Source organism: Oncorhynchus masou, chromosome 24 (genome assembly GCF_036934945.1).
Source record: "Oncorhynchus masou masou isolate Uvic2021 chromosome 24, UVic_Omas_1.1, whole genome shotgun sequence".
In the NCBI taxonomy this organism is placed as follows: Eukaryota; Metazoa; Chordata; class Actinopteri; order Salmoniformes; family Salmonidae; genus Oncorhynchus; species Oncorhynchus masou.
The window spans coordinates 61,406,073-61,464,718 of record NC_088235.1 but is presented as its reverse complement, the minus strand read 5'-3'; the positions used below and the strand labels follow the sequence as shown (position 1 = coordinate 61,464,718).

At 42.7% G+C, this 58,646-nt stretch overlaps 2 protein-coding genes across 5 annotated transcripts; one reads left to right on the top strand and one right to left on the bottom strand.

The window, feature by feature from the left end:
* Positions 1-9,039: 9,039 nt before the first annotated feature.
* On the bottom strand, positions 9,040-11,994 carry LOC135511666 (GTP cyclohydrolase 1-like). Its single transcript, XM_064933144.1, has 6 exons — positions 11,613-11,994; positions 10,916-11,025; positions 10,613-10,668; positions 10,435-10,466; positions 10,227-10,311; positions 9,040-9,946 (listed from the first exon to the last, which is right to left on the bottom strand). Exons 1-6 carry the CDS (start codon positions 11,911-11,913, stop codon positions 9,817-9,819), a joined length of 714 nt encoding a protein of 237 aa, XP_064789216.1. The 5' UTR covers positions 11,914-11,994; the 3' UTR covers positions 9,040-9,816.
* Positions 11,995-23,852: 11,858 nt separating this feature from the next.
* LOC135512433 (suppressor of cytokine signaling 5-like) lies at positions 23,853-56,946 on the top strand. 4 transcript variants are annotated; one of them, XR_010451410.1, is made up of 4 exons: positions 23,853-24,177; positions 35,731-35,890; positions 36,887-37,262; positions 37,425-39,299. XR_010451410.1 is itself a non-coding variant. In XM_064934461.1 (2 exons), exon 2 carries the CDS (start codon positions 50,050-50,052, stop codon positions 51,751-51,753), a length of 1,704 nt encoding a protein of 567 aa, XP_064790533.1. In that variant the 5' UTR covers positions 23,853-24,177; positions 50,034-50,049; the 3' UTR covers positions 51,754-56,946. The 4 variants fall into 4 exon arrangements, 1 of the variants encoding a protein (XP_064790533.1); XR_010451409.1 differs by having other exon boundaries at positions 35,726-35,890; XR_010451411.1 differs by lacking the exon at positions 35,731-35,890.
* Positions 56,947-58,646: the final 1,700 nt, after the last annotated feature.

The window sequence follows — 58,646 nt, the reverse complement described above, 5'->3', positions numbered from 1 at the left end:
CATAATATGAAGGTGTCACACAATCTTTGACAGCTATGAGTTCACATTTATTAATGTTAAGATATAGACCAGACGCTTTGGAAAAGGATTTTATCACATTGATCGATATGGGAATTTGGTTAGCGTCTTTCAGAAAAAAGTGTAGTATCGTCAGCCAGCTGGCTTATAATAATTTCTTTACCAGCTATGGAAATACCTTGTACAGGACTATTATTTTAAGAATTTGCAAGAAGTTGGGTGATTAATAAAAACAGGTACGGAGAGATAGGACAACCTTGCCTAATTCCTCTCTTTAACTTAAATCTAGGTGAGGTGCCATATTTCAATTTGATAGAGCTGTTACCATTTGCATAGAGAGTCTTAATAGCCTTACAGAAAAAATCCCCAAAGCCAAGTCTCTCAAGGGAGTGGAAGAGAAACTGATGCTATACTGTGTCAAATGCTTTATAAAAATCAAAAAATAATATGAAGCTATCCTCAGTTATTAGGTCTGAGTAGTCAAGTACATCTAATACATTGTTAGAAATATGTCTGTTCCTCATGAAGCCAGACTGTGTTTCATCAATGATTGCATCCAAGACTTCTTTAATTATTTTTGCAAGTAGTGAGGCTAATATCTTATAGTCATTATTAAGAAGACAAATTGGACGCCAGTTATCGATGAGCAGCACTTCTTTTTTAGGTTTAGGTATCAGTGTTATTAACCCCTGACTCATTGTAGGAGTGAGAACATTGTTTTTAATACTCTCTAAAAAAGACTTCAAATAGGAAGGGAGCTACTTGTTCAAAAAATAATTTGTAAAATTCTGATGTAATTCCATCAACACCTGGTGATTTATTGTTCTTTAGATGTTTGATAGACTATAATCTCTTCAACTTTGATGGGTTCATCACACTGTTTAGATTCTATATCACTGATAGAGTGAACATTATTCAGTGAGTTAAAAACCATATCTGTGGATTCCTGACAGTACGTAGAGCTATACAATTTTCTGTAAAAATTGCTGCAGTATTTAGCGATTAATTTTTGGTCATCTGTAATAACACCATCAATGTTTAACTTATGGATAGTGTTATTTTTAGAGTGAAAATTCTCAAGTCTAAAGAAATAGGATGAATTCTGTTCTCCCTCCTCAATCCATTTTTTCCTAGATCTAATAAAGGCTCCTTCTGCTTTTAATTTATATATATTATCCAGTTTATTTTGTAACTCAATTAGTTCCATCTTCTCCTCCCCCAAGAGGTCAGCTGGGGACCTCTGAGAAAGGGAAATTATCTTAATGATCACCGTTTCCTCCTCAGCTCTTCTGGTCTTAGCAAGATTACTACCATATTTTCTAAGATATTTGGACACCTCAAATTTAAAGAGCTCCCAGTTCTTGCAATAAGATTTTTCTTCACAAGCCCTTTCCCAAAAGTGTGAGAGCAGATCTTTAACCTCAAATGTAACTATATCATTATTTAATAATGAGCTATTTAGCTTCCAGTAGGATGCTCTACCAAGGTTCGTATCAGGGGTAAATATTTTGATATCAATGTAAATAGCCTTATGGTCTGTGAGGGGAGTAGTACAAATATTTGTAGTAACACACTCACTATCAATACATTTGGATATAAGCTAAAAATCTATTCTGGATTGTCTGGAGCCTGTTTTGTTACTCCAAGTGAATGATCTTTCGGCCGGAAACCTCTCTCTCCATATATCAGTAAGATCAAACTTTTCCATAAAAAGTTTTAAACCCAAATTCTGATTGGTTGGCGTAGGCCAACCAATCAGTTGAATTATATCTTGTAATGTTAAAGGCCCCTCCTATCAATAATAACGAATTGGGAAATTTAGATAACCAATGAAGTATATGTTTCTCTATAGATTCAAGCAACTCATCATTCTCATGTTTGGTGTTGTACCCGTAGAAGTTTACAGTAATGAGTGTAATGTCATTGTAACTGATCACAAGACAAATAAAGTGACCAAAGGGGTCACATTCCGAGTGTAGAATATTACCACCAAAGGTATTTTTCATTGTAGTGACACACCAGCAGAGCGTTCAGATCCATGGGAAAGCCAAATATCGTTGCCCCACTGTGACCTCCAGAAGTTGGCATCAGCCAAAATTGAGTGAGACTCTTGAAAAAAGCAAAAATCTGTTTGAAATTGTTTAGCAAATAAAAATAAGGCCTTGCGCTTCACACTGTTTCGTAACCCCCTAGCATTAAGAGATAATATAGACAAAGACAAAACAACAAAGATTATATAAAAGTATAAACTGTAGTAGGATGAGTCAAAGACGTAGGAGCAGTGAACGTAAACGATAAGGAACCGAGATCTGCACCATTTAAGTCAATTTAAAGTGAAAATAGCTTATTCCATAACCTTTGAAATTCAACTCAACTGGAAATTATGTTCAAGACCAAACCAAGGGTTCTTGTAGTAAGAGAGACTAAAAACCCTCTTTAGTGTAATCAGGAACTATTCTGAGAAATAAAACAACAAATAATAATTTAAATAAAAGGGTACCTACTATTTTAAGTACATATGAAAACTGATCATAAAATAATTGAATAACAAAATGTTTTACATATAAACGTTCCTATGACCTTTTTTTGGAAATAAGTATTAATTACTAACAATAACCGTGTAAAGTCAGAGCAGACCTGTATGCCATTTAAAACAGTATCTTAGTTACTGTACACATAAAACATAAATTCAGCTTTCAATCTTCTTCGTAAGTTTGGAAACAAAATAGGACTTCTGGTCATACAAGAACAAACTAATGAATTGAAATATCTGAGGATTCCTGTAAAATAGTCACCTGATGCTTGTTAGGTAAACCACATAAGGAAAATGAGAATACCATGGCTGAAACCATCAACCTGTTCCTTCTGGTGAGATTTTAGGGAGGAATATGGATTTCTGAACCGTTGATGAAACCTCGTCCTCCAGCGAAGTAAGCAGCCTTCCCCTCACTTCGTGCTATCTTGATCGTTGGCCACAACTTGTTCCTTCTTTCTATGTCTTCCGGGCTGAGATGCTCGGCGAAACGCATACCATGGCTCTGAAGGAAGGCGTTCTTCCTAGCAGCTTTCCAGACAGCATCCCTGTAGAATCTGGTAGTGAATAGGATGATGATACCCCTGGGTCTTGAATCGTTTTGCTGTTGCTTCTTGCCGAGGCGATGCACAACGTCGATGGTATCACCAACTTTGTTCTTCTCTGCAGGCAAAACTTCTTGGCAGATACGGATAGCCTCTCCTCGCACTTCTTCATTCTCCACCTCTGGCAAGCCGTAGAGTCTCAGGTTCCATTTTATTGTGTATTGTTCCAGATCAGTGAGACGTCTATGGTAGACATTGTTATTCTTTTCCACCCTTTCCACATTTTTTTCAGCTTTTGCCACTCTCATTTTCACATCCTTAATTTCACCACATGCAAACTCCAGTCTTTTTCAAGCCTTCGATAACCATGGTGTTCGCGCCTACCATTTTCTCAATGACGTCACACCTGGAGTTGATGAGTAAGGAGAGGGTAGCCACGATGTCAGAGTTCATGTTGGGTTTTTTGGAGGGTGGAGGTTTGCACGGAGTAACCGGTAAAGAGGGGAATTCGTCATCTTCAGCATTCGAAAGCATGCTATTATCCAAAGGCGAAGCAAAGTTATGGCAGTTGTCTATAAGCACGTTTCTCTCTTGTTGATTAGCAATAGAACGGCTAACTTCTTCCTTTCTTTTTTTGTCACGACTTTGCATGGACATGCTGAAATAAATGATCCAATTATCATTCCAGTCACAGGAAAGGTCTAATATCTTGAACAAATAAAAATAATAATGACAAAACTTTTGTTCTTTTTCTTTCACAATCTTTCTGAAGTTTGGTACGGAGCTCGGTAAAAAAGCGTCTGTTCAAGCAGCCATCTTGGCAATCATCCTGAAGCTGAGTTTTCCAAGTCGTTTGTTCGGCGCTAACTGCTCATGCTAGCGGCACGATCTCGCCAAACAGACGTATCTGTAGAGCATTGGTGTGACATCACACTCAAGAAGGCTCAACCAATCACTCGGCGGGTTCTATATCAAGACTCATGAATATTCATGACGTTGCCCCTGCCCATCACACTTTCGCATCCAGGGACAGTCTCTGCTGATCACATCTGCCAATCACATTCTTCGCATCTAAGGTCCTCAACACAGCTGGTGACAGCTCGAGAGAGTTCGCCGTCCGACAAACTTCTATCAGGTAGTCATTTTTTAAATTTTGTAATCTATTTAGTTATAGGAACTACCATCAATGCAAGCTGGAAAATGACTCCCAACTTATTCTGAACAAAAATATAAGTGTTGGTTCCATGTTTCACGAACTGAAATAAAAGATCCCAGAAATGTCTGTCTAATTTTGTGCACTAATGTTTTTACATTCCTGTCAGTGGGCATTTCTCCTTTGCCGAGATGATCCATCCACCTGACAGGTGTGGCATGTCAAGAAGTTGATTAAACAACATGATTATTACACAGGTGCATCTTGTGCTGGGGACAATAAAAGGCCAGTCAAAAATGTGCAGTTTTGTCACAGAAGACAGTGCCAAAGATTTCTCAAGTTTTGAGGGAGCCTGCAATTGGCAATGTCCACCAGAGCTGTTGCCAGAGAATTGAATGTTAATTTCTATACCATAAGTCACCTCCAACGTCGTTTTAGAGAATTTGGCCAACCGCCTTCACAACCACAGCCAACATGTATGGAGTTGTGTGGGCGAGCGGTTTGCTGATGTCAACGTTGTGAACAGAGTGTCGCATGGTGGTGGTGGGGTTATAGTATGGGCAGGCATAACCTATGGACAACAAACACAATTGCATTTTTTTCGATGCCAATTTGAATGAACAGAGATAAAGTGACGAGATCCTGAGGCCCATTGTTGTGCCATTCATCTGCTGCAGATGAATCTGCTGCCAGCATGTCGCAAGGATCAACAATTCTTGGAAGCTGAAAATGTCCCAGTTCTTCTATGGCCTGCATACTTACCAGACATGTCCCTCATTGAGCTTGTTTGGGATATCACGGATCGATGTGTACGACAGCGTGTTTCGATATCCAGCAAATACGCACAGCCATTGAAGAGGAGTGGGACAACATTCCACAGGCCACAATAAACAGCCTGATAACTCTATGTGAAGGAGATGTGTTGCGCTGCATGAGGCAAATGGTGGTCACACCAGATACAGACGGGTTTTCTGATCCACCTCCCTGCCTTTTATTTAAGGTATCTGTGACCATCGGATGCATATCTGTATTTCCATGTCATGTGAAATCAATAGATTAAGGCCTAATTAATTGATTTAAATTGACTGATTTCCTTATGAACTGTAACTCAGTAAAGTCTTTGAAATTGTTGCGCTTTTATATTTTTGTTCAGCATACACTTTTCTTGAGTGTATGTATAACCATATAGGGTTCTTCAGTTTGTCCCCATAGGGGAAAGGCATCCTGATCTCCTAATGGTATTGGTGTTGCCGGTCGGTCACATGATGCATTTGCCAGTCATCTGCCGCATCTACCGATCACCTGGCGCATCTGACACTCACCTGCCGGTCACCCACCGTCACCAGCCAGAGAATATCTATCTATCCATCTATCCATTTCATCTTTGACTGTCTTTTCTCGCTTAGTTTCATTTCATATTTTCTTTTCCTATCCAACTCCCTTTTTCTTATTTCCTATCCTATATCTGTTTTCTCACTTACTTTTCTCCTTTCACTTCCTCACTTCCATTTAAAACAGTGAAGTGTTGAAGTGTTTATTTCTATGAATTCACTGCTGGTGACTTACCATTTCACAGGCGTTTTTTTGCCCCGTTTATACTTAGTTGTGTTCTTGTCCACATTCAGATTGTGCTCACATGTGTAGACAATCAATACTAATTGTGATTAGAGCTTCCTGACCACCTCTGGAGGTAGTCAAAGGTGCATCTCGTACGAATACTGACAACAAAAGCATATACATTTGGCCGACATTATGCTTGTCCTGGACTCTCAAAAACAAATCACACTGACCAATTGAGGTAGTAAGTAATTATAGACAACAATACTTCTACAATTCCTCCAGAATTAAGATCATGGTTCTTCATTAGAAACCAAGTGACTATTGGCACTGTGGTCGGATGCCACAGTCCAATACCGCGTCCAGCTCTGAATAAAATGGGCAAATAGAAATAAAGATATTTATGAAGAGTTATCATCTAGAATGAGGACAAAGGGTTCTCCTGTCAAATGCCAGCGCAAAATCATAACATTGTAGGCTAGCAGGATTTTAACTGAACTACAAATGTATTGGGGATACATGGGACAGACAATGATTGAGTCGCAGTATAAGGCTGCGGTGCATGACAAGTGTATGGCAAGGTATAATGTGTAGGCCTAATGTTCCCCCTGTACCTTTTCAGATCTAGCCAGAATGAACAGTGGGCAGTGGGTGAATTGTCGATTTCAGTTGCTGTATCAGATATAAAAAAAAGAATACAGTGGTATTATAATGCAGTCTTTTTAAATTGTATCATGTTCTGTGAATCTTCAATTATTTTCCACTCATCAAAGTGCAGAAGATGTCCAAACTGATGCAGAAAGGCACATAGCTTCTGTAAGCATGAGCAAGGCCACTGTCCAATAGAATGTAGGCTACAATACGAAGCACTCTTTCGGCTACTTTTTGATTGACACTTTATTCCTTTATAAAGCCATAGTATTTGCTTAACATGTGTGATCCTTTGCACTTTTTTTTAATCGATTGCCGCTTTTCTACATTTTCATAATTTGACCACGCGTCTTGCTATAGGTGATCATGTTAAAGGTTCCGTTATGACTGATTAATCATTTGGAGGAAACTAAACCATGGTTGTTCTGCCAGCATGTCACTTTTTCCCCCCTTTGGTAGTGGTATACTAAAGGTTATTTACAATACGATATTGCAATAATATTAAGACAATATATGTGAAGATCAACCCTGTCCAGACCTGTTTGGATAATAACTTATTAGAAAAGATCTGATGTGATTGGTCAAAAGACCAAATTAGTGGAGAAAAACAAACAAACACTAAGTCTCAAACTCACTCAGGAAACGAACGCACACGGTAAACAATTCAATCTTCTGCAAAGGACCACAGAAAACAGGGACACAATAATGAAATAATAAGACACACCTGAGACAGTTTTTCCAATATTTTCAATATGCGCCTCGGAATTGGATAAGGACACATGCATTTGTGTCCCCGATGTGTCTGTCTTCACTTGTAGCCTGTGAGAAAGACCAGATCTTGTGATGGAGAGCCATGTGAGTGAGAAGTGCTTAGGAGCACAGAGAAGGAAATTATAATTATTATATTTAGGTCACAACAGCCACTGGCTGCAAATGGCATGGATTTTGTTAGGGTTAATTACAGCCACACAAAGGGGATGCTGCTAGAAAATGTGAGGCATTATCAAGTGCTTGTCAAACTGTGAATGAGAGACGGATGAAGTGTGTACAGCCCGTGCAAATAACAAAGCAGAGCTCATGCCTTCTATGCAACTTTTTTCTAATCATCATTAGAGTCGCATCATGCAGCCTTACAATGTGTTAAATATCAAAACACATAGCCCAATGTTTGTAGAACAACCAAAGTTACATTAATAAGTCTAAATGAATCATATAGGAGTACCTATTTGTTCATTAACCGCTCAACACAGAATAGTGCACACTTTTATTCAGCTATGCTCAATTGTGTTCTTCATGTTATAAAATGATATAACATAATGCCCCAGAATTCTAAGCAAATCTTGTCTGCTAAATGAACTTGAGTCGCCCACAGCCATATGGCATAGCCGGATCAGGGTCTAACATAAGGACAACTCAGAGTATGCTATTCTGTTCTTCTCAAATATTTATTCAACTTTTAAAAATGTAGATGTTCCGAAGGTCTGCATCAGTGGCTTGTAGGCTATGTGTGGAAGCCAGGAGATGCTAAATGTATGTTTATTAATAGTCAATTACTGGGAGATCGGTAGTTATAAACTGGACAATCACTGGCTGACAAAATGTCATGACCACCACAGCCCTAGACACATCCAAAGCAAAAAGAAACAGACATCTAGCTTAAACTGACAGATTTTTATGGGGATGTTTGTATTATGCACATTTGATTTCCGCGAGGGGTGTTGACATCGACCTTAGGGGGTTACCAACCATTCCTGGACCTGACTCCGAAAGAGCCAGCCACTCAAGGACAGTACCAAAAGAGATGATTTGTTGATTCTGTTTCCTAGTGACAGAATCTGCACAGGGCTGACTGTTCAATGCCCTATATATTGAGCATTCATTTTGTGGATAGAATTCTATATAATAGTTTAAATTGAAAAGAACAGATTGTTGCCTCAATTGTTGTTTTGAATATCGGTTCATAAACCTGATGCCATGGTCAAATCTGTTCCCAACTATCTTGAATTTTATGCGGCACAGTTGTCAACCCTTAAAAATGTATGTGAAAGTGATATCTTATACTATTTTTACTAGTCATCCCATTAAGGCATGCTTGGTTTTTCATTGGTGGCAAACAAACCAATTCATTCCTTTCTCATTTGTGTAATTGCCTCTTCCATTTTTTTTTGTGACAGAGTTGCAATGAATGGGTTACACTTTTGCATTGAGCATACATCTCCATACAACTTTGGTTAATTGCTTGTGTGACATCATTTTAACCTCCTTATTTTACAAAGCATGATGGGATGCTTAATTAACTAAGGAATCACACCTGTATGGAAGTGCCTTCCTTCAGTGTGCAGTACTTTGTATCCCTTATTTTCTCAAGGATTTCCTTTATTTTGACAGTTACCTGTATCTTATTCAACAAAAAATACCTGTTCATCCAGGTTAGTATTTAATACATATAAATGTGCATTTAATGACTACGAACACACTCCGCACTAATTCAGCTTATAGAATCCGGGAAATCGAGGCAAATCTTTTCCCAAAGCAAATATCTTAATTACAAAACCAAGAAAGCAACTTTAAAGCAGGTTAAATATTTATTTATTTCTAAATGTAATGTTCAAACTCATAAGATTGACAAATCGAAATTTTTTAACATTAACTTGCATCGTCATGCTCATGTGATACAACATTTGGGTTAGAGGCATTTACAGAACATTTCCATTGTTATTGTTATGCTCCTATATCATTATTACCTTGAGCCATTGCACAACTAGATATTGACACCCCTTACTAGCACAAGAGTTAAGTCCAAACAGAACAAATTTCAATGTTATGAGGGTCATATTTCAGCTTCAAGTTTCTAGGAATACCATGTCCATAATATACAGCCAAAATACTAAGAAAAAATCTAAACAATGTAAGCACTTGCGATACAGTAACGGTAAGGTGTTTCCTCTGAAGGTGGGTACAGAGGGGCCTTTGGCAGCAGCACTTAATATGAAACGATCCAAGGACTACACATAACTACACATAACTTATAAAACGCATATCAAGTTCCTTATAATTTTTAATCCCTGATCATGACTCCCTGATATATCAGTTTTAGCGATTGTTCCCAAACTGCAAACCCCGGATCTTTACTCCAGGTGCACTAGAGAAAAGCGCTCAAAATATTTGAAAGATTTCAAAATACTATTTCAACCCCAACCCCCCTACCTGACAGAACATACTTAGCTAAGATCAATGAAAGAATGAGATGCAGAAGAGAAAAGAAGGAAGAAAACAATCTTGCATTGTTTGGTGATAGCTGGAAAGATTGCTGTTTTTGGCTTGGGAAGACAGGGTGAGGTAACAACGGCCCAAGTGGGTCAGTTGTTTTTGATCAGAGCCAAGAACTCCTCCCGCGTCTTGGGATCCTCTTGGAAGAGTCCCAGCATGGCACTTGTCACGGTCTTGCTGTTCATCTTCTGCACACCCCTCATCACCATGCACATATGACTGAAACACACAATACAATGCTCCAAACTCAGTTGTTATAATGAAAACAGATCAATCGGTGCACTCTTGAGAACAACTCTTTGATTCACTGAATGAATTGATCCAAAAAACATAAAACATAGGCGGGCTTAACAACTTCCTGTCAGCCACGACATAATACCTGGCACAGTTTGTGTAGCATAGGTTTGCAATTCATTCGGGCATCGAAATACATGGAGCACTACAATGTAATTCACATGTAATACAAGACATATGGAGTACATCGTAAAAAGACACTCACGCTGCTTCAATGACGACTGCTACGCCTGCAGGCTCTAATGCCTCTGAGATTGCTGTAGCGATCTGCTTGGTCAGGCGTTCCTGTACTGTAGAGGGAACAACAGACATAAAGGGCAGAGGTTAACACTCTAGACGCACTCAAACCCACAGGCTTCCCTCAGCAAGCTGCTCGGTGATAGTGATACCCGAAATGACCAACGGATACTCGCCTTGAAGCCTCCTGCTGAAGATTTCAACAATCCTGAAATGAATGAAGCAACAAAAAGGGGGAAGTTAGTGCAGAACGTGTGTGTGTGCGTTCATGTGTCCACTTGTGTGTGTGTGTGCGCGTGCGTGCCTGCATGCATATCTTTGGGAAGATGATAGCAACTGAATATGATCACTGACCTTGCCAGCTTGCTCAGACCAACCACTTTATTGTTCGGAAGATATCCAATGTGAACCTTTGGTGTCGAAACAAAGCACATAGTAGCAAATTCAATGATAAACTCAGAGAACGTCTGAACTATTAGATTTGTTAACCATGTACCATTGACATTAGCAGGATTTCAACGACAACAAAGGAAACAAGGGATTTTCCTGAGTGTCAGAATGCGTTATGCGTATCAAATGATCACAACTGCTGCTGTGTAAGTCCAAATGATACACACGTATGGCTTCATGGCTTCATTATACATCATGGGTTTTCACCTTGCCAAAGAAGGGCACGAGATGGTGCTCACAGAGAGAGAACATTTCAATGTCCTTCACGATCACCATCTCGTTGTGGTTCTCGTTGAAGATGGCATTGTTCAGGATGTCTGGGGAAGAAGAGGTAAGAGAGACAAGTGGAACAATTGTTTTACCCAACTCCAAATTGCAGCTTTGTATGCATACTGAGTTTTCCCTACTTGCGATCTCAATTTGCAGAGACACTGGGTGCCATGAGGAAAGTGTAAAGTAATGAACCACGCTCTTTGCAGCAACTAGAATATGACCCGATGAATACAATGAAAACTCAAAATGAACAGCTGGTCAAAATCTGAATTACACCTTGTTGCTTCCAATGATGTATGTGTCTATGGCTGTTTGCAGTCATGTTTAAAATAACAATGGAGGTCTGATATCTCCAAAGCTAAACGAATCGTGCCAACATATCAACTTGCACTGTAGCTGTGTGGACAGTTTATCAAGACTATGCAGCCTGAGGAATGAGCAACGCTAAATTAGTTTTAAATAGGCTTGTGTAAATATATAAGACCACACATTAAATGCATAATAGAACTGTAAAGAACAGAATGTTCTCCTTGTCGTTTGAACACCACAATCTACCTCATAATCTATCATATATTTTAGATTTAATGAAACACATCTGCAACTATTTATGCAGGACGGTCAATGCTCTCACCCTTTACTGTCTCGTGATAACCTTTGGTGAGGAACTGCATTGCTTTGGCTGCCCGTAATGGTGTACGCAGTAGACCCTCACGTTCCACGTCTTCTCCCAGTTCTCGAAGTACGATGCCGTAGGCTCTTTCAATGGCAGATATCTTGCACACATCCTCTGACTCCTTGTGGGACTTCTCCTCCTTGCCCATCAATTCAGCTTTCTTTGCCTCTATGGATTTTTCACTGAACCCGTTGAGATATTCTGTAACAATTTTTCCATTGCAGACGCCGTTAATCTCTGATGCTTTTTGGTACTCCATTCTAATAAAACTGAAATAACTTGATTCAATGCCCCGTGTATAAAGTCACCGCTTGTTGACTAAGTTGTGGTAAGAGGTGACACGACTATTGCTCGTGGCTTGGGTGGTGACTGCAGGCCCTATTTATGGGTGCGCCTCTAACTGTCATGCCCGTTCCAACATTCGTTACGGAGTAGGCACATGGCTTCTCAGGAGAAAGTGTGACTTTTTGGTCTGCAACCACCAGACACGATCATAACGCTGCACTAATTGAGGAAGGCATCTTATCACCTACGCTAAAAATCGATTTTAGTGGAAATCATGAGAACAATAAACCGTTTTATAACTAACTGTAACCCAGCACAAGTGTTGGAAAAGTGTGAGACCGCGTGAGTGGAAGTCCCAAGTAGTCAGGCGTTACTCTCGGAAATGTGGGATACTGCAACGTGTCACTGTATGACTAGTAAGGTACAATGTATACACTCACTGTAGGCCTATATGGTTATGAAAGGACAGAATAAATATAACTCAGCAAAAAAAGAAATGTCCCTTTTTCAGGACCCTGTCTTTCAAAGATAATTCATAAAAATCCAAATAACCTCACAGATTTTCACTGTAAAGAGTTTAAACACTGTTCTCCAAGCTTGTTTGAAGAACCATAAACAATTAATGAACATGCACCTGTGGAACGGTTGTTAAGACACTAACAGCTTACAGATGGTAGGCAATTAAGGTCACAATTATGAAAACTTAGGACACTAAAGAGGCCTTTCTACTGACTGTGAAAAACACCAAAAGAAATTGCCCAGGGTCCCTGCTCATATCCGTGAACGTGCCTTAGGCCAGGGCAATACATTGCAATGTCCGTACTGTGAGATGCCTAAGACAGCGCTACAGGGAGACAGGACGGACAGTTGATCGTCCTCGCAGTGGCAGACCACATGTAACAACACCTCCACAGGATCGGTACGTCCCTACATCACACCTGCGGGACAGATACAGGATGGCAACAACAACTGCCCGGCGTTACACCAGGAATGCACAGTCCCTCCATCAATGCTCAGACTGTTCGCAATAGGCTGAGAGAGGCTGGACTGAGGACTTGTACAACAGGCCCTCACCAGACAAATCACCGGCAACAACGTCACCCATGGGTACAAACCCACCATCGCTGGACCAGACAGGACTGGCAAAAAGTGCTCTTCACTGACGAGTCGTGGTTTTGTCTCACCAGGGGTGATGGTCGGATTCGCGTTTATAGTCAAAGCAATGAGCGTTACACCGAGGCCTGTACTCTGGAGCGGGATCGATTTGGAGGTGGAGGGTCTGTCATGTTCTGGGGCGGTGTGTCACAGCATCATCGGACTGAGCTTGTTGTCATTGCAGGCAATCTCAATGCTGTGCGTTACAGGGAAGACATCCTCCTCCCTCATGTGGTACCCTTCCTGCAGGCTCATCCTGACATGACCCTTCAGCATGACAATGCCACCAGCTATACAGCTAGTTTTGTGCATGATTTCCTGCAAGACAGGAATGTCAGTGTTCGGCCATGGCCAGCAAAGAGCCCGGATCTCAATCCCATTGAGCACGTCTGGGACCAGTTGGAACGGAGGGTGAAGGCTAGGGCTATTCCCCCCCAGAAATGTCCAGGAACTTGAAGTGTTAAGTTTGCTGAAAATAAACGCAGTTGACAGTGAGATGACGTTTCTTTTTTTGCCTAGTTTATTGTGTAAAACAGGAAAGACAGACAGGTGTAAATGATAACGGACAGTGACTGGCAAGGGAATGGTAGTTAGGACCAGACCTGGGCCAAATACATACGTCAAATACAATTTGAACTAGGTCTGTTGGGACGGAAAATCAAATCAATGCTTCGTGAACAACAGGTGTAGACTAACAGTGAAATGCTTACTTAGGGGTCCTTTTCCAACAATGCAGAGTTAAAGATAAAAAAATAGAAATAGTGACGCAAGGAATAAATACACAGTGAATAACAAATAACAATAATGAGTAAAAATAACATGGCTAGATACAGGAAGTATACATACAGCACAGGAGGTTGGTGGCACCTTAATTGGGGAGGACGGGCTCGTGGTAATGGCTGGAGTGGAGTTAGTGGAATGGTATCAAATACATCAAACACATGATTTGATGCCATTCCATTCACTCTGTTCCAGCAATTCTTGTGAGCTGTCCTCCCCTCAGCAGCCCCCACTGATATACAGGGAGTACCAGTGCTGAGTCAATGTGCAGGGGTACGAGGTAATTGAGGTAGCTACTGTATGTACATATAGGGGTAAAATGACTAGGCAACAGGACAGATAATAGACAGTAGCGGCAGCGTATGTGCTGAGTGTGTGCACGGCTTCAGTATGCATGTGTAAGTGTATGGGTATAGTCCAGTGTGTGTGCATAGAGTTAATGCAAAGAAGGGTCAATGCAGGTAGCCATTTGATTAGTTATTTAGCAGTCTTGTTTATCAGTCTTATGGCTTGTGTGTAGAAGCTGTTCAGGGTCCTGTTGGTCCCAGACTTGGTGCACTGGTACCACTTGCCATGCGGTAGCAGAGACAACAGTCTATGGCTTGGGTGGCTGGAGACTTTGAAAAAATGTTGTGCCTTCTGCTGACACGCCTGGTATAAAGGTCCTGGATGGCAGGGAGCTCTGATGTACTGGGCCGTACTCAACAGCTGCCATACCAAGAGGTAATGCAGCCTGTCAAAATGCTCTCAATGGGGCATCTATATAACTTTTGGAGGACCTGAGGGCAAGTATTTTCAGCCTCCTGAGGGGGAAGAAGCACGTTCGTGCCCTCTCACAACTGTGTGGGTGTGTGTGGACCATGTTAATTCCTTAGTGATGTGGCACCCTGAGGAACTCGAAGCTCTCAACCCACTCCACTACAGCCCCATCGATGCGGATGGGGGTGTGATCGCCCCTCCATTTCATTTAGACCACGATCAGCTCCTTTGTCTTGCTGACGTTAAGGGGGAGGTTGTTGTCGTCCTGCCACCAGACTGCCAAGTCTCTAACCTCCTCCCTTTAGGCTGCCTCATCGTCGCCGGTGATCAGTCCGACCACCGCCGTGCCGTCGGGAAACTTGATGATGCTGGAGTTGTGTGCGGCAACGCAGTCTTGGTTGAACAGGGAGTACAGGTGGCGACAAAGGACACACCCCTGAGGGGCGCCCGTGTTGATGGTCAGCGTGGCAGATGTGTTGTTGCCTAACTTCACCGTCTGGGGGCGGCCCATCAGTAAGTCCAGGATCCAGACAGAGTGCGATGTCTGGCACCCTTTGATCAGAAAGGGTCTCAACAACAAGGCCAAGAGATGCCATAAGCCGCCACTTAGGGTCCCCAGATGCTTTTTTTAGGAACTCAGTCGAGATTTCAACTTACTATTGAGAGTAAGAATAGTACAATACAAATCAGGTGCAATTTTGAAATTTGGTTGTGTATGTCAGTCACTGACAGTCACTAAATTAGTCATGTCAACTAATAATTTTTAGATTGGTAGTGTTTGAAAGGGAGCAACCCACGATTCTGTAACAATTAGTCTATCTAAACTTAACCTCCCGGGGGCCCCCATTGATTTTGTTAGTCATTCTCACTCGTTTATTAACCCTGGCATAAGTTATTGCAAAATGTGTAGATTCGCAGGATATTAGCTTTTTGCCGTTTTAAAGCAAATTTTCTGCAATTCTACACATTTTGCCATGGGGGGAGAGACAGGAAATCAACTTGCAGATTTATCTTAAATTAACTTTCAAATGTTGATTTCTCTCCACCATCAAGAGGGAGGCCACTAAAAAGTTTTGCCATGAGGTGGGGGGCCCCCAACCAAATCTTGCAAGGGGGGGCCCCCAAGAGGCTAGAGCCGGTCCTGGGTGCCACAGTTCCTAGAACATCCTACTACTGTACTGTGAAGGGTTGTGATTGAGGACCCATTAGGGATTATCAAACAAAGTCTGTTAGGGCCTGGGAGGCAGGGGTAGGCTGGGGAGGAGGCTGGCAGTGCCCCAGTGGAGCGAGCCATGGTGGCAACCCATCAGGAACTGGTGGGGGCTCCTCAGAGGAGGTAGGATAAATGTGAGTATAACTCCACACTCATACCAGTAAAATATGTACAGCTGCAAAGCCAAGAAAAATATTGTCACTTTATCTGATGTAATCAGTTCTCACGCAATCTTGGTTACCCAGAAATAAAATTCTCATGAAAGTTGTCTCTTGAAACTGTCCAGAAGAGATTAGTTCTCGGTTTACATTCATCCATCGGATTAAAGGGTCAATCTTGGATTGTTACTTCTATTTTGGGATGTTTAAATCAATGATAAAGCTATTGATTCTTGTAGAGCTTATAAATGCCTCATAAGCTTAGTTTCACTGCTTACACCCTCAAAATAAACTTATTTTACTCCATTGTTAGTATACAATGTAATTGTAAACATACAAACATAGCTTTAACCATATGCATTTGAAGCTAACATTTTGATCTCAAGGCTGACTATCCGTGAGATCAAAATGATAGCTTTAACCATGCTTTGAAGCTATACAGTGTCTGTTTACCAAAACATTGGCAAGGTGCTCATTTTGTTTGTTGTTTTTTTGAATCCCAGATTGCCCCTTTAAGACCGGATCTGCTGTTACCTAACATGGTTTTAGGTTCATCGTCGTTGTTTGGCCTCTGTTCATTCATTGAACTCAAATAAAGACAATTCAAAGAAACCATACACACATGATCCATTTGGCACAGCTTTAACAACCACTAGATTAAATCAATCCTTTCAAGCAAATTGCTTTACAAAAATTACAAGAATCTGCCTCATGCAGACTTTTCTGTTCTAATCCTGTCAACATTGAATTTAAATGATTCTGATTTATTTTGATCCACAACCCAGATTGGACATACAGTGCAGTATGTCGTGATGGTAAACCTAGTGAAACCAATATCCTTCCACAAAGGGCAAAATTATACTAGTTAGGAATAATGATACAATCATAATGACCGTTTAAAACACACTATCTTCTGGGTAAATGACGGGAATATAACTGAATCAGGAGTTGAACTATAGTGCAATTGACTTGAACGCTGTTGTGTAGAATTTGGCGGTCATGTGTTTGGTAACAAGGTTTGACTACCATCAGACTGACTGACTGTCCCGTGTTTAAGGGGAAGTGAATGGCCAAGCAGGTCAGGTCTGGTACCACTGATCTTCATCAGAATGTCTCGCCTCGCACTTTGATAATGAATATGGAACACCAAAAGAACTACAATGTTCAGGAGTTATGTACGAGACCACATATTCCATAGGTCTAAGATTCTGAAATGGCATGGACTAATTATTTCAACAGAATTTCTAATTCTCCACTTTGTCTGCCCAAATCACTCTTACAGGCAGGTAGCCTAGTGATTTAGAGCATGGGGCCAGTAACTGAAAGGTTGCTGGTTCAAATCAAAGCGTTGGCTCTGTAAAAAAATCTGTTGATGTGCACTTGAGCAAGACACTTAACAGTAATTGGCCCTGTAAGTCGATTGGTATAAGAACATCTGCTAAATGTAAAGTGTTCACATTTAAGTTGTAAAAGGTAAGACAGCACACTTGAATGTGAGTCCTTGGTTCAAATCACTGTTTGCTTTTTTCCTTACAAATTCTCAGAGTTAAGAGTCAGAGGTTAATAAATCCCTCCTCAAAAGGCGTCTCCTCTCTGTGGGGGTGGAGGGTGGTGGTGGGGGGCAGCAAATGAAAAGCTTTATCTACGCTGAGTGAGTCACATGAGTGTCAGAAGTTGATAGTATAGGCAGTGATCCACCCCACCCCATTTGCTGTCTGTCTCACATGTCTCACCAGTGTCCAATAGAGGAACATGCACACTGTGCCAGCTAGGTCAAATGATATGCTACTGCATCTTTCCCGTTTTTTAAAATATCATTATTTACTTATGATGAAGTTTTAGAAAGCTTTTCTTCTCACTACTTCATTGTGATAGCCAATGTGTGGTGAGCATTGTGGCAAAAAATGTTGCTCTGTGATTGTAAATTTAGACCTTCCCCTCGCCCATACCTGGGCGCGAACCAGGGACCCTCTGCACACATCAACAACAGTCACCCACAAAGCATCGTTACCCATCGCTCCACAAAACCCGTGGCCCTTGCAGAGCAAGGGGAACTACTACTTCAAGGTCTCAGAGCAAGTGAAGTCGCCGATTGAAATGCTATTTAGCGCGCACCACCGCTAACTAGCTAGCCGTTTCACATCCGTTACATGAGCAGTCTGCAAAGTTGTGTCCATACTCAGTTAATAAGTCACTGGACGCAATGTGAGACTCACACAAAAAGAGAAAGAATATAGTGAAGTGATGTGACATAGTGAAGTGACATATTTATTCATGAATAATGAATGAATAATAGGGACAAAAAGTAGTGGCCAAATACATTAATTTAACTTAGTTAACTTAACAGCCTTGGAGAGCATAATGTGAAGTAAAAAAAGAAGAAGATATTTCTACACTATGAGGTTGAAATAACACTGAAATTGTGAAAATTACGATAATGCCCTTTTTTGTGTAAGAGCTGTTTAAAAACTAATCTTGAATTTCAGCCTGTTCAGCTGGGAGGAACTTTTGGTCAATATCATGAAGTCACAATGTGATCTGATTATAACAGAGTAGACCAATGACTGTTCATCTGGTGAGGAGGTGGGCTCTAGACAACCCTATCAGTCAATCAAGGCTCTGTATGTAAATATCTTAAAATGTGTTTCCTAAAGGCCCACACAATCAGACTGAGGGCCAAAGGAGGCCTAGGGAAATAAATCATTACAAATGTATTTAGTTATTTTCATTTTGTATATGTATGTGTGTAATTTATGTAATTCGGGGCTTATCTGTAAACGAAACCATGGTCTCAGTAGGAATCCCTGATAAAATAAAAGTTGAATAAATAAATAGACAATGTTATAAATACACAGTCATAGAGTGATGATTTCAAAATAAAATGACCAAGAGGCTTTAAGAAATGTAGAGAATTAATTTTTATCTCATCTACTATTCGCAACATCTCATGATCCATGCAGAACAACAGTGGTATGCTGTTTGATGAGGAAAATCCCAAAAAAACCTTCCATAATAACATACATGATTAACTATTCAAGGATGGACAGTACTTCTTGCTGTGTCTACATTGGTTCTCAGACCTACGAACAGCTTATAATCAGGTTGCTCTAGTCTATTTGACTGGCAAGCAGACACAGTATCTGTAAAAACCCAAGTGTATATATCGCAAAGTGAAATAAGTACTATTAGAGGTTAAATCCACAAAACAATCTCATCTTCAACCCTTTCTTTAACTTTGTTTACGTGTGACCATATGAATGACTTGCAGGAGGATCGTCTATGTCACATGCTAGCCTGATGTACAACACATTTTCACATACACAACTTATCTTCACATGCACAACAATTTTTTGCATAAGTGAGTTCCAAAGCTGATTCACATGTACTTGGTGTGTCTGCCATCCAGTGGCAAAGGGAAATAATGTGGTCCCACTTCCTACAACTTATAAAGGCTTTATATAGTATAAATGCTGCACAGATCATCTAGAAGCTTATGCCAAAATGTATAATGGTGGTTACGAATAAACATATAAAAGATAGAGGCACTATTCGTGGAACGGCCCACATGTCTCATGTTTGTATCATCTCGTGTGTATCGTGTGTATAATGTGATTTTAACAATTTATGAGCAGACATGGTTAAAAATCACATGATACATACCAGATCATGTCATTGGATACACTTATCATCCTCAATCTTTTTGACTACAAAACACAGAATCGTGCCATTTCACATACACTCCCCTACATATTTATTTGGACAGTGAAGCTAAAGCTTTTAATTTGGCTCAATACTTCAGCAGTGTGGATTTGAACTAAAATGTTTTATATGAGGTGACAGTAGAGAATGTCACCTTTTATTTGAGGGTATTGTTATCTGTTTTATCATTTAGAAATAAATGCACATGATGTATCTTATGACATATTTGAAGGTGTCATATGTATGTGGACAAATTCACTTGTAGTGTATTACATTGTGTCAAAAGTTTACCATTTGGCCCATATATAGTATGCAATGACGACATCAAGCTTGTGACAAAAGATTTGTTGGATATATTTGCACTTCGTTTTGGTTTTGTTTTGGATTATGTTGTGCCCAATAGAAATGAATGGTAAATAATGTATTGTGTCATTTTGGAATCTGTTTATTGTAAATAAGAATAGAATATGTTTCTGAACACTTCTACATTAATCTGGATGCCACAATGATTACTGATAATCATGAATGAATTGTGAATAATGAGCACCAACATGTGAAGTTCATAGGAGCATATGAAATCGGGTGTCAAATGAGAGCAAGAGTCTATATTTTGGGGGAATTAGGCATAGATACATTTTGAACCATTTTCCATATTCAAAATTAGGCATAATTAATGGTTTTGATTTCTGGATATTCAGATGGGAAAGGGGTCTTGGAAAACATCTACCAGAAAAAGTCTTAAAATGTATCACCTGCCAAGTAATAAAAACACTTAATATTTAGTTTTGGAGAAAATGATTACCTTCTGTAAGTTTAATAAATATTGCCTTGTAATTCCGTTAGCAAAAACCCATATATCAAGATATTTGATCATTTCTCTCCCTCATGAGGGAGGATAGTGAAAGTTCACAGAAGTAACAAATAATGGTATACCTACCAATTAGTTATAATGATTTTACTGATACACTAAAAAGTAATTGCCTTACTCAGCGTAGGGCAACTCGCAATGCCCTCTCTTTTAAGGTCCTCAGATATTTTTTTTTGTAGGAACGCAGTTGGTTGAGGGACTCAATTTACTGTTGCGAGTTAGAATAGTAGAACACATAAGGTGCAATTTCGAAATTTGGTTGTGCATCAGCAGTTTCTCCTGTTAAGTCAGTCACTGATCGTCAGTCATTTAGCCTATATCAACGAACCATTTTTAGATTGCTAAATTATTTTAGAGGACAGCTATCTAAACTTGTTTTCATGGTCGAATTACCTGCCGGGGGACCCCATTGATTCTGTTAGTCAGTCTGACTCAGATATCATATTAAAAACTGCTAACATTTGTTTCCACCCTATGCCAAAACATGTAGAATTGCAGGAAATTAGCTGTAAAACAGCACATTTTCCTCTCCAACCCATAGCAAAATGATTAGAATTGCATGAAATTAGCTGTACAATTGCAAACTCTTTTCTCCATCCCATGGCAAAATGTGTAGGATTGCAGAAAACTTGCTGTAAAAATTAAACATTTTCTCACTACCCGATTGCAAAATGTGTAGAATTGTACAAAATGAACTCTAAATCTGTGGCCCCCATCCCCATCAAAGTTGCTAATCTCTAGTCTTATTCATTAAAACAATTGAGTAGTGGTTACTCAAATTATATACATTGTCTTCGGAAACTATTCAGACCCCTTTACTTTTTCACATTTACATCTTTATTCTAAAATTGATCCTTATCAATCTACACACAATACCCCATAATGACTAAGAAAAAACTGGTTTTTAGACATTTTTGCTAATTTAGAAAAAATAAAAGGGAAATATCACATTTACATAAGTATTCAGACTCAGTACTTTTTAAATATTTTATTTATTATTTGTTAAATTTTTTACCCCTTTTTCTCCCCAATTTCGTGGTATCCAATTGTTTTAGTAGCTACTATCTTGTCTCATCGCAACAACTCCCGTACCGGCTCAGGAGAGACAAAGGTTGAAAGTCATGCGTCCTCCGATACACAACCCAACCAAGCATCTGCTTTTTAACACAGCGCGCATCCAATCTGGAAGCCAGCCGCACCAATGTGTCGGAGGAAACACAGTGCACCTGGCAACCTTGGTTAGCGTGCACTGTGCCCGGCCCGCCACAGGAGTCGCTGGTGCGCGATGAGACAAGGGCATCCCTACCGGCCAAGCCCTCCCTAACCCAGACAACGCTAGGCCAATTGTGCGTCGCACCACGGACCTCCCGGTCGCAGCCGGTTACGACAGAGCCTGGGCGCGAACCCAGAGTCTCTGATGGCACAGACCACTGCGCCACCCGGGAGGCCTCTTACTTAGTACTTTTTTGAAGCACCTTTGGCAGAGATTACAGCATTGAGTCTTCTTGGGTATGACACTACAAGGTTGGCACACCTGTATTTGGGGACTTACTCCCATTCTTCTTTGCAGATCCTCTCAAGCTCTGCCAGGTTGGATGGGGAGCGTTGATACACAGCTATTTTCAGGTCTCTCCAGAGATCGGGTTCAAGTCCTGGCTCTGGCTGGGCCACTCAAGGACATTGAAACTTGTCCCGAAGCCACTCCTGCTTGTCTTGGCTGTGTACTTTGGGTCGTTGTCCTGTTGGAAAGTGAACCTTTGCCCCAGTCTGAGGTTCTGAGCGCTCTGGAGCAGGTTTTGATCAAGGATCTCTCGTGATATAATCCTCTCTCGAAGCTCTACGGTCAATTCCCTCGACCAGATTTGTTTTTTTTTGCTCTGACATGCACTGATAACTGTGGGACCTTATATAGACAAGTGTGCCTTTCCAACTCATGTCCAATCAGTTGAATTTACCACAAGTGGACTTCAATCACGTTGTAGAAACATCTCAAGGACGATCAATGGAAACAGGATGCACCTGAGCTCAATTTCGAGTCTCATAGCAAAGGGCCTGAATACTTACGTAAATAAGGTATTTCGTTTTTTTATGTGTAATACATTTTCGAACATTTCTACAAACCTGTTTTCAATTTGTCATTATTATGGGATATTGTGTGTAGATTGCTGAGGATTTTATGGTATTTAATCCATTTTAAATAAGGCTGTAAAGTCAAGGGGTCTGAATACTTTCCAAAGGCGCTGTAAGTAGTACTCACTCAGAAGTCAATTAATGTTCTTATCACTTAATGTTTTTGAGTACTGTAACCAAGTATTGGGTTATTGAGTACATTTTACTTTATTTATCTGTGTTCTGCTAATCTAAAGTTGTTGAATTTTTACAAGTTATGATTATTTCATATTTTTAAGTCAATCTAACATTTCTGAAATAAGTTGTACTTACTTGATTTCATTGTTATTTTAAGTAAAGACAAAATAGTAGTCAGACACATCCATGTTTGAGTAAAAACACTTGATTTATCTGTGTTGTGCTGATAGAGTTATGTTTTTGGAAGTTATACTTAAAATTGTTAGGTGACTGTTTTTAGAGGATTGTGTGTAATTTAACATTTGTAGACTTTATGATACTTTTACACAAAATTGTATGCAAGTTTGAAGAAAGAAAAGTATATTTCTCAAACAGCGGTTTGTTGTGCTATGCGGTTTGTTGTGCTCTAATTCATCATGATGAATTGGTATGAAAACCGTCAAACAAATTGACGTTCAATAATGAAACCACAAATTCCCACCATCAACGTAATGTGCACCACTCATTATGACCAGATGCTTACAGTGTACTGGAATGAGCATTATGCGCAACAATGCATGTTAAGGTGGGTTCAAATCATAAAACTAAATTACCACTGAAATATACTCATCAGAACAATTTACACGTGTCAACAATGAATAATGGTTTAAGTTGATTACAAAATAGTTGGGAAGAGAATTTCGATGTAGCGATTCCATGACACATTGTTTATGAACAGATCCACAAAACAACGCCGGATCCGACACTTGAAATAGTTGTTTCTATTTAAATTATTAAACAAAATCGAGCTAATTGACACGAATCAACCGAGGCACCCAGGGCCCACAGCAGCCTTTTCAGTCTCCACGTTTCCAAGTAGTTGCCAGGCCACTTGATCGTCTACTCTGCTATCATTGGCGATAGGTAGTGTCTGTCATGCTGGGCCACTGGCATGGACTTTCCCTATCCGTATCCACTATCTTGAAGCTCACGGTTCTGCTTTACTCATTGGAGTTCCATGTTGCCATTCTCTACCCGTCTGCAATCTACTGAACGCCTCTTCTCTGCTCGGCTTTAACAGGAATGAATACCACGGCCGAAAAGAAGTGTCGGCCAAGAGACATTTTATCATTTTTAACATGTACATTGTCTTAGATTATTTGATTAGAGAGACCATTCGGAATGAAATTGAAAACCGGCCGCATACATTTTTGTGTTTCATCGACACCGTGGAGCTCAAGGGGGGATATGTGCCCGACTTATAGCCATTTTTTTGCAGACAAAGAGAGCTACTGAGTACTGGTTATAAAAGACAAAAGGGTAAGTTGAGAATACTTATAACCACGATGAATTACGGAATACGTGTTAGCTATTTAGCTAGTTTCTATCGCATGACAACAGTATTGTCTAGATACGTCTGTCTGTAATTTCTTGTCAGATTCGTTCATGCTAGTTAACTAACGTTCGCTAGCTAGCTAGCTAGCAGGCACACTCGATGTTGAAGCTCATGTTAGCATCATGCTAGCTAAATAGCTAGCCACCGTTATTTGGGAAATCCAGCATTTTTTTTGGAGGGGGGGGGTCTCGGTAAAGTTTATTTTTGTATAGTAACGTTACAATTGACTAACTCCCACCTGTCTAAAACCGATTCGTATTAGACAGCTCCTTACATGTTATGATGTAACGTTAAGGATAACTATTGTCTATGTCCAGTGGTGGTAGTAGTTGGCTAGCTACAGTAACTAGCTAGTTTAGTTAGCTAGCCAGTGCTGTCTGACCCAAGAATAGGCCTTGATTTTGCACTACTACACCCTTTTAAATGGCTCTCTCGCATGCAATGCTACAATATTCGTTTGATTGCCTAAATATTAGCTGGTCCAATGTTAATCGCACAATTTAACTAATGAATATTGTCTGAACATATTCATCAGTTATGTTGGTAGTTGGTTCGTTAGGTTATAGACTACATTACCTCACCAATGGATGTTCCAAATTATAGTAACGTTATAGCTGATGTCGTTCTGTGCATGCACCATACTCTAATGCTATTATGAAGTATTTCACTTCGTCCTTATATAATAACAATGAATGGAATCAATCCAAGAATAACGGCTTTGCTAATTGTTTCCTTATGTGTCCCAGGTATGTCTTCCACCATTGTCATGCAGCACCCTTAAACGTGATTTATTGTAGGGCTAGGCTATACTGGCATATTATTTAAGATAAGTCAACTTTATTGCCATTACGTTTGCACAGAATGGGAATGTCTTTGCCTCTCAGGCCTACAGTAAAACGATAAAACGAACATTAAACATTTACATGTCAGTTAATCAGTCTTGTATAGGATTGTCACTGCAGAGGGGATAAAATATTTTATTTGTCCACTCTTCCTTGCGAGTGGCACCTTTTTTAGTCTCCGACCTGACAGCAGCATTGTGAAGGATGCCTGCAGTAGGTGGGTGGTGGTGAGCACCTGGAGTGCTTTCCTGGCGATGTTCTGTGTGAACACTTATTGGAATTGTGGCTGTTTCCTGACGACTGTTTTACTGACCTGATTGATGACTTGTGCAAGTTTACTCCTCTTCCTGATTGAGAAGTTCCCATACCAGCAGGAGGAGATGTTGAAAGTGAGAACACTCTCGATCAGGGATCTATAAACCATAGTCAGTGTGTGTTTTGCTTTCTTTAACGTTTTAGCTGCCTAAGTAGGAAGACACTGCATTTTTTAAATAAATTAGGTAATTGTTTTCCTGGAGGTTGTTCGTGGTCCAAAATTGTTCCCAAGTATTTAAAATGTGTTACTTGCTCCACATCCTACTCCCCAGCTTACCTCCAAGGCACAATTCTTTAGTCTTGGTGACATTAAGATCAATGAAGCTATTGTCAATCCATGTCACAAGACAGTCAAGGAACTGGGAGTAGCTTGAGCTAGACTTGCGCTCCAGGCAAGCAACCAGTGCCATATCGTCCACATATTTGCCACTCTGGTCATAAAAAAAATATAAAAAAATGTGTCAAGCGGGACACAACAAGTGGTCAGGGATGAGTTGATAGGGAAGTTAGAATGGGAGGTCTCCAGAGATGGTCTGGAGTTGGGGGTGGGGTCGGGTGGCCAGACATTACTAGTTTCAGAGAGTGGGACCAGTGGACTAAATCGGCTGAGAATGGGATAATACAATCAACTCGCAGATGTGCTCATACTTGATTTTTTTTCAGTTTGCACACACCTATTTTTAGGTGCAAATGCAAGTAAAATGGTCGCACTGAATAGCCCTGGACTAAGGTGCCTTAAACACTGACCCTCTGGGGTTGATCCCTCAGGGACTTTTGGACCCACAGCACCAGGCCCGAATTGACATTTAGGTCACAAAGTTGTTTAAGTAGAAAGTGTGGTTGCACTATATTAAAGGCTGTGGAGAAGTTCATGAATAAGATTTTGGTGTGTTGGCTTAGTCAACGCTAATTTGTTTTCATAATTAAAATGTATGAAACATATAGGCTTATGCATTAGTGTAATGCAGGGGTGACCAATCTTCCTCAGACTGGAGAGTTACTGGGTGTGCAGGCTTTGCTCCAACCCTACTATACTCAGGGAAAAAAAATAAACGTCCTCTCACTGTCAACTGTTTATTTTCAGCAAACTTAACATGTGTAAATATTTGTATGAACATAACAAGATTCAACAACTGAGACATAAACTGAACAAGTTCCACAGACACGTGACTAACAGAAATGGAATAATGTGTCCATGAAAAAAAGGGGGAGGTAGTAACAGCCAGTCAGTATCTGGTGTGGCCACCAGCTGCATTAAGTACTGCAGTGCATCTCCTCATGGACTGCACCAGATTTGCCAGTTCTTGCTGTGAGATGTTACCCCACTCTTCCACCAAGGCACTTGCAAGTTCCTGGACATTTCTGGGGGAATGACCCTCGCCCTCACCCTCTGATCCAACTGGTCTCAGGCGTGCTCAATGGGATTGAACACTGGCAGAACACTGACATTCCTGTCTTGCAGGAAATCACGCACAGAACGAGCAGTATGGCTGGTGGCATTGTCATGCTGGAGGGTCATGTCAGGATGAGCCTGCAGGAAGGGTACCTCATGAGGGAGGAGGATGTCTTCCCTGTAACGCACAGCATTGAGATTGCCTGCAAGACAACAAGCTCAGACCTGATGATGCTGTGACACACCGCCCCAGACCATGACAGACCCTCCACCTCCAAATCGATCCCGTTCCAGAGGACAGGCCTCTGTGTAACGCTCATTGCTTTGACTATAACCGCGAATCCGACCATCACCCCTGATGAGGCAAAACCGCGACTCGTCAGTGAAGAGCACTTTTTGCCAGTCCTGTCTGGTCCAGCGACGGTGGGTTTGTACCCATAGGTGACGTTGTTGCCGGTGATTTGTCTGGTGAGGACCTGCCTTACAATAGGCCTACAAATCCTCAGTCCAGCCTCTCTCAGCCCATTGCGGACAGTCTGAGCATTGATGGCGGGATTGTGCGTTCCTGGTGTAACTCGGGCAGTTTTTGTTGCCATCCTGTACCTGTCCCGCAGGTGTGATGTTCGGATGGACCGATCCTGTGCAGGTGTTGTTACATGTGTTCCGCCACTGCGAGGACGACCAGCTCTCTGTCCTGTCTCCCTGTTGCACTGTCGTAGGTGTCTCACAGTACGGACATTGCAATTTATTGCAGTCCGCATGCCTAAGGCATGTTCACGCAGATGACCAGTGACCTTGAGCATCTTTCTTTTGGTGTTTTTCAGAGTCAGATGAAAGTCTTCTTTAGTGTCCTAAGTTTTCATAACTGTGACCTTAATTGCCTACCTTCTGTTAGTGTCTTAACGACCGTTCCACAGGTGCATGTTTATTAATTGTTTATTGTTCATTGAACAAGCATGGGAAACAGTGTTTAAACCCTTTACATTGAAGATCTGTGACGTTAATTTGTAAAAATCGAAATATCTTTGAAAGACAGGACGTTTCTTTTTGTGCTGAGTTTATAATACAACCAATTCAGCAAATTAAGTTCCTGATGAGTAGCTTGTTAGCATAATTAGGTGTTGGCTAGGCTATTTCAGCTGTGCCGGTGCAAAAGCCTGCATACCAGGTCGCTCTCCAGGACCCTGGAGTAGGGTTGACCAATTAAGGCTGACTTAGGTCTGGGTGTTATATTGATGCATGGACCGGTTGGTTTTTATTTTACCTTCTATAATGGTATTTCAATGTTTGGTCTGTTAAATGTGATATGCAACTCAGGCGTGTACAATATCAATTTTTATAGTTTACTCTGTTTGCTACTTGAGTCTTCTCTCTCCTCTCCTGCTTCTGCATGCCACTATCCACACCAAGGCCTCTCAATCATGGAAAGAGCAGTTCAACCACGGAGTCATGAGCACTTTTTTGCCATTCACTCCGCATGGTAAGATGGATGCAACCATGTTGGTGACATGCTGCTTTCCACAAGCGTTCTGTAATTACACTTCGTTTGTGTATGTTACTGTTTGCAAGTTTGTCTTTTCTTCACAAGGTTTTGCTAAAATAATTTTATTTCGTCGCTAATCGCTAGTAAGAGTCAGAGCAAACGTAGCTAGTTAGCTAATACTGCCATGTACCATTACTGATGTAGACCTCGATGAGCATGTTTGTGCAACGCTGTCTTTATCGGAGAGGAATAGGCAGAGCATGAATATGTTGGCTGGCTAGCTACATGAAGTAAGAAAACAACATGTAATGTAATATCTAATTAGGGTCACCTGGAAACACTGACCAACACTTTGGTTCCTACCCTGTCAATGATTCATCACTGGCTTATTCATTCATTCTCATGTCAAACAACAATGTATTAAAGGTGCTGCCCATTATATTCCAACTATAGGATTAGAATAATCATTATTTCCATGATTCCAACAGTTCGCCAATTAACTGGGCCTAGATTTTTTGGAGACATATCCTACGTGGCACAATGTGGAAATTATAATAAAAGTGCAGGAAATACTACAATGTATGAAAATGCTGAATTATTTTTGTTGTTGTTGGATTGAATGGTATAAATGGAGAAAGCCCCATTGAAATCACTTGTGTTGCCACCCTGGGGCATGAACTACTCAGAAAGCATATTTGGGACATTTTAATTATTAAAAAATCAAAATTTGTCATATATTTTGTCCATATGGCCTAGGCCTACTGCATCATGGTTAAGCACTTGAACTGCCCACTACAGATGCATCTTATATCAAGCCTTTCTCATAACTCTGGCGAAACAAGTAGCCTACCTAGCCTTTTGTTATTAGCCCGTTGTCTGGCTAGATAGAAATGATGGAGAATCAAAAGGTCTTAATGCGAGTGTCTTGAACAGAACAGACCCTCTCGGCCATCCCAAACACCTTTCTTTTTGCTTCGCAACTTTAAATATCTAATTTACTCTGGTCTGGGTAGAGTGAAGGCTTCCTCCCTTAATCTTGTCCGCTCTCCAACTCCCTCTTAGATCACTAGGATCCCCAGAGAATGGGTGTGTTAGGCTGTTGAGAAGCAGAAGTAGCCCAGTCCTGTGTTAACGCAGCCAGAGTTTTCTATGGGCTAGAGTTGCACTTTATTGTCTGTCTAGGCTAGTTGATACATGTAGTAACTAGATCAGCACTGTGCTTCCATAGCATCTATTAGGCCCCACTTGCTACACACACTTTGACTGGTATTAATGTTCACTCTATAGCCTACCTACACTAATTGTAGCACAGGTCTAGATGAGTCAGACGTCACTGAAAGCCACGTTATTGGCACATTATTCATAAAAAAAATGTATTTCACCATTGTTTAACCAGGTAGGCCAGTTGAGAACAAGTTCTCATTTACAACTGCGACATGGCCAAGATAAAGCAAAGCAGTGCGACACAAACAACAACAGAGTTACACATGGAAAAAACAAACATACAGTCAATAACACAAATGGAAAAAAAGTGTATATATACAGTGTGTGCAAATGGCGTGAGGCAATAAATAGGCCATGGTAGCGACGTAATTAGAATTGAGCAAATTAACACGAGTGATAGAAGTGCAAGTAGAAATACTGGTGTGCAAAAAAGTAAATAAAAACAATATGGGGATGAGGTAGGTAGATTGGATGGGCTATTTACAGATGGGCTGTGTACAGCTGCAGCCATCGGTTAGCTGCTCAGATAGCTGATGTTCAACCTCATTAGGGTACGCTAGTGTCCCACCTGGCCAACATCCAGTGAAATTGCAGAGCGCCAAATTCAAAAACAAAGTACTCATTTATAAAACTTAATAAAACATACAAGTGTTAGACATCGGTTTAAAGATGAACTTCTTGTTAATCCAACCACGGTGTCAGATTTCAAAAAGGCTTCACGGCGAAAGCATACCATGCGATTATCTGAGAACAGCGCCCAGCAGACAAATCATTACAAACAGTAACCAGACAAGTAGAGGAGTTACACAAGTCAGTCACTTACCTTTGATGATCTTCATATGGTTGCACTCGGAAGACCTTAATTTACTCAAATGTTAGTTTTGTTTGATAAAGTCCCTCTTTTATATCCAAAACCTCCGTTTTGTTCAGTAATCCACCGGCTCAAACGCAGTCACAACAGGCAGACGAAAAATCCAAATAGTATCCGTAGAGTTTGTAGAAACATGTCAAACGATGTTTGTAATCAATCCTCAGGTTGTTTTTAGCCTAAATAATCGATAATATTTCAACCAGACAAGAACGTTGTCAATATAAAAGTTAAACAAGAAAAGCGCGCTCTCGGTCGTGTGCATGAAAAACCTCTGGGACACTGTAGGGACCACTCATTCAGAGTGGTCTTACTCACTCATTTTTCAGAATACAAGCCTGAAACAATTTCTAAATACTGTTGACATCTAGTGGAAGCCATAGGAAGTGGAATTTGAGTCCTCAGTCAATGGATACTGTAATGGCATTCAATAGAAAACTACAAACATAAAAACATCCCACTTCCTGAATGGATTTTTCTCAGGTTTTTGCCTGCCAAATCAGTTCTGTTATATACACACAGACATTATTATTTTAACAGTTTTGGAAACTTTAGAGTTTTCTATCCAAATCTACCAATTATATGCATATCCTAGCTTCTGGGCCTGAGTAGCAGGCAGTTTACCTTGGGCATGCTTTTCACCTGGAGGTGAAAATAGTGCCCCCTAGTGAAAGTGAAGTTAGTGAGAGAGATATGTCCCCAGCTTCAGTGATTTTTTGCAATTTGTTTCAGTCATTGGCAGCAGAGAACTGTAAGGAAAGGCAGCCAAAATAAGTGTTGGCTTTGGGGCCAGTGAGATATCTGCAGGAGTGTGTGCTACGGGTGGGTGTTGTTATCGTGAGCTGAGAAGGCAGAGCTTTATCTAGCAAAAACTTATAGATGACTTGGAGCCAGTGGGTCTGGCGAGGGCCAGCCGACGAGAGCATACAGGTCACAGTGGTAGGTAGTGTATGAGACTTTGGTGACAAAATGGATGGCACTGTGATAGACTGCATCCAGTTTGCTGAGTAGACTGTTGGAGGCTATTTTGTAAATGGCATGGCCAAAGTCGAGGATCGGTAGGATGGTATGTTTGGCGACGTGTGTTAAGGAGGCTTTGTTGCGAAATAGGAAGCCGATTCTAGATTTAATTTAGGATTGGAGCTGTTTAATATGAGTCTGGAAGGAGAGTTTATAGTTTAGCCAGACACCTAGGTATTTGTAGTTGTCCACATATTCTAAGTCCGAACTGTCCAGAGTAGTGATGCTAGGTGGGCGGGTGTGGGCAGCGATCGGTTGAAAAGCATGCATTTAGTTTTACTTGCATTTTAAGTGCAGTTGGAGGCCACGGAAGGAGTGTTGTATGGCATTGAAGCTCATTTGGAGGTTTGTTAACACCATGTCCAAAGAAGGGCCAGATGTATACAGAATGGTGTAGTGTGCATAAAGGTGGATCAGGGAATCACCAGCAGCAAGAGCGACATCGTTGATATATACAGAGAAATGAGTCGGCCCAATAATTTAACAATTGGCTGTTCCGGTCCTGGATGCTGTTTTTTATGCTTGTTTACTGCTAAACTAAGAAAAAAAAGAAACGTCCTCGCTTGTCAACTGCGTTTTATTTTCAGCAAACTTAATGTGTATATATTTACATGAACATAACAAGTTTCAAGAACTGAGACATAAACTGAACAAGTTCCACAGATGTGACTAACAGAAATTAAATGTGTCCCTGAACAAAGTGGGGGTCAAAATCAAAAGTTTTTAAGCATTACGTACTGCAGTGCATCTCTTCCTCATGGACTGCACCAGATTAGCCAGTTCTTCCTGTGAGCTGTTACCCCACTCTTCCACCAAGGCACCTGCTAGTTCCCGGACATTTCTGGGGGGAATGGCCCAAGCCCTCACCCTCCGATCTAACAGATCCCAGACGTGCTCAATGAACAAGCATGGGAAACAGTGTTTAAACCCTTTACAATTTTTTTTGATTTTTACAAATTATCTTTTGAAAGACAGGGTCCCGAAAAAGACCTTTTCTTTTTTTTGCTGAGTTTATATCTGAAATAATACGTTCCATCCATAATGGTCTTATATGGGCTGTTGGTGTGTATTATGTGATATTGGGTTGCTCAGTGTCATTTGGCAAAGCAGGAATTTAAGATGGCTGCAGTTTTAGTTGTGGTAAGAGGGTGTTTGTTGTGTTGTCAGTTTGTCGTCGCCTCAATAGGTTGATCTCTGCAACCCCGTCTCCCTTTCATAGGCTAGGCCTACGTCATATTAGCTTTGCATTGAATGCACTGTGATGCTGCACTGGCATGCTGCACAGAGAGGTTTGTATATACAGTGCATTAAAAAGTATTCAGACCCCTTGACATTTTCCAAATTGTGTTACGTTACAGCCATATTCTAAAATGGATTCAATAACTTTTTCCACCTCATCAATCTACCCACACTACCCCATAATGACAAAGTGAAAACAGGTTTTTAGATTTTTTTTGCAAATGTATTAAAAACAAAATATATATAGAAACTTATTTACATAAGTATTCACACCCTTTGCAATGAGACTTAATTGACATCAGGTGCATCCTGCTTCCATTGATCATCCTTTTAGGTCCTTCTACAACTTGACTGGAGTCCACCTGTGGTCAATTCAATTGATTGGACATGATTTGGAAAGGCACACCTTTCTATGTAAGGTCCCACAGTTGACAGTGCATGTCAGAGCATAACCAAGCCGTGATTGTCCGTAGCGCTCCAAGACAGGATTGTGTCGAGGCACAGAGTTGGGAAGGGTACCAAAACATTCCTGCTGCATTGCAGGCCCAAGAACACAGTGGCCTCCATCATTCTTAAATGGGAAAACGTTTGGATCCACAAAGTTTCTTCCTAGAGCTGGCCAAATGGAGCAATTGGGGGAGAAGGGCCTTGGTCAGGGTGGTCACTCTGACAGAGCTCCAGAGTAGCTCTGGAGATGGCAGAACCTTCCAGAAGGACAACCATCTCTGCAGCACTCCACCAATCAGATCTTTATGGTAGAGTGGCCAGACGGAAGCCACACCTCAGTAAAAGGCACATGACAGCCTGCTTGGAGTTTGCCAGAAGGCAGCTAAAGATTCTCAGACCGTGATCAAGCAAGATGCTCTGCTCTGATGAAACCAAGATTGAACTCTTTAGCCTGAATGCCAAGCATCACTTCTGGAGAGAACCTGGTGCCATCCCTATGGTGAAGCGTGTTGGTTGCAGTGTTGGTTGCATCATGCTGTCGGGATGTTTTTCAGCGGCAGGGACGGGGAGACTAGTCAGGATCGAGGGGACAAATGGATGGAGCAAAGTACAGAGATCCTTGATGAAAACCTGCTCCAGATTGCTCAGGACTTGGCGAATGTTCACCTTCCAACAGGAGAACGACTATAAGCACACAGCCAAGACAACGCAGGAATGGCTTCGGGACAAGTCTCTATGTCCTTGAGTGGCCCAGCCAGAGGCAGGACTTTGAACCTGATTGATCATCTCTGGAGAGACTTGAAAATAGTTGTGCACCGACGCTCCCCATCCATCCTGACAGAGCTTTTGCAGTGAAGAATGGGTGTATCTTCATACCCAAGACGACTCAAAGCTGTAATCGCTGCCAAAGATGCTTCAGCAAAGTAAATGGTCTGATTACTTATGTAAATGTGATATTTATTTTATTATTATTATTATTATTGATGTATTTGTCTTCTATAATCCTGTTTTTGCTTTGTCATTGGGTATTGTGTGTAGATCGAGAGGAAAATAATTTAATCCAATTTAGAATAAGGCTGTAACAAAAAGTGGAGGGGTCTGAATACTTTCCGAATGCACTGTAGGCCTACTACTTGTCTGCTAGTGATCTTTTTATACCAGTCTCACATCTGCATTATTATTTTGGGTGCTGCGTTTGGAACGCTCACTCAAGTCTTTTTGATGCCTAATCAGAATGCTGCCATGCTAATGTGGACACAGGATGGGCAGCCTAACCACAGTATCTTGTAGGCTACCCTGTGTAGGAGCCGTAAGTAGATGAGGGCCTCACTACTCTTAGACCTGGAAAACTATTCGACCACATTACAGTATTGTGGCAGTGCATTTAGCCTATGCTTACATCCCATATCCTAGTGCCCACCACCGCCTTATCATTCTGAAACATTACATGTTACACCTCTGATATGTTGCATGAGTGGATGGGCTATTGTCCTTCTGATGTTTTGGAAAACATAGCCTACATTTGATTGAGAATTAAAGGCTATGTGCCAGGCATTGCGTGCAGGCACTCGCCAAAATTCAGATTCGTCACCGACCCAACATAACCACTGTTAATGTTGCACAATGACAATATTTATTTCTGTGTAAAACAACACATGGTTTAGCTATTCTTGGGCACAATTTTAAAGCTGGTTTTGGAAAGTAAATCCTCCAATGCTTCTTGTCTTGTAAACTAACTTTTCTTTGTTTGTTTTCGTGGACGTGATTAGCCTTCGTCAGAATAAATTCCGCCAACCCACATGGAAAAACATGGCCCCCTTTAAGATGGTTTTGATATTGCCTCATATTACTAACCAGTCCATCGGGAGGGAAATGTGTGAACAAACGAAAATAGCAAACAGCTTTATGCTAGTTCTCATGCACTTTTCTCCTATTAAGTGTGTTTGCTGAAAGCTGCATTGTCCAGTGGACTCAAGTTCTTTATTTCACCACCACCGTGTGTGTGTGTGTGTGTGTGTGTGTGTGTGTGTGTGTGAGAAGCCTAATTCAGAAAACTGTTCCCAGTCAGTCTCTGTGTATGGAATTGAACTATACGTGCAAGCAGAGTACTCTGCATAGATTAGCTCACACGAAAGGTTACCCATGCGTGTACAGTATGTTCATAGTTAGTCTTGCTGTGAGTGGGATGAAGCTTGCCTTGGTTGGTCGCTGTGCGTTGGGCTGTTAAAATGGAAGTAATCAGGGCCACCCCAAGTCTGAAATTAGTTTGGGGGAATTTCTGTGCATATCAGAACCTAGTGTATACGTGAATGACCTTGCTGTTTGAATTGGATTGGCCTAAATCCTTATATTAACTGTACACATTTTATGGGATAGTGTTTTTTTTTTTTTTTTTTCCCATGAGGCTCATGACAACTGTGATGGATAGGTTAATGCAATTGAAAATGCCTTATAACCAGACCAGCACGGAATATGCGCTTGCAGAATTCCGCCGAAAATCTGTGAAATTTCAAATAGAATGCATACGATTCCAAATGGAAAAATACGCTGCCAACTGATGGCAAAGTTAAATAAAATGTACTTGTTGTATAATTTACACTTTGTCCTCTGTTTTCTTTGATGTATTTGAATCACTGAAAAGTGTAGCCAGACATGTAGCTCCTCCCCCGTGTGAGAGGTGCATACAGCACTGTGAGTGAATGACAGCTGTCTGAGGAGAGAAGTATCTAGCAAAAAAATGGCATCAAGCAGCGGTGGATCACCTGAGGTCACTCTGACACAAGAAGAAGAGGGGCTAGTGGAACAGGTAAGCATTCTGATGCTTTAACTAGCAATTTGGTATGCTCTAGCTAGCTAATATCTGTTCTTGACAATTTACATTTACAACCGAAAGTTTGTCAAAGTTTGTGGCTATATTGTCATTTTGTGACGTTTTGGAGATCCTTTAGGGTTTTGTCAGCGGTTCGGGCGTACACTTAAATTATTTAAAAAAAATTGTTAAGGGTTCTAGCCGATGTTTGGGAGCCAAAGTCTACGCCCCTTCATCGATGATTGGTCAACTGTAGGAGTGTTGTGAGTTTCTGCTTCTTGTCGATTTGAGCCGAAACTTGGTGTGGATTCAACATGGCGAACGACAACTTTGAGCATCGATTGACCGAGGAGCTACAAAAGTACCTACACCAGTACAATTCTAGCCATACATTTTATAAAGACCAGCATGTAAATGACAATTCATGGAGGGAGATTGCAGAGACACTGGGGTCTGACCCGAACCCTTGTTCGATAAAGCGGGTTAGGGTTCAGGACAAGTTCGTCAAGGCAAAGAAAATAAACAAGGACCGCAGTGGAAATGTCGGTGGAAACTCCACAAATTTCACTGCTGGCTTGTTCGGCATGGGAAGACTGAAAGCAGCATGGCATCTACACCAAAGGATGGGGCATGTTGTATTTTCTATTGTAGCCATTGAAAAGAGCAGCCATGTTTTGCTAACAATAGCTAACCAGTTAGCTTAGGCTACTTGCAGCATACTCATGCAGGGAAAATAAGCCAACCAACCTAACTTAAGATCTTTACTACTTTTGAGCAAACATAATTTTGTCATAGAAAGAAATTCATAAGCTTCCTTCATTGGTAACACAAGGTTTGGTAGCAAGGTCCAGCTAGTTGAGTAGCTAGGCCAGGCTTTCTCTTACTCAAATGTTTGCAACATTATATAGTCTATTGTAGTCTCGTTTAATGATATTTGATGTTCATTAATGTTTTGGATATATGTACTAAATAGCCCTCTACTTTATTTTCAAGACGCAAACACCATTGAATGAAAACAGCACCTGGTTTTGTTCTCTGCGCCCCAGCACTGCATGTTCACCGGCCCCAAGCACTACCTCTGCCCCCAGTACTGACTGGTGATCGGCCCTTAACTCATCTCCTGCAATGAGTTGCTGTGGAGAATTAGAAACACTGTCCATGCTGGACCTGCAAAGCTCTATCCTGGGCCCAACTCCAAGACCTACTCCACTGGCTTGCTCCTCACTGATGCCACAGAGCAGCAGGGGTGTGAGAAGGGAAAAAGAGCTGCAGTCCTTGACACATCACTCTCAAATGCATTGCAAATGTTTGAAGACATATTTCAAGATTTGGAGAACGTCATGCACCGAGCCACCAGCTTCTCCCAGAGGTAAATAAATAATTTCAGACTTTACTCCGATCCCCTCTCCACTGTTCTGTTCTTTTTCCTCATCTCCGCACACACACACACACACACACACACACACACACACACACACACACGTATCTCCAAACACTCCTGATTTCCCTTCTCTTCTCATCCTCTCCACAGGGTCCTGGCACCTATAGCTGATTTCATCGATGAACTCCTGTCAAAACTCCGGGACGGATTTGATCACCGGCTGCATGAGTTGGTGCATGACTTCAAGAAGAGGACATGTACCGAACGACTGGGAACACAGTGAAATTAACAACCTGTTCTGTTGTTCAGACATCTCAGGAGTCAGATACTAAACCCTTTCATTTTATTCCATTGACACTTTTGTTATTTACATGTCTGTTCATAAGACACTTTCTTTTATTATCTTTCTTTTTGACTATTGTTCCAATATATATACATAGTTTTGTAAGTATGTGGACACCCCTGCAAATTAGTGGATTCAGCTATTTCAGTCACACCCATTGCTGACAGGTGTATGAAATCAGGCACACAACCTCTGGAGACAAACATTGGCAGTAGAATGTCCTTAATGAAGAGCCCAGCTACTTTAAACTTGGCACTGTCATAGGATGTCACCTTTCCAACAAGTCAGTTCATCAAATTTCTGCTCTACTATAGTTGTACCGGTCAACTGGGCTCCCAAGTTTTGCAGCGGTCTAAGGCACTGCATCTCAGTGCTAGAGGCGTCACTACAGACCTTGGTTTGATTCCAGGCTGTATCACAACCGGCCGTGATTGGGAGTCACACAGATCGGCACACAATTGGCCCAGCGTTGTTAGTTTGGCCGGAGTAGGCCGTCATTGTGAATATGAATTTGTTTTTACCTGACTTGCCTAGTTAAATAAATAAATAAATAAACATTATGCTGTTATTGTGAAGTGGAAACGTCTAAGAGCAGCAACGGCTCAGCCACAAAGTGGTAGGCCACAGAAGCTCATATAACGGTACCGCTGAAGTGCATAGTGCGTAAAAATTGTCTGTCCTCGGTTGCAACACTCACCACCATGTTCCAAACTGCCTCTGGAAGCATTCGGCACAAGAACTGTTCATCGGGAACTTTATTAAATGGGTTTCCATGGCTGAGCCCCCGCACACGAGTAAGATCACCATGCACATTGGCTGGAGTGGTGTAAAGCTTGCCGCCATTGGACTCTGGAGTACTTGAAACGTGTTGTCTGGAGTGATGAATCGCACTTCAACATCTGACAGTCCGACAGACAAATCTGGGTTTGGCGAATGCCAGGAGAATGCTACCTGCCCCAATGCGTAGTGCCAACTATAAAGTTTGGTGGAGGAGGAGTAATGGTCTGGGGCTGTTTTTCATGGTTCCGACTAGGCCCCTTAGTTCCAGTGAAGGGAAATCTTAACGCTACAGCACACAATGACATTCTCGACGATTCTGTGCCCCCAACTTTGTGGCAACAGTTTGGGGAAGGCCCTTTCCTGTTTCAGCATGGGAGGTCCTTGACTGGAAGGGAAGAACTTGACTGGCCTGCACAGAGCCCTGACCTCAACCCCATCGAACACATTTGGGATGAATTGGAATGCCGACTGTGAGCCAGGCCTAATCGCCCAACATCAGCGCCTGACCAAACTAATTCTCGTGGCTGAATAGAAGCAAGTCCCCGCAGCGATGTTCCAACATCTAGTGGAAAGCCTTTCCAGAAGAGTGGGGGCTGTTATAGTAGCAAAGGGGGACCACCTCCATATTAATGCCCATGATTTTGGAATGAGATTTTCGACGAGCACTTTTCGACTATTGGTCATGTAGTGTATTTACATCGCTTATAAATATGTATCTACACATGATGATTTATTTATTTTATGTTTTACATGCCTGTTCATAGCAGACACTGTTGTACAGTTTGTCAGAGATATTTGTAACACTTATATTTTATTCCATACACTTCTTTACGTGTCTGTTCTCGGCAAACAATTTCGTGTTGCATTGTACTTTCAAAAGCAAGAATAAAGGTTTGCGTGCTGAAAAAGCTCTGTTGGCATTTATTCTCAATACAAGATGTTTCAATGCATTCTATTTGAAGCTGACAAAGTACAGAAGACCTCTGTGCCACAGAGTTTCTCCTACTTGTGGTGTAGCTCAATCTAATCTAAATTACTGCACGCTGAGAAGTCCCAGAATCAGGTTTCATTTTTATCAAGGTTAAAACTACTGGTTCACTGTGCATACGAAGAACTGAGTATTTGTGTCCTAGAATCCTTATCCTTGAAGCCGAATGCATTCTCTGACTCTCGGACAATGAGAGTAGTGTTAGTTCCAGGTACGCCCAGGTTTATTGAGAGGGACACCTGTGAATGAGAGGTAACGGGTGTCAGATATATACTGTACAAAAATTAAAAGCCACTTGCAAGAATTTCTAAGATTTTCCGAGTTACAGTTCATATAAGGAAATAGATCAATGGAAATCAATTCACTAGGCCCTAATCTATGGATTACATGTCTGCAGGGATGCTTCTATGAGTTGGCCTGGGACGGAATAGGCACACCCACTGGGGAGCCAGGCCCAGCCAATCAGAATGAGTTTTCCCCCACAAAAGGGCTTTATTACAGACAGAAATACTCATCAGCATGAGATTGTTTTTAGTTGTGCAGTGGCAAAAATATATACTGTATATATTTGCGCCCATCTAAGTGAACTAATCCATTGCCGAAGCATAGACTTAAAAGCCAAATCGAGCTCTGTACCGCATCGCCATGCCCCTCCCAAATGTAACGATCCGGAGGGCTCTAGAGCACCGCATTGACATGATTGGTGAGGGCACGTCGGGGCGAAACATCCTGTATAATCACAAACTCACTTTCTTGAAAACTTCCTTCACAACAGCTCTGTACTGTGCTCCACAAAATGCAAGAAGTATGAATGCCCTGACTTCTGCAGAGGCCGTATCTCTGTAATTGCTGCATGGCCAATGCAGACGTCGGAGTGCCCAGATGCACAATGCACTTCTCTCTCCCGCCAGTTTGTGCACATTCATTTTTTCATAACTTCAGTGTGTGCGTTTGATTGTTAGTGTATATCAATTCCCCATTACATACAGTGCCTTCGGAAAGTATCCAGACCCCTTGACCTTTTCCACATTTCGTTAGGTTACAGCCTTATTCAGATTTATAAAATAAAAATTGTTTATATTTGTTTGTTTTAAAAAATTGTGTATATATATATATATATATACACACAAAATCCCTCATCAATCTACACACACACCATACCCCATAATGACAATGCAAAAACGGGTATTAAAAATGTTTGCCAAAAAAAGAGTATTAAGACCTTTTACTTGAAGACCTTTTACTTGAACCCGATCAAACATCTCTGCTACAAGCTTGGCACACCTGTATTTTGGGAGATTCACCCATTCTTCTCTGCAGATCCTCTCAAGCTCTGTCAGGTTGGATGGGGAATATGCACAGCTCTTTTCAAGTCTCTCCAGAGATGTTTGATCGGGTTCAAGTTCGGGCTCTGGCTGGGCCACTCAAGGACATTGAGACTTGTCCCAAAGTCACTCCTGCGCTGTTTTGGCTGTGTGCTTAGGGTTGCGGTCTTGTTGGTAGGTGAACCTTCACCCAGTCTGAGGTCATGAGTACTCGGGAGCAACTTTTCATTAAGGATCTCTCTACTTTGCTCCGTTCATTTTTGCTTTGATCCTGAGTAGTCTCCCAGTCCCTGCTGCTGTAAAACATCCCCACAGCATGATGCTGCCACCACCATGCTTAACCCTATGGGTGTTGCCAGGTTTCCTCCCGACATGACACTTGGCATTCAGGCCAAAGAGTTCTAATCTTGGTTTCCTCATTGTCTGAGGAGTCTTTTTTTTTTTAGGTACATTTTTGCTAAACTCCAAGCGGGCTGTCGTGAGCATTTTACTGAGGAGTGGCTTCTGTCTGGCCCCTCTACCATAAAGGCCTGATTGGTGGAGTGCTGGTTGATGGTGATGGTTGTCCTTCTGGAAGGTTATCCCATCTCTACAGAGGAACTCAGGAGCTCTGACAGAGCGACCATCAGGTTATTTTTCTCCCCCGATTGCTCAGTTTGGCCGGGCGGACAGCTGTAGGAAGGGTCTTGGTGGTTCCATTCCATTTAAGAATGATTGAAGCAAGGATGCAACTTTGTTCTTGGGGACCTTGAATGCTTCAGAAATGTTTTGGTACCCTTACCCGGATCTGTGCCTCGACACAATCCTGTCCCAGAGCTCTACGGACAATTCCTTCCACCAATTCCTTAAGACTAATAAAACGTGGAAGAGGTCCAGGGGTCTGAATATTTTCCGAAGGCACTGTTTATCACCAGTAGAACATTTTACTGTTAATTGCTTTAATTTCTGATCTGTTTTTTTTTTGGTTACGGTTATTTCTGTTAATGAATTGAATGTTGTTTTTTCTTTTACTGTTTTCATTTTCGGACTGGACACATTGTATCGCACATAACCTATGCAACACTTGTGAGAAACAAGTTTTGGTTCATTTAATTCTATTTAGTTCTGTCAATTCAATTTAGTCATTGTGTTTTGTTTGGAGTGCTCCTGTCAATGTTGAGTAAGGCCGCACACCTGATGACACTTAGAAGTAGTCCTATAGGCTACCTGGCCTGTGCGCAAATGTAGGCATATAAATTTGCCCCTTTGGGTATCTGATAGTATTTCTGATTGGCTTAACGTACCAACACTAATGAGCTGTGGGAGCTTTTCAAAATAATGTTTTCTTCACCTCAAACAGTAATCAAACAAAGTCTGTTTTTACGTCAATTGAGTGACAGCTCTCTCCCTTTCGATAACCACTCAACGTGAAAGGGAAAAATGTAATGCTCGAATCCAGTGGAAATGTCATAAAATAGGCCTACCTGATTACAACTTACCCGTGCTTGACTTGGATTGAAATAGGTTTCGGTGCTCATTTTAGGTACTGTTTTTATATTTAGGTGCAATAGGTCCACAATGCTTTTGAGCTAGTATTCTATAAGAGGAACAGGAGTACAAGCGCTATAAAATTTGAGGTGTCTGTACTCTGGTCCAGTGAGCTCCTGCCCAAGTCAAGCACTGCTTCTTATCCCTTGCACAAATAGCCTGTGTCTGGGGTGGGAAACTCTTGAGGAACCAGAATATGTTATACAATGTTGCAAGTTCGATTTGCTCAAGGTTCTGGCTGGACCAAAGTTAATAGTTGATGAAACATTTTAAGTTCGTTGCAGACATGCGATGCTTAGTCAGTGATTTATTGGATATTTATTTTTATCAGGATATTTTCTACCTACAGGCTACAATGTTTTTATTTGTAGGCTTTATGTAGGGTATTTTTACATCGTTGCAATTACATTTACATTTAAGTCATTTAGCAGACGCTCTTATCCAGAGTGACTTACAAATTGGTGAATTCACCTTCTGACATCCAGTGGAACAGCCACTTTACAATAGTGCATCTAAATCATTTAAGGGGGGGTGTGAGAAGGATTACTTTATCCTATCCTAGGTATTCCTTGAAGAGGTGGGGTTTCAGGTGTCTCCGGAAGGTGGTGATTGACTCCGCTGTCCTGGCGTCGTGAGGGAGTTTGTTCCACCATTGGGGGGCCAGAGCAGCGAACAGTTTTGACTGGGCTGAGCGGGAACTGTACTTCCTCAGTGGTAGGGAGGCGAGCAGGCCAGAGGTGGATGAACGCAGTGCCCTTGTTTGGGTGTAGGGCCTGATCAGAGCCTGGAGGTACTGCGGTGCCGTTCCCCTCACAGCTCCGTAGGCAAGCACCATGGTCTTGTAGCGGATGCGAGCTTCAACTGGAAGCCAGTGGAGAGAGCGGAGGAGCGGGGTGACGTGAGAGAACTTGGGAAGGTTGAACACCAGACGGGCTGCGGCGTTCTGGATGAGTTGTAGGGGTTTAATGGCACAGGCAGGGAGCCCAGCCAACAGCGAGTTGCAGTAATCCAGACGGGAGATGACAAGTGCCTGTATTAGGACCTGCGCCGCTTCCTGTGTGAGGCAGGGTCGTACTCTGCGGATGTTGTAGAGCATGAACCTACAGGAACGGGCCACCGCCATGATGTTAGTTGAGAACGACAGGGTGTTGTCCAGGATCACGCCAAGGTTCTTAGCGCTCTGGGAGGAGGACACAATGGAGTTGTCAACCGTGATGGCGAGATCATGGAACGGGCAGTCCTTCCCCGGGAGGAAGAGCAGCTCCGTCTTGCCGAGGTTCAGCTTGAGGTGGTGATCCGTCATCCACACTGATATGTCTGCCAGACATGCAGAGATGCGATTCGCCACCTGGTCATCAGAAGGGGAAAGGAGAAGATTAATTGTGTGTCGTCTGCATAGCAATGATAGGAGAGACCATGTGAGGTTATGACAGAGCCAAGTGACTTGGTGTATAGCGAGAATAGGAGAGGGCCTAGAACAGAGCCCTGGGGGACACCAGTGGTGAGAGCGCGTGGCGAGGAGACAGATTCTCGCCACGCCACCTGGTAGGAGCGACCTGTCAGGTAGGACGCAATCCAAGCGTGGGCCGCGCCGGAGATGCCCAACTCGGAGAGGGTGGAGAGGAGGATCTGATGGTTCACAGTATCGAAGGCAGCCGATAGGTCTAGAAGGATGAGAGCAGAGGAGAGAGAGTTAGCTTTAGCAGTGCGGAGCGCTTCCGTGATACATAGAAGAGCAGTCTCAGTTGAATGACTAGTCTTGAAACCTGACTGATTTGGATCAAGAAGGTCATTCTGAGAGAGATAGCGGGAGAGCTGGCCAAGGACGGCACGTTCAAGAGTTTTGGAGAGAAAAGAAAGAAGGGATACTGGTCTGTAGTTGTTGACATCGGAGGGGTCGAGTGTAGGTTTTTTCAGAAGGGGTGCAACTCTCGCTCTCTTGAAGACGGAAGGGACGTAGCCAGCGGTCAGGGATGAGTTGATGAGCGAGGTGAGGTAAGGGAGAAGGTCTCCGGAAATGGTCTGGAGAAGAGAGGAGGGGATAGGGTCAAGCGGGCAGGTTGTTGGGCGGCCGGCCGTCACAAGAAGCGAGATTTCATCTGGAGAGAGAGGGGAGAAAGAGGTCAGAGCTCAGGGTAGGGCAGTGTGAGCAGAACCAGCGGTGTCGTTTGACTTAGCAAACGAGGATCGGATGTCGTCGACCTTCTTTTCAAAATGGTTGACGAAGTCATCTGCAGAGAGGAGGAGGGGGGGGGAGGATTCAGGAGAGAGGAGAAGGTGGCAAAGAGCTTCCTAGGGTTAGAGGCAGATGCTTGGAATTTAGAGTGGTAGAAAGTGGCTTTAGCAGCAGAGACAGAGGAGGAAAATGTAGAGAGGAGGGAGTGAAAGGATGCCAGGTCCGCAGGGAGGCGAGTTTTCCTCCATTTCCGCTCGGCAATGGCAATAGAAGTTACTTTTTGGGTTTGTATTATCTTCATTTAGATTTGGATGGCATTTTGATTAACCATATGACAAAGATTGAGATATTGAAGACATTATTATTATTATTATAAATGTTCCAACATCTAGTGGAAAGCCTTCCCATAAGAGTGAAGGCTGTTACAGCAGTAAAGGGGAGACCAACTCCATTTTAATGCCCATGATTTTGGAGTGAGATGTTCGACAAGCAGGGAACATGGGAGCACACTCGATCGCTTAGGCTAGCCGACAGCCGAACTGAAGCATGCTGACGCCTTTAGCCTACCATGAGCAGCCTTATGAGTTATGCTAAGTTTAGATCAGGGGTTCCCAAACTTTTTAGCTTCGTGACCCACCAGTTGAGGTGTCTGAGTCGTGACCAGCATAAGGGTTGAGCGGTGAAAAAAATAGACCAAAGAATAAGTAAAAAAATATCTTGACAGCGGAGAGGATTTTTTTAATTTTTTTTCAAAGCTAATCTCCTGCAATTCCACACATCCTAACAAGGAGCTGAAAAACAATTGTGGCGTTTTTAAGCAAATTTCCTGCAATTCTACGCATTTTGATATGGCTAATGCCGTGTTCTTATGCTCAATTCTTATAACAATCAATGGGGGCCTGATTTTCTAGCTTTTATTTTGTTGAACACCTTCCTAATATTGAGTTGCGTCAGTTCATCGGCCGATGGACTCTACAAGGTATCAAGCTTTCCACAGGGATGCTGGCCCACTTTGACTAATGCTTCCCACAGTTGTGTCAAGTTGGCTGGATGTCCTTTGGGTGGTGGACCATTCTTGATACACACAGGGAAACTGTTGAGCGTGAAAAACCAAATTGGTGCATCTGGCACCTTCTACCATACCCCGTTCAAAGGCACCTAAATATTTTGTCTTGCCTTTACACCCTCTGAATGGCGCACACACACAATCGATGTCTCAACCTGTCTCCCCTTCATCTACACTGATTTGAAGTGGATTTAACAGGTGACATCAAGGGATCATAGAAAGAGCAAGTGTTCCTAATGTTTTGTTTTTAAGGTTAGAAAGTTGAGGTCCTAAAATTATTCTGTGACATCACAAGGTAGGATTAAAAGTAAGACAAACAGTGATTTTCAAACACAGATTCGCTGTGACGTGGGAAAATACCCTCCCTTTGGCTAGAAACTCCTAGCAGGTTTAAAAATGTATTTCATTGGGTAGAACAATTTTTGTTTTTTTTCTTTCTACAAAATATAGGAATGCGCCATTTTCACATACAGTGGGGAGAACAAGTATTTGATACACTGCCGATTTTGCAGGTTTTCCTACTTACAAAGCATGTAGAGATCTGTAATTTTTATCATAGATACACTTCAACTGTGAGAGACGGAATCTAAAACAAAAATCCAGAAAATCACATTGTATGATTTTTTTTTAAAGTAATTCATTTGCATTTTATTGCATGACATAAGTATTTGATCACCTACCAACCAGTAAGAATTCCAGCTCTCACAGACCTGTTAGTTTTTCTTTAAGAAACCCTCCTGTTCTCCACTCATTACCTGTATGAACTGCACCTGTTTGAACTCGTTACCTGTATAAAAGACTCCTGTCCACACACTCAATCAAACAGACTCCAACCTCTCCACAATGGCCAAGACCAGAGAGCTGTGTAAGGACATCAGGGTTAAAATTGTAGACCTGCACAAGGCTGTGATGGGCTACAGGACAATAGGCAACAACTGTTGGCGCAATTATTAGAAAATGGAAGAAGTTCAAGATGACGGTCAATCACCCTCGGTCTGGGGCTCCATGCAAGATTAAAATCCTGCAGCGCACGCAAGGTCCCCCTGCTCAAGCCAGCGCATGTCCAGGCCCGTCAGAAGTTTGCCCAATGACCATCTGGATGATCCAGAGGAGGAATGGGAGAAGGTCATGTGGTCTGATGAGACAAAAATAGAGCTTTTTGGTCTAAACTCCACTCGCCGTGTTTGGAGGAAGAAGGATTAGTACAACCCCAAGAACACCATCCCAACCGTGAAGCATGGAGGTGGAAACATCATTCTTTGGGGATGCTTTTCTGCAAAGGGAACAGGACGACTGCACCATATTGAGGGGAGAATGGATGGGGCCATGTACGCGAGATCTTGGCCAACAACCTCCTTCCCTCAGTAAGAGTGTTGAAGATGGGTCGTGGCTGGGTTTTCCTGCATGACAACGACCCAAAACACACAGCCAGGGCAACTAAGGAGTGGCTCCGTAAGACGCATCTCAAGGTCCTGAAGTGGCCTAGCCAGTCTCCAGACCTGAACCCAATAGAAAATCTTTGGAGGGAGCTGAAAGTCCGTATTGCCCAGCGACAGCCCCGAAATCTGAAGGATCTGGAGAAGGTCTGTATGGAGGAGTGGGCCAAAATCCCTACTGCGGTGTATGCAAACCTGGTCAAGAACTGCAGGAAACGTATGTTCTGTAATTGCAAACAAAGGTTTCTGTACCAAATATTAAGTTCTGCTTTTCTGATGTATCAAATGTTTGTCATGCAATAAAATGCAAATTAATTACTTAAATCATACAGTATGATTTTCTGGATTTTTGTTTTAGATTCCGTCTCATACAGTTGAAGTGTACCTATGATAAAAATACGGACTTCTACATACTTTGTAAGTAGGAAACACTGCCAATTTTGCAGGTTATCAAATACTTGTTCTCCCCACTGTATGTAGACAATGGCATTGTGCTGGAGATTAAATGAAAACAAGGTTGAAAAGTGGTATAGTTGCCCTTTAACTCAGTTGCAGCTGACTGTGCAAAATCCCTGTTTGTCTATTGAAACAGGTTCCACTCTGCCTATGTATATCACTGTTGTAGCCAGCAATGCCTAGTTATTGATGCTAGTACAGACTGTAGAGCCTGCTCTGCTTGGCTCATTTAACTGGGCCAACTATGTTATGTAACTGGGGCAACTATGTTATCTCTGCCAATGCGGGCGGGAGGGAGCCAGGGAGTACAACATGGCAGTTTGGAGAGCAAATGAGATCTCCCACTACTAGGGGTTTGAAGTCAATCAATGGGTTCAGTTGGAAGGAAATGCAGTGTTAAACAGATCCATTACCTTTGGTAAGGAGGGGAGAGCGCTGCCTGCCACAAGTTGAATCTATTAGCCTTAACATGATCTTGGAGAAGCAAACTATTTTGAAGGCAGTTTAGGGTCACTGCTCTCAAGAACCTAGTATAACTCACACACAAACCAATTAATCAGTGTGCATATGTGGGCTGGCTCTCTGTCTGCTGTCTACACTGTTGTGACAGGGAAAGTTATTGGTCAGGTCCAGACTGGCTCTGTAATACAGTACATACCAGCAGATCAGCTGGGAGAAGGCAGATCCCTGGGTTCATTTATAGCCATGGCCTTGTCTCTGTATGTCTGCCTGGCAACTCCTCACTCACCGTAACACTCCAATTACCCCCCCCCCCCACCTCCAAATCACTCACTCGCTCTCTCACACAAGAATTACCCAATTTTCCCCCCGCACCCAGCTTTTGTCTATAGCAGTGGTTCCCAAAACTTTTTATATTCCTGTACCCCTTCAAACATTCACCCTCCAGCGACGTATCCCCTCTAGCATCAGGGTCAGTTCACACTCAAATGTTTTTTTTTTACCATCATTGTAAGCCAGCCACACAAGATACAATACATTTATTAGTTTTTGTCACAACCCAGCTCCTGGGAAGTGACGGAGCTCTTATAGGACCAGGGCACAAATAATAATTAATCAGTTTGCTCATTATTTAACCATCTTATATATAAAACCTTATTTGTTCATTGAAGATTGTGAATAACCCATCACAGGTAAATGAGAAGGGTGTGCTTGAAAGGATGCAGACAACAAATCATTTTCCACACACAGTGTTTGCCTGTATTTAGTTTTCATGTTAGTGAGGGCTGAGAATCCACTCACATAGGTATGTGGTTGCAAAGGCATCAACTTCTTAACAACACGATTTGTCAAGGCAGGATACTCTGAGCGCAGCCCAATCCAGAAATCTGGCAGTGGCTTCTGATTTAAATGCAATTTTCACAGAACCGCTTGTTGCAATTTTGATAAAGCTCTCTTGTTCAGATATCGGTAAGTGGACTGGAGGCAAGGCATTGAGGGGATAACGAATCCAGTTGTTTGTGTCATCCGGTTTGGGAAAGTACCTGCGTAATTGCACACCCAACTCACTCAGGTGCTTCGCTATATCACATTTGACATTGTCCGTAAGCTTGAGTTCATTTGCGCGCACACAATCATACAATGAATGAAAGACCTGTGTGTTGTCCTTGTTAATGCAGACAGAGAAGAGCTACAACTTCTTAATCATAGCCTCAATTTTGTCCGGCACATTGAATATAGTTGAGAGTCCTTGTAATCCTAGATTCAGATCATTCAGGAGAGAAAAAAACATCACCCAGATAGGCCAGTCGTGTGAGAAACTCATCATCATGCAAGCTGTCAGACAAGTGAAATTTATGGTCCGTAAAGAGAACTTTAAGCCAGTCTCTCAATTAATAAAAAAAAAGTCTACTTTGTCCCTTGATAACCAGTATGTTATAAAAGCGTTATATCATTGCATAGTCCAGAAAATACACAAGAGTACAGGGGCTTTGCTTTAACAAAGTTAACAATTTTCTAGGTAGTGTCCAAAACGTCTTTCAAGCTGTCAGGCATTCCCTCGGCAGCAAGAGCCTCTCGGTGGATGCTGCAGTGTACCCAAGTGTTGTCGGGAGCAACTGCTTGCACGCGTTACCACTCCACTATGTCTCCCTGTCATGGTTTTTGCACCATCGGTAGAGATGCCAACATGAGCAGCAGCTACGTTTGGCTACATACGGACCGTTAGTGGAATTCCCGCAAGAGGGTAACGGTTAATGTGATTGGATGTTAGTTATTTGACTAGGCTCCCTGTATTTGACATTGTTGTTATTTCGCTGAACACTAGATGGTTTAACCTACTCAGGCAAGAAAAAAACCTCACCCAAATGTATACCCCTGTTTTAAATATAAATGTACTGTTTGAAAACATTTTTATTTGGCATACCCCAGACGGCATTGCAGGGGTATGCATGATGATCCATAGGATCACTACCATTTTGAATTTGCAGAATTGCTACATTGTCTAGGCCTAACAAAATGTTAAGGGGTTTCATGCAATTGTTAATGTAGGTCATGTACTGTTTAGTGATATAGGTCATGTAATGTAGGTCATGTATTGTTTAGTAATGTAGGACATGTATTGTTTAGTAATGTAGGTCATGTATTGTGTGAGATTCCTGTACCCTACGATTCGTCTAATCTGATATGTGTTCATGTCTGGCAGGGCTTGGTCACTATCCATGGAAAAAGTGGGCAAGATGTGGAGCAACCTGAGGAACCGATGCCAGACCCTCTTCCACAGCGACGGTGTGGGACCCAGTACAGAGAAGAGCGTGGTGGAAGAGGACGGTATGCACTGTGTTGCGGACCTGGGACGGGGAGAAACTTCAGGCGAGGCCCAGGCATCTCGGACCTCTAGCCTTTCCCGAAGCCTCTTGCCGCTTCCCGGGGTTACTGGAGGGCGACGTCACAACTGTGTGTCGGACATCCCCCAGATGGTAGAGAGAACCACAGACAGAAAAGACAATGAGGAAGCGAGGGGGGCTCCTTGGGGAGTCCCTATGGGCCGGAGAGACTCGTACTCGCGCCATGCACCTTGGGGGGGCAAGAAAAAACACTCATGTTCCACTAAGACCCAGAGCTCCATGGATACAGACAGGTGGTCGGGACGCGCGTGCGGTGCCGCTGGGCGAAGGGAGCGTCGCTATGGGGTCAACTCCATCCAGGAGATAGATGACTCTGGAGACGGGGGGCGTAGTCTGAGCACCCGCTCCCTGCGCCAGCGGCTTAGCGACACAGTGGGCCTGTGTCTCCCCCTTCCCCCCCGCCGCCGCTCCCTCTCCTCCTCCCCCCAAACCCCCACCATCTCCAAGCGCAAGATCCACCTGACAGAGCTGATGCTGGAGACTTGTCCCTTCCCCCAGGGCTCGGACCTGGCCAACAAGTGGCACTTGATCAAGCAGCACACAGCGCCTGTCAGCCCGCATTCCTCCACGGCTCTGCTAGACGCCTTTGACCCGGCCCACCCCTCCCCCGAGGACGAGGAGGAGCGTCTGCGCGAACGCCGCAGGCTCAGCATTGAGGAGGGAGTGGACCCCCCACCCAACGCCCAGATCCACACCCTGGAGGCCTTGGCGCAGTGCTCCTCTCTTTACAAACTGGGACCAAAGATGGCCCCTGGCATTGCAGAGGCCTCTGGGGAGGGCACGATGGCCAGCTGCTCAGGAGGGGTGGCTGGGTCGTCGGGCTCGTCGGTACAGGTGCTCGGAGGGGCTACAGCCCAGCTGGCTGACTGCGACTCGGAGGAGGACTCCACCACCCTTTGCCTGCAGGCCCTGAGGCCTAAGCTACGCCACACGTCCGGGGATGGCCATCTGAGCCGGAACCAGTCTGGGCCCTGGAAGGTGCACACCCAGATCGACTACATCCACTGCCTGGTGCCGGACCTGCTTCAGATCACTGCCCTGCCCTGCTACTGGGGTGTGATGGACCGTTACGAGGCAGAGGCTCTGCTGGATGGCCGGCCTGAGGGCACCTTCCTGTTGCGCGACTCGGCCCAGGAGGACTACCTGTTCTCGGTCAGCTTCCGTCGCTACAACCGATCGCTGCACGCCCGCATCGAGCAGTGGAACCACAACTTCAGCTTCGACGCCCACGACCCCTGCGTGTTCCACTCGTCCACCGTCACGGGCCTACTGGAGCACTACAAGGACCCCAGTGCCTGCATGTTCTTTGAGCCGCTGCTCACGGCACCTCTCCACCGGACCTTCCCCTCCGGCTTGCAGCACCTGGTCCGCGCCGCCATCTGCCGCCGGACCACATACGATGGCATCGGCGCCCTGCCGCTGCCCCCGGCCCTGCAGGACTTCCTCAAGGAGTATCACTACAAACAGAAAGTGCGTGTGCGCTGGCTGGAGAGGGAGCCGCCACTTAAGGTCAAATAGGGGAGCGGTATCTGGCGGCCTGTGCGCCGCGGACGGAGTTGAAACAGAAAAATCCCTGCCAATCAGGAGAGGCCATACTGAATGAACAAAGCACTACTCAGACAGGCAAGGAGGGGTAACTGGAGAAACAAGGAGTTAGGTGAAGTGAGCTATCCAAGATTCATTCTAATCTCGTTATTGTTTTAGTTATCATTTACATCACTTGGGATACATATGTATCATTATATTCAGTACAATGCTGTCTGGCAAGCACACATGGTTTTTAATGTTGAACAGGTTCTGAAAGGGAGAGCACAAGCCTTCATGCTTTGTGTCCCTCTCACCTCTTTCATTCTGTCAAGTCTGCCTGATCCCACAGCATGAGCTGCCTGCATGCCCCCCCCCCCAGTCTCTATCTAGGCCCACATGGTTAGCTAGCTATGTTGTACAGTTCACTCGTGCTTTCTATCTTTCCTTTTCCATTTTCTTGATCAAGTGACTATACTGCCTGGCGGGCATTGTTAGGCCTCAGGTGTAATGTTAATCATCGCTCTCCTGGGGGGGGGGGTTGTTTTGTCCTACAGACAGGCACCCCGACATCATGCATCAATGAGTAGGCCTCTGTGTAACAAAAAAAAAAAATTAGAAGGTGCTGTTTAGAGGTTCTGTCCTGTAGGTCTTCACCCCAAGGGCAACGCGGAACGTGGCTACGTCCAAGGGTGCTGCTGCTACATCCTGCCTCCATACACCTATAGGGAGCAGGGCATACACAGGAGTGGGTGTGGTTACAGCGACTCCTGGGCTTTTTGATATCCTCACTGTGATTTCTCTAAGCATGAATCATGGTCTCCCACCGCTACTGTGTTGCCACAGAAGTGCGGCTCTTATAATGGAACAATACTAATGATATTTGCCCTGGTTGTTTTCTCACGCCTGTCAGTGGCTCAAATTGGCGACAGAGCAGGCACTTTAACTTGGTCTGGTTTGTTTCTGGTTGGTTTGTTTCTGGTCCTGCGTTCTGCCTTCATGGTGTCACACTGTGCCATCCTCAGGATTAACTTGTTATAATTCAGGCCCATTTTTAGGTCAACGATTGAGCCCAATGGTAGAGTGAATGCCAAGAATGTGTAAATATGTTATCAAGGCAAAGGGTGGCTACTTTGAAGAATCGCAAGTATAAAATGTATTTAGATTTGGTTACTACATGTCGGCGACAGCCGTGCGGCCCAAGTAGGCCACGGTATGGGGATTTTGTCTTCAGTCTCAAAAACCTGTCTGGGACAGCTAAATTGTGGCCAAAATCGTGTAGTGTACACCCAGCTTGACCTAACTAAACTGACCAAGACGTTACTCAAACAACATACTCTTACATAATTATACCCAAAAACAATGACAATTTCTCTCACCCAGTGGCGTATGGGCTATTTAGGTATGCGCTGATGCCACCCAGTGATAGGCAGTAGGCCTACCCAGTTTATCAAAGGCAGGGGGCGCAAAATATTGTCCATGCCCAGCGCGCTTCACCGGTGCAGTACTCCACCAATGTTCAGTCCAAAAATTATCCAACGTAAATCATGTAGTCTACCGTAGAAAGTGGTGTTTGCTGTAGCCTCCATGCTGGAGATAAAATGTATGTCAATGTCGTGAGACGGACACTTTACTTTATGCATGTTTTTCTGATCAAATAGCCAAACCTAAATTGCGCACAATTGCATGAAAAACGCTCGTCGACGTATGACATGTTAACAAACAACATTTACAAAAACGGGACGAGTCAAAGTCAAGTGGACAATATCTGGAAAGGAAAATCAAGCTACTCACAGCTATTGTTCAGGGAGTTTCACCCCTTAGGCTAAATTGACATGATAATCAGCGATTTTCAAGTTTGTATTCGTCCATTTTTTTTTTCACGAGCTGCATCATAGCGGGAAAATAAAGACTTCTGCATTTCCAGCTGTGTGAACACATGGATTCTCCTTGTAAATAGGCTGAGGATAACTCCTGATGATTTTGGGGTAGCTTATTCAGAGCTTAAATAGCCCAAATGATTAGTCACAGGAATCAGGACTAATAATGCCAATGCAACTGCCTGTTTTACAAACGGTAGGCCAACCACATGGATGGACATTCATAGAATTCCGTTGCTGGCCAACATTTGTAAGGGATTGCGGCAATTTTTTTTGGTCTCATCTAGGGCGGCATAATGGCCAGGAAAGGGCCTGCTTCGCATTGTCACTGCAAGCCATGTCCTATAATAACCCAGCATTTTGTGAGAACTGGCATCAGGAGGACAAATACAACAAAGCGTAATCCATGTGCCTTTCATTAGAGCCTCCTGTTTGAATCCATACTTTTTAGGGTCTTTTTTTAATTTACTTTGAACTCTTGAGCCTGGCGCATGGAATACTCCAGCAGCACTTCCCATTCATGTAGCCCTTTAAATGAGAGCGAGGAGGAAAACGAATGATGAAGAACAGGGGATGACGCGTGAGCTCCGAGCTTGCTCTCTAATGTTCATTGGTGCACATTTTGATTTAAAAAAATATATATATTTTTAAATTGAACTTAATCAAGAACATTTTGTCAATCCGTTAGAATAATTAGCCTACAGCTTACATGTTTATGGAAATATTATCTGACAATGTATACTAATTTAGCTCTTAACGAATTATCGTTGCGATATCAGTGATCCTTTTTATCCTGGTCAGAAAGGCAACTCTCAAATCCCTTCTCTCTGATTTGCAGGGAAGATGTATGTTTTAACTACCCAACACAAATCAGGTGTGTGTGGAGGGTTATCAGAGAGGAAGGACCGTGAATGATCAAATGTGGAATGAATGCGTAGGATTAGCTTATTCATGAGCATCTTTGTCTGTGACCAATGCGCTGTTATTCAACGGTGATGCACACAACCTGTATTGTTGTCTAGGGCTCTTTTTAAAATGACAATACAGAATTGTGTTTCAAAACTTAACAAACGTTTCAATGGCAGCCAATCAAAGCTTGGGATGGATACAGCAATTCCATGTTAACAGAATTAAGATGAGACTCGATATTTTTCACTATTAAAATCTATACGAAACAAACTTTGATTTCAAAGTTTAGTAAACCATATAACTCTCTCCACAAGGACTACTTTTAACAATTTCCACAGAAAATGTTTTGTAGGAAGAACTGTGCAGATGCAAAGTTTGGTAACAGAATAAAAACTGAGGGAGATTATACCATAACTGTGTTACCTAACTTTATCTGCAGTTTTTCCAGTAAATATATATATCGTTTTTTTTCTTGTTTTCAATTATTCAAAGTAGTCATTGTGCATAGAGTTGTATGGTTTGTTAAATCAATGGTTTTTGTTTGGCATACATTTTAAAATGAGTCTCAGCATAATTCAGTTACCGTGGAATTGCCCAATTGCTGAAGTCGACAGGACATGCGCTGTTACCAGGTAGAAACAGAGACGAGCCCCCAACGCCTCACACCTCAGTCTTGGAACTGCTTTTAATGACTAACTCATTGTTCTATAATAACAGTGTACTAATGAAAGGTAATGTGTTGTGTGTGTTATGGTTTGGAGGCAGAAGTGCAGGAAAGTGTTTAATTGTTAAGGGTTGATTAGTATAATGATCAAATCAACAATGTTTTTTTTATATACAGTGGGGCAAAAAAGTATTTAGTCAGCCACCAATTGTGCAAGTTCTCCCACTTAAAAAGATGAGAGGCCTGTAATTTTCATCACGGGTACACTTCAACTATGACAGACAAAACGAGAAAAAAAAATCCAGAAAATCACATTGTAGGGTTATTAATTAATTTATTTGCAAATTATGGTGGAAAATAAGTATTTGGTCAATAACAAAAGTTTATCGCAGTACTTTGTTATATACCCTTTGTTGGCAATGACAGAGGTCAAACGTTTTCTGTAAGTCTTCACAAGGTTTTCACACACTGTTGCTGGTATTTTGGCCCATTCCTCCATGCAGATCTCCTCTAGAGCAGTGATGTTTTGGGGCTGTTGCTGGGCAACACTGACTTTCAACTCCCTCCAAAGATTTTCTATGGGGTTGAGATCTGGAGACTGGCTTGGCCACTCCAGGACCTTGAAATGCTTCTTACGAAGCCACTCCTTTGTTGCCCGGGCGGTGTGTTTGGGATCATTGCCATGCTGAAAGACCCAGCCACGTTTCATCTTCAATGCCCTTGCTGATGGAAGGAGGTTTTCACTCAATCTCACGATACATGGCCCCATTCATTCTTTCCTTTATACGGATCAGTCGTCCTGGTCCCTTTGCAGAAAAACAGCCCCAAAGCATGATGTTTCCACCCCCATGCTTCACAGTAGGTATGGTGTTCTTTGGATGCAACTCAGCATTCTTTGTCCTCCAAACATGACGAGTTGCGTTTTTACCAAAAAGTTATATTTTGGTTTCATCTGACCATATGACATCCTCCCAATCTTCTTCTGGATCATCCAAATGCTCTCTTGACGGGCCTGGACATGTACTGGCTTAAGCAGGGGGACACGTCTGGCACTGCAGGATTTGAGTCCCTGGCAGCGTAGTGTGTTACTGATGGTAGGCTTTGTTACTTTGGTCCCAGCTCTCTGCAGGTCATTCACTAGGTCCCCCCGTGTGGTTCTTGGATTTTTGCTCACCGTTCTTGTGATCATTTTGACCCCACGGGGTGAGATCTTGCGTGGAGCCCCAGATCGAGGGAGATTATCAGTGTGTCTTCCATTTCCTAATAATTGCTCCCACAGTTGATTTCTTCAAACCAAGCTGCTTACCTATTGCAGATTCAGTCTTCCCAGCCTGGTGCAGGTCTACAATTTTGATTTTGGTGTCCTTTGACAGCTCTTTGGTCTTGGCCATAGTGGAGTTTGGAGTGTGACTGTTTGAGGTTGTGGACAGGTGTCTTTTATACTGATAACAAGTTCAAACAGGTGCCATTAATACAGGTAACGAGTGGAGGACGGAGGAGCCTCTTAAGGTCTGTGAGAGCCAGAAATCTTGCTAGTTTGTAGGTGACTAAATACTTAATTTTCCACCATAATTTGCAAACAAATTCATTAAAAATCCTACAACGAGATTTTCTGGATTTTTTTTCTTCTCATTTTGTCTGTCATAGTTGAAGTGTACCTATGATGAAAATTACAGGCCTCTCAACTTTTTAAGTGGGAGAACTTGCACAGTTGGTGGCTGACTAAATACTTTATATATATATATACTGCTCAAAAAAAATAATGGGAACACTAAAGAAACACATCCTAGATCTGAATGAATACTTTTTTCTTTACATAGTTGAATGTGCTGACAACAAAATCACGCAAATGATCAATGGAAATCAAATTTATCAACCCATGGAGGTCTGGATTTTGAGTCACACTCAAATGTAAAGTGGAAAACCACACTACAGGCTGATCCAACTTTGATGTAATGTCTTTAAAACAAGTCAAAATGAGGCTCAGTAGTGTGTGGCCTCCACGTGCCTGTATGACCTCCCTACAACGCCTGGGCATGCTCCTGATGAGGTGGCGGATGGTCTCCTGAGGGATCTCCTCCCAGACCTGGACTAAAGCATCCGCCAACTCCTTGGACAGTCTGTGGCGCAATGTGGCGTTGGTGGATGGAGCGAGACATGATGTCCCAGATGTGCTCAATTGGATTCAGGTCTGGGGAACGGGCGGGCCAGTCCATAGCATCAATGCCTTCCTCTTGCAGGAACTGCTGACACACTCCAGCTACATGAGGTCCAGCATTGTCTTGCATTAGGAGGAACCCAGGGCCAACCGCACCAGCATATGGTCTCACAAGGGGTCTGAGGATCTCATCTCGGTACCTAATGGCAGTCAGGCTACCTCTGGCGAGCACATGGAGGGCTATGCGGCCCCCCAAAGAAATGCCACCCCACACCATGACTGACCCACCGCCAAACCGGTCATGCTGGAGGATGTTGCAGAACGTTCTCCACGGCATCAGACTCTGTCACGTCTGTCATATGTGCCAAGTGTGAACCTGCTTTCATCTGTGAAGAGCACAGAGCGCCAGTGGCGAATTTGCCAATCTTGGTGTTCTCTGGCAAATGCCAAATGTGTCCTGCACGGTGTTGGGCTGTAAGCACAACCCCCACCTGTGGATTTTGGGCCCTCATACCACCCTCATGGAGTCTGTTTCTGACCGTTTGAGCAGACACATGCACATTTATGGCCTGCTGGAGGTCATTTTGCAGGGCTCTGGCAGTGCTCCTCCTTGCACAAAGGCGGAGGTAGCGGTCCTGCAGCAGGGTTGTTGCCCTCCTACGGCCTCCTCCACGTCTCCTGATGTACTGGCCTTTCTCCTGGTAGCGCCTCCATGCTCTGGACACTACGCTGACAAACACAGCAAACCTTCTTGCCACATCTTGCATTGATGTGCCATCCTGGATGAGCTGCACTACCTGAGCCACTTGTGTGGGTTGTAGACTCCGTCTCATGCTACCACTAGAGTGAAAGCACCGCCAGCATTCAAAAGTGACCAAAACATCAGCCAGGAAGCATAGGAACTGAGAAGTGGTCTGTGGTCACCACCTGCAGAACCACTCCTTTATTGGGGGTGTCTTGCTAATTGCCTATAATTTCCACCTGTTGTCTATTCCATTTGCACAACAGCATGTGAAATTTATTGTCAATCAGTGTTGCTTCCTAAGTGGACAGTTTGATTTCACAGAAGTGTGATTGACTTGGAGTTACATTGTGTTGTTTAAGTGTTCCCTTTATTTTTTTGAGCAGTGTATATCCCTACCCGCTCTCGTCTCCTAAACCTGGTCGCCTAAAAAAAACCTGACAACTTACTACAGTGAGTCAGCAACATTTCCCCCCGCACTTTTTCAGAAAGCTTGAAGATTGCATGTTATTATGGTCCATTTGTAAGATCTAT

Coding starts and splice junctions, on each gene's coding strand:
- LOC135511666 (XM_064933144.1), bottom strand. CDS start 11,913: ATGGAGTACCAAAAAGCATCAGAGATTAACGGCGTCTGCAATGGAAAA. Junction 10,312..10,434: donor CTTCAGCAGGAGGCTTCAAG/GCGAGTATCCGT, acceptor TTCCCTCTACAG/TACAGGAACGCCTGACCAAG. Junction 9,947..10,226: donor GCAGTCGTCATTGAAGCAGC/GTGAGTGTCTTT, acceptor TGTGTGTTTCAG/TCATATGTGCATGGTGATGA.
- LOC135512433 (XM_064934461.1), top strand. CDS start 50,050: ATGGAAAAAGTGGGCAAGATGTGGAGCAACCTGAGGAACCGATGCCAG.